Consider the following 72,089-nt stretch of genomic DNA (forward strand, 5'->3'; position numbering starts at 1 on the left):
GCATACATGCACACCTATATATACATATGTACACAAATACATACATACACACACACTTAAAAATGGCATTCCTAGCCGTATTTTTTAAAGCATGGTTTAAAATGGAGGTGCAACTTCAAATATAATTCTATTATATTTGCCTCACTGATTATTCTTCCCAAATTTATGCTTCTCATAACTATATGCATGCTATAAATGCTATGATCTTTGTGTAAGTAGGGTTCTCTTTACACATATTAACTAACAGAATCTTTGTCACATTCTTACACATACGTTATATTATAATATGTTATAATATAACACATTTTCAAAAATTACAGTCTACACTTATTTTCCTTAGATTTAAGATTTCATTACATCTTTAAAAAATAAAGGCTTATATAGACTACAGAGGACATTCAAAGGCAAGGCTTAAAAAACAGCCACATTATTGTTTCAGATTATTTCACGAAGACACATTTTTTTTTAAGTAGACAGGGGTTTGTTTTGCTAGCTTTCTTAGTTTCTGCAAGCCCCCGAGCCTGTTAGGATCTCAACCCAGGACCTCCCACCCTCACCAGTAGCCCTCACTTCTGTCATTTTCGAGAAGCCATTGTATGGGTCCTTATTTGTAATCGACTTTGAAAGTCAAAAGCGGCGCAGATGTAAAACTAAAAGCACTTATTCAAGGGCATCTTCAACGCAGCAATTGCTGCCTGGTAGGGACGTACAGGTCTGGAGCCGCCCATTGGCGCTGCGAGTTCAGGGTCGGTGGGAGGGGGGGGGTACCCCGCCAGGGGCACCAGGATCCCGAAGCTGTTTTCTCGCTGGAGCCCACCCTCTTCCCGGCACTATGGAAACTGCATTTTTTAATTTTTTTTTTTTTTTTACGTCCTCCTCTTTCTATTACATGCCTAACAGAGAATTTCAACTTCTCAAGACAAGTGAATGGTGCTGGCGACGCCCGGGAAAAAGCCCTCGACCCGGGTGCGGGGGAAGGGCACCCCTGGATGGTGGGGCCCCGGGAGCCACCCGCGACCAGTGTGGCCGGGAGTTGGGGGTGCCGCGGCCCCTCCCGCACCTCGGCTCTCCTTCCAGGAAGGCGCACGAAGCTGATATCGATCCAGAGCTCACCGGTGACTAATGTGATGAGCGTAAACAAGCCGCCGGCGGGGCACCAAGGAACCACCCAGGCGCAAACCCGCTGCGGCGGGCGGGCGGGCGCGCGCCCACCCTGAGCCTGGGCGCAGGATCCGCTCGCCGAAGTGGGTGTTGGTGGGAGGGGATTACGAGAGGGCAGCCAAGTTCATTACCCTTTCTTGCCCGCCGCGAGTGTGGCGGTGGCGGGGCAATGAAGGGCCAAAGTGGGGTGTTATCCCATTCCCTGCGCCCAGACCCGAGGGCGGTATCGGGCCTGGATCGTCACCGGCCCCAGTCCCCTGCAGTGTCTCCTCCTCCGATCCCCTCCCAGGCGGACGTTCCGAGCCCAATTAATTGAGTAAAAGCGGGAGGGAAGGACCCTCTGCGCGGCGGCTGGCCCCCGCCCCTTCTGCGCGCCCCTTTTCCCGCCCTGGGTGGCATCTCCTCCGCCTGCATCCACAAGGAGCCTCTGATTAATGAGGTTTGGGCCGGCCCCCACCCCGCCCCAGCCCCAGCCTCCGCGGGAGAGGGCGGGGACGGCGGGAAACGCAGCCCGGGGAGAAAGGGGGGCGGGGCAGGGGCGCGCGGTCCACCCCCCCGCGCCTCACGCCCATTGGTCGCGCGTGCCATCCGTCGGGAGGCGCGGCGCCAATGCAGGCGGCGGGGCGGGGCGACCGCGCAGTGTGTGCCTGCGTAACGACGAGTCACATGTTGTTTTGCTCTTCTTAGTTCAGTCACTCGGTGCGCGATGTGTTACTCACAGTGCGGCGGGGACCGCGAAGAGCCCGGGTCGCCGTTGGCAGCAGCAGCGGCAGCGGCAGCAGCAGCAGCAGTCCCGGCAGCAGCGCGGACCCGGAGTGCCCAGGCGCACCCCGGCACCCCGAGCGCGGTGCGGCGGCGGGACTAGTGCGGCAGCGCGAGCCTTAGGCTCGGCCCCATCGACTAGGGGACCCCGACTCTCCGCCCAGCCAGCGAGTCCCCAGGCGCCGCCCGAGAGCCCGGGAGGCAGCGGCCACGGGCAGCCGGGCCAGGCGGCGGCCACCGCCGGCGCTGGGCATCCTCTGGGGCTCCGGATCGCGGAGGGTGCTGCGCCACCGCTCGGTGTCGGCCCCCGCGGGCCTCCCCGAACCTTCCCCACCTCCTGGGCCCAAGGGACGTGGGCTCGAGCGGGCGAGCAGGGGTGAGGGAGCAGCCCCCGCCTGCGCCCCCTCTGCTCCCCCCGAGCCCCTTTACACTGGGCTGGGCATCGCGGCCTGAAGTGCCCGGGATGGCGAGCCCGCCGCTGCACGGGCCCCCGGCGCCGGCGGGCGGCGATGGCCCCAACCTCAACAACAACAACAACAACAACAACCACAGCGTGCGCAAGTGCGGCTACCTGCGCAAGCAGAAGCACGGCCACAAGCGCTTTTTCGTGCTGCGCGGGCCCGGCGCGAGCAGCGACGAGGCGACCGCGGGCGGGGGTCCGGCGCCGCAGCCTCCGCGGCTCGAGTACTACGAGAGCGAGAAGAAGTGGCGGAGCAAGGCGGGCGCCCCGAAGCGGGTCATCTCGCTGGACTGCTGCCTGAACATCAACAAACGCGCCGACGCCAAGCACAAGTACCTGATCGCCCTCTACACCAAGGACGAGTACTTCGCCGTGGCAGCCGAGAACGAGCAGGAGCAGGAGGGCTGGTACCGCGCGCTCACCGACCTGGTCAGTGAGGGCCGCGCGGGTGCCGGCGACTCAGCCCCCACCGCGATCCACGCCGGGTCCTGCAGCGCCTCCTTGCCCGGCACCCTGGGCGGCTCTGCCGGCTCCGATGACAGCTACGGGCTGGCGGCGCCCGCCACGGCCGCCTACCGCGAGGTGTGGCAGGTGAACCTGAAGCCCAAGGGCCTGGGCCAGAGCAAGAACCTGACAGGCGTGTACCGCCTGTGCCTGTCTGCGCGCACCATCGGCTTCGTGAAGCTGAACTGCGAGCAGCCGTCGGTGACGCTGCAGCTCATGAACATCCGCCGCTGCGGCCACTCCGACAGCTTCTTCTTCATCGAGGTGGGCCGCTCGGCTGTCACCGGCCCCGGCGAACTGTGGATGCAGGCTGACGACTCGGTGGTGGCCCAGAACATCCATGAGACCATCCTGGAGGCCATGAAGGCGCTCAAGGAGCTCTTCGAGTTCCGGCCGCGCAGCAAGAGCCAGTCCTCTGGCTCCTCTGCCACTCACCCCATCAGCGTCCCCGGCGCGCGCCGCCACCACCACCTGGTTAACCTGCCTCCCAGCCAGACGGGCCTGGTGCGCCGCTCGCGCACCGACAGCCTGGCTGCCACCCCGCCGGCCACCAAGTGCAATTCCTGCCGGGTGCGCACGGCCAGCGAGGGCGACGGCGGCGCGGCGGCCGGAACCGGGGCGGCGGGCGGCAGGCCGGTGTCGGTGGCCGGGAGCCCGTTGAGCCCGGGGCCGGTGCGTACACCTCTGAGCCGCTCACACACCCTGAGCGCCGGCTGCGGCAACCGCGCGAGCAAGGTGATGCTGGCACCGGCAGGGGGCGCCCTGCAACACAGCCGCTCTATGTCTATGCCCGTGGCGCACTCGCCCCCAGCAGCCACCAGCCCAGGCAGCCTGTCGTCCAGCAGCGGGCATGGCTCGGGCTCCTACCCGCTGCCTCCGGGCCCGCACCCGCACCTGCAGCATCCCCTGCACCACCACGCGGGCCAGCGGCCCTCCAGTGGCAGTGCTTCAGCCTCTGGCTCCCCCAGCGATCCCGGCTTCATGTCCCTGGATGAGTACGGCTCCAGCCCTGGGGACGTGAGAGCCTTCTGCAGCCACAGGAGCAACACGCCTGAGTCCATCGCCGAGACGCCCCCTGCCAAGGATGGGAGCGGGAGCGAGCTATACGGGTACATGAGCATGGACAGGCCCCTGAGCCACTGTGGCCGCCCCTACCGTCGAGTCTCAGGGGATGGAGCCCAGGACTTGGACAGAGGGTTGAGGAAGAGGACTTACTCCCTGACCACACCTGCCCGGCAGCGGGCGGTGCCCCAGCCCTCCTCCGCGTCCCTGGATGAATACACCCTGATGCGGGCCACCTTCTCTGGCAGCTCTGGCCGCCTCTGCCCATCCTGCCCCACGTCTTCTCCCAGAGTGGCCTATCACCCTTATCCCGAGGACTATGGTGACATTGAGATCGGGTCCCATAGGAGCTCCAGCAGCAACCTGGGCACGGATGATGGTTACATGCCCATGACCCCCGGAGCGGCCCTCATGGGTGCTGGCAGTGGCAGCAGCAAGAGTGACGACTACATGCCCATGAGCCCCACCAGCGTGTCTGCCCCGAAGCAGATCCTGCACCCACGGGTTGCTGCTGCAGCTCTGCCCCCGGCGGGCCCTGCAGCGCCGGCACCCAGCAGTGTGGCGGGCAGGGCCTTTCCGGTGAACAGGGCCAGCTACAAGGCTAGCTCCCCGGCGGAAAGCTCTCCTGAGGACAGTGGCTACATGCGCATGTGGTGTGGCTCCAAGCTGCCTACGGAGGGCACCGACGGCAAGCTGCTTCCCAACGGGGACTACCTCAACATGTCCCCCAGCGACGCGGGCACCTCGGGAACCCCACCGGACTTCTTCACCGCAGCCTTGCACGGCGCTGGAGAGATGCTCAGGAGCGTCCCTGGCTACTGCTACAGCTCCTTACCCCGCTCCTACAAGGCTCCCTACACCTGCAACGGGGACAACGACCAGTACGTGCTCATGAGCTCCCCCGTGGGGCGCATTCTAGAAGAGGAGAGGCCGGAGCCTCAGGCCAGCGTGGGGACCACGCACCAGGCCAGCAGCGTGGTGGCGGGGGTCGCTGGGGGCAGCCACGCTCAGCCTCCTCACTCCGTAGTGCCTTCTGCAGGGAGGCAGAGTGGCAGTGGCGGCAGCCGCCCAGAGGGCTTCCTGAACCAGCGCTGCCGGGCGGTGAGGCCCACGCGCCTGTCCCTGGAGGGGCTTCAGACCCTGCCCAGCATGCACGAGTGCCCTCTACCGCCCGAGCCCAAGAGCCCAGGCGAGTACATCAACATTGACTTTGGCGAGGCTGGAGCGCGCTTGTCGCCACCGGCCCCTCCGATGCTGGCTTCGGCGGCCTCGTCCTCCTCGCTGCTGTCTGCCGGCAGCCCCGCCTCGTCCCTGGGCTCTGGCACCCCGGGCACGAGCAGTGACAGCCGGCAGCGCTCCCCGCTCTCTGACTACATGAACCTGGACTTCAGTTCCCCCAAGTCACCCAAGGCTGACACCCAGAGCGGGGACCCAGTGGGCTCCTTGGATGCCCTCCTGTCCCCCGAGGCCTCCTCCGGGTACCCGCCGCTGCCCCCGCGCCCTGCCGCCCCCTCCTCCAGTTCGCAGCTGCAGCCACCTCCGCCACCCCCTCCAGGGGAGCTGTACCGCCTGCCCCCTGCACCCACATCCCAGGGCCCCAGTGCTGCCTCCTCTTCGTCCTCGGAGACTGGGGACAATGGTGACTACACCGAGATGGCCTTTGGCGTGGCTGCCACCCCGCCGCAACCCATCGTGGCCCCCCCAAAGCCAGAAGGTGCCCGCGTGACCAGCCCCACGTCCGGCATGAAGAGGCTGAGTCTCATGGATCACGTGTCCGGGGTCGAGGCCTTCCTGCAGGCTGGCCAGCCCCCGGACCCCCACCGGGGGGCCAAGGTCATCCGTGCAGACCCACAGGGGGGCCGCCGCCGCCACAGCTCCGAGACCTTCTCCTCAACCACCACTGTGACTCCCGTGTCTCCGTCCTTTGCTCACAACCCGAAGCGCCACAACTCGGCCTCCGTGGAAAATGTCTCTCTCAGGAAAAGCAGTGAAGGGAGTGGCAGCGGCGTCCTTGGTGGGGGTGACGAGCCCCCTGCGTCCCCTCGCCAGCTGCAGCCACCACTCCCCCAGCAGGCGCGGCCATGGACACCAAGTCAGCCTGGGGGCCTGGTTGGCTGCCCCGGGGGCAGTGGCTCTCCCATGCGCAGGGAGACCTCAGCTGGCTTCCAGAATGGCCTCAACTACATTGCCATCGATGTAAGGGATGAGCCAGGGCTATTGCAGTCTCCACAGCAACACCCGCACCTGCATCCGCATCCGCAGCCAGGCGACAAGAGCGCCTGGGGCCGGACCCGTAGCCTCGGGGGTCTCATCAGCACTGTGGGGGCCAGCAGCACCGGTGGGGTGTGTGGGGGTCCAGGCCCTGGAGCGCTGCCCTCCAACACCTATGCCAGCATTGACTTCTTGTCCCATCACCTGAAGGAGGCCACCATTGTGAAAGGTGAGGCCTTTCACCTTATGGCTGGTGGGAGGAAGGGTGGGTGAGCGTTGGTGGGTTTCACTCCTCTTCCCTTTTTTGGTGCCTTGACCTAAATGCCAAAATATTGGCCCTGGCTTCTTGTTTTGTTTTACTTTAGGCTCCTGTGTCCTCCTCTTTCCCCAAAGACCTTGCCAAGAACAGTCAAATCATCTTTGAGTTGAATGTGAAGCTTCCTACTCAGGAAACTACTATTTTACTCAGGAAACTACTATTTGTACTTGTGTGTTTTTTTTTTGTTTGTTTTTTTTTCCCAACACAGTCCTCTTCCCACCTATTAACACTGGACATGCTCTCCAGGTCCCCACCTTAAACCCATCTTCTTGATCTGAGAGTGGGCAAGTTCTGCTGGGAAGGGCCCTGAGGTTCTGACTTCTCCCAGGCTTGTACCTTTCATTTTTCTCTTTGTTTTCCTGGAGCAGGGCCCCAGCTGATTCTTGCTGAGCCTCAAAGTTTATAAAAACAGGCTCGAAAGTCACTTAGGAAATGAGCATCCATTTTTGTGGCCGCTAAAGGGAACAGTTAACCATTTACAGTTTACGCATAAACTATAGGGGCTTTTCCATTGGGGACATTCCTTTTCTCCTGCGGGGCTGAAATAGTAATGCCGCTTAAACACAGCTTAAAAGCCGTGGTTCTCAAACTTGAGCATACCTGGGAGTCACCTGGAGAGTCTGCTGAAACCAGGATGGCTGGGCATGTGTAAAGCCCCAGGGGTTCTGATGCAGTAGGTCCGGGGTGTGGCCCAGAATTCGCATTTCTAAGAAAGTCTCCAGGTTGTGCTGCTGCTGCAGGTTAGGGGACCATCCTTTTGAGAGCCCTGTCCCAGGTTAGACCCACCTGAGGAGGTTTGAGAAATTGGCCTATGGGGCCTCACGCCAGACACTCAAGTAAAACATCCCATGGGCAGAGTGGAGGCAGGAGCAGTTTTCAGTTGCCCAGGTGATAATAGGCAGCCAGGATTTAGAATCAGTGCTTTAGAGAAAACGAGAGAAGACAACATCATGGGGCTTTTCAAGAACAATTGGATAGGATGGTCAAACCCCGTATTGTTCTTCACATTCTCATCAAATATCCATGAGGAGAGAGAGACCGCTTGCTTTGCAGCTGGTGGTGCATTCTCACCGTCTCAAACTTTGAATGATGTGAGGTGGGGGGGGGGGGAGAGAAATAAAGGGGTGAGGGATGGTCAAGGGTTTCATTTTTAATTGTGTAGCTGATTCTCTGCAGGGTTGCTAGTAAGATAGAGGCACTGTGGGAACCACAGAACACATAGTAGTGGATGCTGTCCTAGATGCTGGCCTAAGGTCAGCAGTCTGCAGGGGTTACAACAAGGTGATGATCAAGGTGGCTTGGGCATCCATATGCCGTTTTTGTTTTTTTTCTTAAAGTAAACATCAGTTTAATGCTGTCTAAATGCAGCATGTGTTTGATACTATCCATGGGATTTAAAATTATAGCTGTAGGGTAAATGCCCTGTTATTGTAATATAACAGAGGGAAAGCTATTTACGTTTTTATTAAAACCATAGAGTAAGAGATGAAAAGAGTCACAGAATTATAAGGAATGGGGTGCTTCAGTATCTAATTAAATCAATTGCAAGTTGTCAGAATGTTTCCCTTAAATGGTGACTCGCAGCTGAAGGTCATTTTCCTTGGAGTTATGATAGGCACTACAGGTACCTCTGAAAAATTGCTGGTGTGTCATGGAGTTAAGGATTAGCTACCTTTCAAGACACAGACCATATAAACACACCGTATAACTAGAATCAAGTGTTGGGGGCGGGAGGGGATGTACACACACACAAATTTATTTGGTGTGCCCAAATGGGTATATGCCACAGTGAACATGAAAGTACATTTTGCTGAAATCTGATTCTAATCAGAAAAACAGTCTGAGAACATAACACCTTTTACTGTTTCTGGTGGAGTAGGCGGTAAAAACCTGGACTGGATTCAGGAGGGCCCCAGGAGTGGGTTCTTGTAGTAACAGGAGGAGTGAGCTGGAGTGTGCCTGCGACTACAGGCCTGAAAGGAGTCGAGGCCTTTTTGATAAAGTAGATACATTCAGAAACATGATTCATGTATGATATAATGCCCTTTTCAGACTAGGGAAAATTTTAAACTGCAAGAGATAAGTTTAGCTAGAGACCCTATTTAGCCTGTTTTGTTTAAGATTTCCCACCAGTATAAAATTCCTTTCAACCTATAGGATTCAGGATTCTGAAATCAAAACAGCAGTTTGTATGTTTCATGGTGGCTGAACAAAGATGAGAGATCGTTTTGGTTGCTGTTTTTCCAAAGTCTGTGTGGTGTAAACACGCTTTTAAGAAGGAAAAGGGTTCTTTTTAAACAAAATTGATAATTTGCAATTAATCAATTGTGCCCCAACCACATTTTTAAAAAAAGGATCACATGCTAAATGGGTTTCTAGTAAACTCATTTGAACACAGAGAACAGTAGAATAGGAAAGAGGAGGGTGTCATCTTAATTAATGTGCAAGCTGTGGTCTGTGAAGCCAGGAGAACATTTAGAAACTCAGAATGAGCATCCACTTGTATTTAACTCATGTATGCCCGTAGACATTCGTTTGGGGTGCTCATAAATAAAAAAAAACTCATAGGAGATTAATAATTTAATCCTTTGAGAGAATAATTTCTAGAAGGGAGACTTGCAAAGCATTTCTTTGAAGATGAAATAGAAAAAGAACTTCCTGGGTCACTGCGTGCACTGCTCTGGCTCTCAGAAGTGGCATATGTTTTGTTTCCACATCGAGCTTCTCGGGTTCTGCATGGAAAAACTGCATTGGTTATACTGAAGCAGAATAATTTGGGGTCACTGGGTAGCGTTTGGTATTTGCATAAGTGGTGACCAAGACTAAGGTTCCAGCAATCTTTGATAGTTGTTTACAATATAATTGGGAATGGGGGTGAGGTTTAAATGCTCAAGCCAATTAAAAGTTAGTACACTTGAGATATATGTACATAATGTAGACATATTAGTCCAGAGAAAATAAAAATTTAACTAAAGTTTGCATCTCATTTGTAAGTAGGGGAGGTTATTTACCGTGTATTTTACGTGTGTGTGTAGAAAAATCCAGCCAATCTGTTAGCCTGTTGTTGTTGGGGAAGTTGGAAGTATGTTACTGAATTTGCTATGCTTTAAAACTACTTTTAAAAATTAACTCTTACATATTTTTGTGTTGATTATAGATTGTATTTTAGTGTTCGTTTTTAGTGGGATTTTTATTCTAAAATGGTTTTTTCCATGTGTACAAGGCAGATTAGGTAAGAATTGCCACTGGAAGCATCTGTATTTAAATTTTGAGTAAAAGGGTCTGTTTATGCATAGCCTATGGTAAAAGAATCATGGAACAAGATAAATGTTTCCACAGGAACAATACAGTCACGACGTATGTTTAAAAGTGTTGCCTGTTGAAGTCTTACAGCAAAGAACTTGAACACTTTCAGAACGCCAGTGAGATTGCTTGACGAACAATACCCCTTATTTTTTCTGTTGGGCATGTTTTTCTGCTTTTGCTTGTTAGCTTTGTCATAATAGGATAATAATGTGCACTGCTCCTACCCTATTCTTAGTTGTCTCACTAAGATCCAATGAAAACACAGAGGCTTTGGTGAATGAAAGTCACATGACTTGTTCTATTTCCTTTATTGAAAGAGAAACCTTTACAAAAATAGTACTTTGTAGAAGGAAGCATACATAGTATGTGGAACACTAAACCAGAAATCAGGAAACCAGGTTTCCAGTTGCTGATCTTAATGAGTCTTTGTGTGACCAGAGGGAAACCATTTAATCCCTCTTTCTCACTTTCTCTGTCTGTAAAATGGGATAATTATAAGCCTCTCCCTTCAGTGTCACAGGGCCACCAGGAGGTCCAGGAGATAGTAAATATTAACAATGGTTAAGCTCTTCTAAAGAAATGTGCTAAAACATCTAATGACGCTGTTGATACGTGTTACCTTGAAACTGTGAGAATATACAGGAAAGATGCTTTTGTAAATAGGCGTTCTCTTAAAAAAAGACAAAAAACTCTTAGTTGTCTGACAATGGAGCCAATCAATACCTGTTTAAGACATGTTTGCCTTTTCTGTTTGATTGTTAGTTCCACCTCAGTCTCCAGGAACCATTGTTTTTCCCCCTTTTTTTAACTTTTTTTTTTCATAGATAATTATCAATTGTAAGGAAAGCGTGTCTTAAATTACATAATAAAATAACTATTAAGGAAAATAGCGCCGTAATCCTGAAACTACTAAGACCATACTTTTGATTATCCTTTTTATATATTTGTTTACATATTAAGAGATATCGTCAAATGGTGTCAAGATGGAAATGTATAATTAGAATATAGATTTATTTAAATTGACAGTTTGGGTTCTTCATGCTGGCTGCAGTGAAAGGCAGACGCAACTCTTAAACTTTCAGTAGTTGAATCATCCATTGTTCAGCCCTGGAGTTTCGCTCTTTGGGGTTGATTTAATTAGAATGTTCACCCCTGCACTGTTTTGATTTGTTTGGTTGTCAAACATTAGGAAAAACTTCTGGTGTTTGGTTCTTCTGTAGTTCCACAGACCCACTCCCCCCGCAAAAGGAATTTTATTAGATAGTTAATGTGTTATGTCCTTTAGAACTATTAGTATTTAGATGAAATGTCTTTCTGAAGAGGAGAACTTGCAGAAGTTTTAGTAACAGCTCAGGTATAATGGGTTTTCTGTTAAAATTCCCACTAATGCGTTTTCTGTAGAAGCATAGTTACAAGAGCTAGTTAACTTTTGGTATCAGATTTGGCAAGTGGAGAGGTTTCTTTGTTGTGTTTTTTTTTTTTTGGGGGGGGGGGCGGGTAGCACAGAATCAAGTGTTCCCATTTCACCTTAGAAACTTAAGGGAAAATGTAACTTTACTCTTTTATCTGCACTGCCAAGTAGAGTGGGGGAAACACTCCGAGGGAAGCAAAGCTATGCCCTGCCCCAAAGCCAGCCCTTCACTGAGGCCACTATACTGGGGACTTCTCTGCAGACTGGACTACAGACAGGCAGAATGTGTATCTCTATACAAGTCAGGCAAGGCATTTTCATGTTGTTGTTTTAGTAAACATGTGAAAAACCGAACCTCCGTAATAATCAGTTCATGCTATTTGTCAGTGGCAGGTTTTGTGAAAACAGAGCTATGCAAATTTAAATGGGAACATTCTTTCTGTGTTGACTTTGTTGATTTGAAGGTATTCTTAGGGATTGCAGTGAATCATTATTTTGAATCATTCATGGTAGATTATTATAGACAGTTCAGTGGTAGGTTTTTTTGTGAACTGGTGAAGTTATCACTCAAGGCGGAGGAAATGCTGAGATTGATAATTGCTACTGATTATTCGATTTCTTTCTAGATAGCTACAGAGACTTACACTGAGTGGCCAGATTATTATGATCTCTGAATGCATAATAATCTGGCCACTCAGTGTGTGTGTGTATATATATATATATATATATATATATATATATATTAGAGGCTTGGTGCATGAATTCGTGCATGGTGGAGTCCGGCCAGCCTGGCCAGGGGGAAGGGACATGGGCGGTTGGCCGGCCTGCCTGCTGGTCGAACTCCTGGTCAAGGGGACAATTTGCATATTAGCCTTTTATTATATAGGATATACACTGAGTGGTCAGATTATTATGCGTTCAGAGATCATAATAATCTGGCCACTCAGTGTGTATTAACTGCACTAAAATAAAAGGCACAGAAGAAATTTTGAGTAGAGAGAGTTAGAGTTTATGTTGCATATTGTTTTGTGGGCACAAGTAATACAATATACTTCCCTGCATTGTATTGGAACTGAATTCATTGAATTTTGCTGAAATAGAATTTGGTTAAAACTTTTAGGCTCCCGATAACATAGTCAGTTTAGGGATTCTGATTTCTTTTGAGCTAGAAAAAATATTAAATTTGCAGAAAATCGCTTCTACATGTCCAGAAACTTTATAAAACGAGCAAGCAAATGCATCTTCAAACTTGGCCTGTATTTGTGAATGTGACATAGTACTTTTTCTATGCAAATTTAAAAGTAGTTACTTAAATCAGTTTATCTTTTGCCTCCAAATTCTAAGTATAACTAACAATACCACCAAAACTTGGTGGGCAGTGAATGATTTTGAAAGGATGCTATTGAAATTGGAGATGATAAAAATGTAACCATTATTCTGATCAACATTTTTTTAAATTCTGATCCATATTGAAAGATAAGCGCAAGCCCCTCTCCTCTTTGGATCAGAATATTTGCTTAAAATTCAAAAGGTGTTTTTCTTTACTTCATAGTGTTAAGACATTTTCATATATATAGTATCACATAACGCTCCAAAAACCTTCTGACATAGATAGGGCCACTTGGATCCCCAATTTTTAAAATAAGGAACTTGCAGCTTTAAGTGGGCTAGTGATTTACTCAAGATTCTCAAGCCAAAGGGAATAGTGTTGGGCTTTATACAAAGATGCTGTTTCACCAGCATTTTCCTATAACATTTTGTTTTTTATTTCACTTGGGTGATAATTTCTCTTTGTGCATTATTCGTTTGGAGTAAAATGGGGACAGTTAAGCAGAAAGACCGGACATTGAAGGAAAGTCCCCTCTGAAGAGCTTAGGATTTGATATTACTTTCAGGGCTCTCATATTGTCAGGGGATTTTAGGGTTCAATCAAGTGGTTGGTTGGTCATCTGTTCAGGGTTTTTTTGTTTGTTTGTTTGTTTTTGTCTCGCTTCCAGGACTTCTAGTGGTCTGCATAGTGGAAAACTTACATTCCTTCTCCTGTTTTTGTTTCAGAAAAGCAAATTATGTATTATACTTGATAAGATACCTCCCCATCACCACCACCACCAAATACATTAAAACTCTTTCCACACAGTGTAGTGACAACCAGGAAAAAATACAAGGACGTTTTGAGGGAAAAGGGTAGGGAACCATTGGTATAATGTAACTTATTTTTAAGGTTGTGAAAACAGAGCCCAGGGGAGGTCGGGAGTCTTTTCCAAGGTCACTGATTTAATTAGTTGGTAAAGATGTTTGTAAATATTATCAAGAAAGAATAGGGAATTCTCTGTCTCTGTAGGTCTTTGTGTACTGATGAATAACTTTCTCCCAGGATATGGCCTGGTCCCTCTAGAACAGTTTAGTATTTGGGGAAGTGGTATCCATCTTTTTACTTTGGAACATTTCAGTAAGTTCTTTCATGCATAGACAAGGTATGCTAGTGGGCAGAAATAGAGAATGCAGAGGTGTTCCTAAGTCAGGAGCATGTTTTAATCAGGGAACTAGGGCTGCTCATGACTATGTGAGCAGTGTTACTGATGAGGCAGAAGAGTGAAGTTTTGCTAAACACTCCCATGTGCTTGTGAAATAAAAAGGAGAAGAAATAAAATTTTGGGGATAATTCAGATCAAAAGGCCTCTATTTGGGAAAATATAAGTTCTTGCTCTTTGTAGATTGGCTCACCCTGGGCCACTGATTACCTAAGGCAGTGGTCAGCAAGCAGCGGCTCGCAAGCCACATGTGGCTCTTTGGCCCCTTGAGTGTGGCTCTTCCACAAAATACCACGTGCGGGCGCGCACGTACAGTGCGATTGAAACTTCGTGGCCCATGCGCAGAAGTCGGTTTTCGGCCTGGGCGAGTGTATTTTGAAGAAGTGACGTTAGAACACTCAAGGGGCCAAAGAGCCTCATGTGGCTCGCAAGCCGCGGTTTGCCGACCACTGACCTAAGGGGTCATTTGGTGTGTCGGTTGCTGCTTGAGGTGTCTTTAAGATGCATTTACTCTATAAGTAGTATACCATGTATTCCTCATTATGAATAAGTCCATTAACAGGTTCCTAAGAAATGAGTCATTAACCTATTTAATGATGAGTTTATTTAAAAACTAACCAATTTAGAATTTACCTAAGAACCCATAAGTCAGTCATCAGTTGTTGCAAGGTATTCTGCGGAGTGAATTCTTTTACCAGTGTCCTTTTTTTCAGGTCCGCCTCCCCCCCCCCTTTTTTTTTCCCTAATGAAAACATTTAATTGAGTTTTTATATGAAGAGAAATGTTTTTCCCAAAGGTGCTACCTTTCTGCTAATGTGACTATAACGCCACATGCAAAAGAATAAAGAAGACCTAAGCAAACATAAAAAGTCATAAGCTACCCATGTTTTTCAGAAATGTAATCGGGCATCCATGGCCTCGTGCTCCTGCGGTGACTCAGGGTTTTGTTTACATTCGCTGTCAGTCTCTGCAGCATCCTAGGAGAGAGTGCTTCCTTCCTAGCAGATGGCAGCCTCAGGGCCCTGTGCCTGCCGTTATAAGCAGTGTGCACAAGTGCTCTCTCTACCCAGCATCTCTGTTGACAAGAGGCATGGGATTGGAGACTGTCTGTCACACAGGATCAACAAAACAGGGGAAGGCTTTCTCCTTCCATTGGGGATTAATGGAGCGATGAAGCTACTTTTCAGGTTATGAAGAAAGCAAAGTTCAGGGTATCCTTGCGGTAGGTTATCTGTTGGTCACTTAGCAAGTCAGGCCGAACAGCTGACAGGATAGAGATCCTGATGTGGTCTCTGGGGAATCCTCACATTTAAGCCCAGCAGGCTTCCTCTGTGAGAGAGGTTCGGAACCCTTCTGTGAAATCTTGCCTTCCGCTGGGGGCCTGGGAATTGAGCGCTGACTTCGGGGTCCAGTGCTGGTCGTGGAAAGTCACTGAAAATAGGGACTGAAGTAAGCGGCCATCTGATGCCTGTGAATTCCGGGGTCTGTTGTAGAGGCCACGCCCAAGCCCATCATGTGAGATTCACCACCAGCCACTGGCCCCGTCAGGCCCATTTCACACCCAGCAGGGCCTCCTGCATCCCTTGCCTTGTTCCTGTTGGTGGAGGGATGGATTGGGGGGAAATGGTGAAGTAGGGGGAAAAGTTTGCAAATAGGACAGGATGTTCTTACCAAATTTAAAAATGAAGCAAATAATGCTTGAGGAACTCTGGACAGTAAGGCATGGATTAGAATGTGATGAGCAGTGTGGTTTTGTTTGCAGATCAGAAATGGAGGTACTAGCATTCTGGTACACTGTGGACATCACTGGGTTCTGAACTTACAAGACAACAGAAATTCCTAGAAAGGAAGATAATAGTGGCCAGTTTCTTATACCACACCCTGGATGCATTTAAAAAAAAAAGATTACTAAAGTGATCTTTGGCCATGTTGTGCTTCTGTTTTATTCTTATATGAACATAGGGGTTTTATTTTAATTGTTTTCCAACAGGAAAGTGACATAAAAATAACACTTTTCATATGCAAATGGAACAAAATCCATAAGCTATATCTATGCTCTTCCAGTTTTATATATATCAAATACATTTGTGAAACCTCTACAAAGAAGTAAGATGAAACCTCCATACTTCACCAAGTAGACTTCTTAAAAACACACAGTTCAATTGAAAATATTCAGCTGTGCTTTAGTAAAATATGTTAGTTGCACAACTGCAAGATCTAATATTTTCCTTCTTTAGGATCCTATAAATCCAGGAGTGTAAATTTATTGTATAGTCAGTTTTAGGAAACTGACTTGAACTGGTTGAGTAAACAAATTTAAAACTTTTATAATGAATGGTGTGGATATGTTAAACAGGAAAGCCTGACAAACTTATACACATGAATGACTTTAGAAATTCTTTAAAATTTTACTAATTTTGGCAAAGTTTTGCAATGAGCATTTTCTTTTAAAGTTTTAACATTTCTGTACCTTCATTAATGACCTTTTTGTCTTTAGGGTCCTATCAAAATGTTAAAGATGCCTCAGAACTGACTCACCTTAATTCTGTTTTACTTCTTATCATTATTTGCAGTTTAGCTTATCAGTAGTGCTGGTTTATTAGTAGTCTTAGTTCCAAGTGAAATAACCGCAGCAGTAAAATATCCACGTTTCCCCGGCATGGAGCATTTAATTAAGTTCCTAGAATAACTCCAGGAGATAAGCATTCATCTTCACAGCTCCGGGGTCCCTGCAGTTCAGTTGGAACGTTCCGAAGTCAGGGGGTGTGCAGCCATTTCCTAAAGCTGGGAGATGGTTGATGTTGAAGCCAGTCGGTTTATTGAGAATTCATTGTGTACCAACACGGGAGTAGATGTTCTGGGAGATACAGGCAAGTCTGAAACAAGCCTCTGTCCCCTCGGCGCCTTTATAGTCCACTTGGACAGCACCCCACTCAAGCTGCTTTCTGGGCAGCCACTCTGAACCCTTAGTTAGGTGCCCACTCTTCAGGCATTCTTGGCCAAAGACAAAGAATGGGACGTCCCTGCTGGGGCTGTGGGTGCCCTTGCTGGAAAGTTCTGAAGGAACCATTCAGACGTTGAGCCCCCTCCCTACACAGACTTGGGGTGCATTCGAGGAGGCTGCATTTCTGGATCGGTTTTCTTCTCTGAGAAACTATAGGTTTGATTTTGCTGGAGTCCTAGCTCCTAGGTGTCAGCCTGCTCTAAGCTGTTGGCAGCCTTGCCTCCTCACGATTTCAGTGTTTCTCCTTGTGCCCAGTCTTTGTTGGCAGTGATGGTATTCCAGAAGCTTCCCAGGGCTGGTTTATTGGTCTCCCTTTCCCGTGCCTGCTGATTCTTCTCTGGCTTGCCTTTAAGTATTGCTTTAAAAAGACACTCCCTCTTTAATATGTGATAGGAATTCTTCCTTGCAAATTCCCTAGACATTCACAGCTGTACCCACGAGAGAGCTCACATTGAAAATGGGGTTCATGCCCTAGCTGGCTTGGCTGTGTGGATACAGCGTCGGCCTGCGGACTGAAGGGTCCCAGGTTCGATTACAGTCAAGGGCACATGCCCGGGCTGCGGGCTCAGTCTCCAGTGGGAGGCGTGCAGGGGGCAGCCGATGAATGATTCTCTTTCATCATTGATGTTTCTATCGCTCCCCTCTCCCTGACTCTCTGAAATCAATAAAAATATATTTTAAAAAAGAAAAGAAAAAAAAAAGAAAATGGGGTTCATACTGCTGCTTGCACACAACTGGGCCTTTCCGCAGAAAGTAAACATTTTTAGTTCTGGTTTTTCTCAGAAATAATCCACACACATTTAATCCAGTCTTGGTTCTTTTTATATTTTATGTTTCAAAATTGCTTGATTTTTTAATCACCCTACTAACCTCCAAATAGGATTGCGTTTTCTTAAGAAGCACCTAGAACCAGGTGCAGGTGGCTCTGACCCCTTTTGTAAAAGTGTGTATCCCGTCGTTTTTGCAGACATCCATGACCTATCCAGGAAAGCCCCCTTCTCCTCCTGTGCAGAGGAGGCCTCCTGGCCAGCAGCAGCCCCCTCCACTCATAGTGCCTCCTGCTCCGAAAGCCTGCCGCTGCTGGGCGCCCTGCCCTCCGCCACAGCGGCCCCTGTAGTCGGAGTGGGGCAGTCCCGTTTGGTTGGGCAGCTCTGTGTTACCCACACATCAGGCTGACGGAGTCAGCTCCAGGTGAGTTTCCTGTCATTCTTCCCTTTTACCACCTTTTATCTGTTCTTTCCAGAGAAAAGAAACAAACAAAAACGACAGGAACTTCACTGAAGGGCTGCTTGGGAGGAGGGTAGAAGGCTGGGCTTTGGGGCAGGAGGGACCGAGGCAGAAAGGGTTAGATCTCCCTTCACCTTTCAAATTTAACCAGACGGTTACACTTTCATATTATTTTTTCATTACAAAGAGGCCAGTTGTTCCATGCTAAATACTTTTTTTGAATATTTCACTCCTTTGGAATATATTAAAGTACAGGCTATAAGAAAGAGGTTTGGTTTCTAAGCTAAAAAGAAAAAAAAAAAAGCAGAAGGTACTGAGTCTTCAAAATCTACCTTTGAAACCTAGGAAATAAACTTAATTTTAAAATGTGTTCAGAATATGAAGTATTAATAGATGGTGATAAATGGTCTAGAAAATAAAGTGGGAAAGGGAGAGAAGGAGAAGGTGACAACCTCAAGGCAGTGAAGAAGCAAGTCTTGCATGTATTTAGAGGGAGAATCCATATAGGCAAAGGGAACGAGTAGCCATGCAAAGGCCCTGGGGCCGAAGATGGCAAGTATGTTCCAGGATAAAAGTAAACCTGTGTGGCTGACACAGAGGGAGCTGGGTGAGAGTCAGTGACGTGAAGGAGGTAACAAGGGGCCATGGAGAGTCTGGTCAGCCATTGATTTAAGGATGTTCGTTCAGATTTTAGTGTAAAAGGGAGCTATAGCCTCTTTGGAACAATATGGAGACTATTTTAAAACTTTTCTACTGAAGTCATCTCCTTTTGTCATAGTGTCTTCTTCCTTAGTGAGGCTAAGTCTAGTCTTCAACTTCTTTCTCAAAAATAGTACATGAGATGTGAAGAACCCTAAAAGTTTTCTAGTGCATTGAAGATACCGAGACGTAATTGAAGTGGGGAAGGCAGCCAGAAATTTGCACAAGATAAACAACGAAATCAAAGTGCCAGTGTTTAGTCATAGAATTGCATACTTGATTACACAAACATACTTGTAAAGCACCTTATAATTTATAAAACATTTTCAAATGGTATTTAGTCCTCAGAACCTCCTTGGAAGGGCAGGTCTTGTTATTATTGTTTTTTTTTTTTTAAGGAAAAATCCCAGGGTGGAGAGTTCCTCCCGCAGGCATGCCATGGCCATGCTGGAGAGCCTTTCCCGACCCAGAGGGAGGCACTGTTCGGGGAGGCCTCCTGCGGCCTGGTTCTGTGTCTTCTAGGCAACACGGTGCCTTTGTCTGTAAAAAATAAAAATCCTGGGGCCCGGCCAGCGTGGCTCAGTGATTGAGCGTCAACCTATGAACCAGGAGGTCACTGTTTGATTCCCCGTCAGGGCACATGCCTGGGTCGCGGGCTCGATCCCCAGTGTGGGGTGTGCAGGAGGCAGCAAATCAATGATTTTTCTCTCATCATTGATGTTTCTATCTCTCTCTCCCTCTCCCTCTCCCTTCCTCTCTGAAATCAATAAAAATTTACTTAAAAAACATCCTGGGGCACATCTTGGACAGATAGATCTCTTGGAGCTACGTCAGTGCCGTGTGCAGCCTCACTTCCAGCTCTCCCTGACCCAAGGGTCTCCCGAATATTCTGCTTTCCTGTGAGGGGTGCTAAATTCAGGCTATCCAACCAACTTACTTAATTCTTCAGCTGATTTGGAAACTGAAACCAGTCCAGGTATTTCATAGAATTTCCACCTTAAGAAAGCACTGTGGAATGAGTTTGGAGCAGAGGGTGTAAAACTTGAGAAGCGCTAGTGCGCTGCTGATGGGAGAACCACCCGCCCCCCCCCCCCCCCCCCTTAGCCTGTCTGTGAGGAGCATGCACACTGAATCGGTGGACTTGGGTCAGCTCCATCTCTTATCTGCACCAGAGGAATTTAAATGTCCATCTCTATTTTGGTGCATCTTTGTATAGAAGCCAGAGAAAACAGAGAAAGGCAATGCCCTGTGGCCCCCACTAATCAGAGCCCAGCTAGTTGATAATCCATCGTGCTGGCTGGGCACAGGCGACATGAAGAGGAATTTGTGCATTCTCCTTTGGTGCAGCTGCCTGCCGAGGGACACATGGAGCCCCTATTTGGGCGTTTTGTCCCGTCCACGGGGCGTGAAGAAAGCAGCTAGGCAAGGCGCCCTGTGCTGCGTTTGAGAACTGTTAGCTTTACATGGCCTAGAGTTACCCCCAGAAAAACAATTCTACTTCTGTTCTGCTTCTCTCTCATTAAAACAAGTTTATTCATTTTATTCCGGGAGCTATTTGCCATTGTTTTTGTGTATTCATCAGTTGTTTGTGTGCTGCTGAATTTGCAGTTGTTCGTGATGTCATTCATGGATATAATTTTGAATGAAGAAAAAGCTGTGATGGCCAATGTACTCAGATACCACGGCTGTGGCTCCACAAATTAGCCCAAAGAGCAGGGTGGGAGGAGCAGGCTTTCCTTGGCAGCAAAGGGCTGCCCGGGTTTAAGAAGTCTTTGTAGTTCAAAACAAAACATGTGGTTACATGTGTACATCATTTAAAGGTGCATGAAGAAAGCAAAAGGATCAACCACAAGATGCAAGTCATGCCAGTAGCATGTGCTTCGCCGCATATGAAAAAAATATATATGTATCTGTGTTGTTTATAAATTGTATACATAAAATTTCATTTGGTAGTTTCACAATGACCCAGTGAAAAATCCAGGGCAGGAGGATAATGTCCCTACTAACAGGCTGGTGTGGTGGGTGCTGGGCCCCAGGACCCTAAGTCTGGTGGGGCCAGTGGCTTTCCACACCCACGTCTGCTGGAGCCATGGGACTGGCATGGGGTTTTAAGGTGTGGGAACAGCTTGCCCTGAGTCATTCCTAAGCTCCCAGGAATGCCTTTGTGGTGACTGATGGTGGAATGAGTACTCTGACCTGTGCCGGGTAAAGAGACTATGCACTTCAATTCCTGAGTAGGGTTTGACCTTCAGCCTTGACCTTACTGGTAGATCTGAAAGAGTGCCCATTTACACAAGGGCTGTTACATTAGATACAGTTTTCCTCCCCAAGAGGCAAAGCTGACATCCTGTGTTAGGCAGATGTTACACACCATAGCCTGCGAGGAATTTACCTACAGTTTAGAAGCAGACGCTGCTGAGGCCGCTGCTGAGGCCACTACGTTGGTGCCCAGTGGGAGCTCAGCTTCTAGAGGGAGGATTGCTCTCTCACTGGCCTAGTGGGGTGGGGAAAACGGGAGGCAGTGGATTACATAGTTTTTCCCTTTTTTCTTTAACCTTTTTTTCCCCCTATAATGAAAGACAAGCACTTCAGTATACCTATTTTTAATACATTTTCAAATTACTGCATTTTTGTTAAATATGAAAAACATTACATTTTAGAATCCCAAGGGTATACCTATTTAGGTGTCTCATAAGTATGTCACATTTAGTGATACTATAGAAGGTATTTGAGTTGCATTGGGCATAATTTCAGGCTTCAGAAAATGCTTATTTCAATTTCATTGGTAAAAAGAAAAAAAGGAATTTAATCATGAAACTAAAAAAGGCAAAAAAATGTAGTAGCAACTCTTAAATATTTAAACATTTGAAAGAAAGGTTCTTTTGTAATGATATATAACAACAAGCTACTGGGGATGGATATAGTTTGAATAAATTGTTATTCTATAGTATATTACCTAATTTCATAGGAAAAGCATTTAGGTTTGAGAACGTCAGATATAAGCAATGTAAACATTTTTATAGTGTAAATAAAATACATATTTTTACATCAGTATAAAATCATAACTATAATGAGGAAAGAATTACACCATACATCGGCTATTTGCATTTTTAGGCAAGTTATCATATATTCCAAATATTCTTATTGTTTTGTAGGGCAGAAACGTAATGCTTATATTCACATTTTCCAGTGATCTAAGGAAGAGAAAAGGTTTGGTCCTTTAGCATCGCAGATCTGATGTGTATAACTTTACCTCTGTTAAAGTTGAGAAAGTGGTAGTGTGGGATATATTTAGTAATAATCAGAGTTATTCAGTACTTTTGTGTTATGCATGAGAAACCACATAGAAGAACCATAAGTAAGGAAAATTAATTCCAAAAGGGTGCCAGCTTCATAAATGATTTCATAACTTGCTTCCTTATTTTCAGTAGGGTCTGTAATCGGATAGCATGGTTTTTAGTAGATAGTATTGCATTTCTAAAGTATGTAAGCTTGCAGATAATTTTCAAAAGGGGTATCAGTTAGTTCCCAGGTGTAATATACAGATGGAAATATACAGTGTTATTTTGACAAATTAGTCCTTCTTTCTCCTCATTGTCTTCCTTATGTCGTCGGGCATACAGTCTCTGTAACAAATACTCAACTCTGCTATTAAAGTGTGAAAGCAGTTATAATGCAGATGAATGAGTGTGGCTGTGTTCCAATAAAACTTTATTTGCAGAAACAGGCAACAAGCCAGATTTGGCCACACTTTGCTGACCTCTGTCTTAGAATGCCACTCTCATTCTTTTAAGGTCTTTTCTCCTGGGCCTCAGACAGTTCTAAAGTTTTGTTCTCCTTTAGAAAAAAAAAATGTTTAGCCTTTCTGCCTATGAGAAATGGCATAAACCACATGGGTTTTTGTTTCAATTTAATTCAACAAAGCTTTGTAAGGACCAAACAAGTACTGTGCCAGATGCTGGGGACAGGCATGGTCCAACTCTTCGCCTAGCAGAGGAGACAGATGCACAGAGCAGAAATTCATTGTCTGTGCAGTGTTTTGTGTCACTGGGAAGAGTTGTGTAAAGAGCTAATGGTACTGTGTAAATGTTTAAACTCTGGGTCCCCAAGTGAAAATTCCAGGCTGCCTCCTCCGGCACCTGCTCCCTTTTCATCATTTGCAGAAATTGACATGGATGGCCCCAGGTGGAGTAGTGAGCAAAGTTCTGGTAGAAGTTAAGGACTCTCCTTCCCTTCTGACCAGCTGTGAGGTTTTGGGTAAATCACTGATGCTCCCTCACCTGGATTTTACCTAGAAAGGCCTAACATTTTATAATTGAACAGAAGGGTCCACCGGCAGTTAGAGACATTGTTGCCTCTTGGGTGTTTGTGCTGAAAAATAACAATATTTCTCCTATGACGTTGGACACTGCTGCTGCAGGTGTGGTGGAAAAACCTTGCCATAGAAGAGTAGCTTATAGGTTGCACAGATCAGTCCTTTTAATAACAGGTACAGAAAAGAAACGAATACTTAGGTGATATAAAGTTGGCAGAAGCTATGGAATATAAAATTAATACAGGTAGCTGTGGGTGAAAGCTTGACTACGTGGAGGACATTGGAAGTGTGTAGCTAACAGTTCAGGAGGCCTGGTTACTCTAGTCTTTGGGGATTAAGACAAAATCTTATGTGAAGGATTAAACAGGAGCTAAAAAAGGAGAGATACCTTTTATTAACCCCAGCCTTATATGCAAACTAGGTTTTCTCATTGTCTCATCCTGTTTCATATTGTGTCATTAACATCAAGTTACAACTTGATGCTAGGAAATTTCTTTAATAACAAGCATTGAGAATGAAATGGTTTTGTCAGTGGAAGTGATGAGCTCATGTAACGTTTTAACTCTTTCACAAGTAGGATTGGTAAAGTAATTTACTACCCCCATTTATCCAGGGAAACTTGTTCTTCCATATTTCCCTTTTAAGTGATTTTTTTTTTCCAATTTAAAAGAAAAGTTCCAGGAACCGTTTTTCTTAGAATCTCTGGCTTGTTCGTTATCACACCCAACCTTAACTTTTTTTTTTTTTTTTTTTGCTTGTATATTCTAAGAGTGTTTTGCTTTCAGTAAAGTATGGAGATACTGAACTATCAGGTATATTTTTCTAGGAATTTCTCATGTAACTGAAAAGTTTATTTTTCCCTCCGTAATTCTATGTTTAACACAAAAGGTCTGAATGGGCCTGAAGGACATGTGTGGGCTCACCAGAGAGTTTATTTCTTAATCATAGTTGCTACCAAAATATAAATTTTTATTTTAAGTATATTTTTTCATGTTGTCATGCAAATCATGTCTGTAGAACTCTTAATTCAGATATGCCTGAAAATGTTAACTACTGAATGGATTGCACTCTGTTTGGTCCAGTGTTGCTTACCGTGAGGCCAGTGAGGCCCTGTTCCCTTCATCAGTGCCATGGAGCCCTCCATGGGACTGTCTACATGGGCTGCACATGAAACTCTGCACTGAGCTCCATATGGGGCCTACATGGAGCCTTACATGGGACTATATGTGGAGCCCTACATGGAGCTGTATATGGAGCTCTACATGGAGCTGCATATGGAGCCCTACATAGAACTGTATGGAGTCCTCCATGGAGCTGTGTACGGAGCTGTGTATGGAGCCCTCCATGGAACTGTTTATGGAGCCCTCCATGGAGCTGTGTATGGAGTCCTCCATGGAGCTGTGTATGGAGCCCTCCATGGAGCTGTGTATGGAGTCCTCCATGGAGCTGTGTATGGAGCCCTCCATGGAGCTGTGTATGGAGCCCTCCATGGAGCTGTGTATGGAGTCCTCCATGGAGCTGTGTATGGAGCCCTCCATGGAGGTGTGTATGGAGCCCTACATTGAGTAGTATCATGGAGCTATATACGGAGCCCTCCAGAGAGCTCTACATTCTAGACCTGATGTTTCACTGTATCTTCCACTAACGTGACTGAAATCATGGAGCCCAGCACACAGGTGGCGTGGCATGTTAGTATTTTAATATTTGTGCCATCTGGGGAAAGGGAGCTTTCCCACTTGTTTTAATGGCAAAGTTTTTCAGTTATCTATCTATCTATCTATCTATCTATCTATCTATCTATCTATCTATCTTGTAAAATAGAGCAGATTGAAGGTTTGGTCTTTACTGGACCCCACCTTTTACTCTTGTCATTTGCATTCTGATTGCTCTTCAATATTTTAGAAATGGGGTGGAATTATTACTAGTCTCCAGGGAATTAGCTGGCACCTGGGACTGTACTCATATGAACATCATTTGTCATATGTGACAGAGCAGAAAAATAAAATATGGGGACTAGCTAGCCTGCATGAACTGTCATATGGAACAACTTTAATCTTTTTGGTGAAAGTTCTGTTTTAAATCAAGTAACTCTAGATCAATGCTCCTGTGGATGGGATTCTGGACAGAGCAATGTCTAAGCTGCAGAATAGTACAGTGTGTAATTATATGACAGATTCAATGAGTATCAATAAGTTTATTTTTAGATGCGTTGCCTCGAGGAGCAGAATCGGTGCAGGTTGTTCTGTAATTGCATTCATGACCAACACATGCTTCTTGCTATATTCTCTTTTGTTTTGCTGCTGCACCTAATGTGTTCAAAGAATGTCTCCCATCTTAATGAATATTCAGTGTGCAGTGATCCTAAAATTAGTCATTTGTTCTTTGCTTCTACTAGAACTAATATAGATAATAAAATAAATAAAATTTTGCTGAATCTCATCATTAGGAAGCCCTCCATGGAAGTTGAATATATCAGGTCAGTAGTAGTGTTAGCAGACATTTTATTTCCTTGTCTGGAAGAACCAGATTAATTTGCAAGGGGAGGGATAACTTAACTATTTTAAAATTAAGCAAATAAAAAGACCGAAAGTGTGCTCACATTCCTAGGTTCCAGTTCCTGCCTCTCCCCTTCTTCCTGTGGATGAGGGAGTGACAATTAAGAAGGGATTCCAAGGTGGCCTCCAGACCGGGTTTGATGCTAATGCCCTGGCATCTTTCCTGAGTAGTTCCCACACCACCTGTTCCTTTGGCTGGTGCCCTCCTGTGGTCCTAGGTCAGAGCGCTTGCTGGCGTGTGCACCAGAGATTTACATCCCACCCATATTGGAAACAGGTGTTTTAGATCTCAGTTGAGTCACTTCTCTCCTATCTCCGGCTTTCTTTCCATAACATTAAGAAATTGTATTTAAGTTTCTAAAACAGACCCCCTTTTTCTCTGCGCATTCTTCATGAGTATTTACCTTCCATAGATTTTGTCAGAATCCTTTTGCTCAGCAAGTAATAGTCATCTCACTCCGATTTGGAGGTATCCACAGCCTTTTCCTTCTTTTGCATCTCAGCAAGGATTGCTTTTGATGGCTAGCTCTATTTATGTTTGCTGTGGGTACTTCCTGTGGGGGAGGATGTCCAGGGAGTTGGTGGTAAGCCACAGATGTTTCAGTGGCAGGCTGCTGAGTGGCACGGACTGAGGTTCCATGAGCCATGAGGAGACCCACCGTCTCCGTTCTCTTCCTTGGCAGTGCTAGGAGGCGTCCAGGGAAAGCAGTTGGTCTGTATCCTAATAGGAGACAGGTTGCATCCAGGTTGTCTTTGCTCTAGTGCGCATCTCTGTATTCAAAAATGTCTTTGAAGCACTGCACACCTCATGCCCAAGCAGCTGCCTCTGAGCTGGTGGCCGTCCTCCGCTCCCCCTGGCCTGAGCCTGCTTGCTCCTGTCTCAGGGGCCATGAACAGAATCCTCCTCCTGTGACAGTACATGCACGCGTGTGCCTGCACCCTCAGTCATCAGTGGCTCTCCCTGCCCCTTCCTTTCCGCAGAGGCCTAGGGCAGCTCGTCCTCCTGGGAAACTGGGTTCCTTACTGTCCCAACATTAAATTGCATCACTGGGTTGCTGACAGCCCTCGCTTCTGCTGTGCTTTTGGAATAGCTTTCGCCTTTGCTGGTAACCGCAGCCTGGCAATCCTCTGCAGTCCAGGCATTTCCAGAGTGCTGCACATGTTTCAAAGGCCTGCTTTCACTCCCTCCCAAGAGAAGGGCTGCCGTGGGACTCCCATTCTGATAGGACTCGCTCACTCATGCATATCCCATGTGCCTTAGAGAGGCCCTGCGCCAAACTAGAATTTTTTTTTGAAAGGTTATTTTATGAATAAAAGCATGAATGAATGGTTTCCTTGCCATTATCAACTCTTTTCTTTCATAATGTTAATGCATAGATATTAAGGTCAGGATAATTGTATCATTAGTGTAAAAATAAACTGTGAATAGAAATCTTTTGTTAAGTGGATCCATAGGGTCTGGATTAACTACTCTGGGGTGGTGGTGGGATTCGTCTCACAATCAAGGCTTGAGTGACAAAATGCAGTCATTTTAGAGTGAGAGGCAAATCCAGGTACATTTTAGCAAGTGCCTGCTTTTAAGGGGCGTGAACGGAAGTCACAATGATAATGAGTGAAATAGCTGGAGGTTATATCTTTCCTTTCAAGGACAGTTTGGGTCCTGTTTTCCGTTAGGTTTCATTCATAGAACAGTTTGCCTATTATATTTTTGGAAGGACCTAAGTAACGCTTTTTAAAAATATTAAGACACACTTAGCACAGCCTCCTTGCAGGGACATTTTAAAAACAGTCGGGTGTGCAGGAGGCGGCTGATCGATGTTTCTCTCTCATCGATGTTTCCAACTCTCTATGCCTCTCCCTTCCTCTCTGTAAAAAATCAATAAGATATATATTTAAAAAAAAAACAGTCATGAAAAGATCCACTATTTCCTTCATACGTTGACAGCACCCTGTCTGTGCAGGCTTTTGTTTTTCTGGCCACACGATGCAGTCAGTGCTTTCAGTTTGTACCAGGGGACAGACTGACTGGCGTGCAGAGCCCGGGAGGTTTCACACACGCACTCCCCGTTGTGGGACACACTGGAAATTTCTTGCTGGGATCGGTCCTCTGAACTCAAGATGAACTGAGAAGAACGAGATTTACAGAGAAGTAAACCAGAGAGTTTGGTGGGTGTCTAGGATCAGAATTGTAAATTATGAGAAATGCAGGTTATATAAATACAACTGCAAGGAAGAACACATACCTGCTTAGGTCAGGGTGTGACTAGCAGTGCTCACAAGTAATCTAGTAGCTGGAGTTATGGAGAGCAGTGAAATGAGCAACTTGGCATGTTTGTTGAAGAGCCTAGAAGCTTTTTTGAAAAGGTGCTATGCTATGAACTGTCCGAGTCTGTCCCTTAAGGAACAACTCCCGTAAGAATATGCTGTGCATGTTGGAAACTGGAAAAAGGTTAAAGTCTTTAGTCTGGAAGGGCAGTAGCAACGATGACTGGTTGGGGTCCAATGCCATGCCCCCTCCACGCTCAGCAAGAAAATAAATTAACCTGGAACATGGGGAGTTGGGTAGATGAAGAGTTATGTAACAAGTGCATCATTGCAGGAGCTTTTGAAATCTTGGGTTGTTTCAGGAATAGGGTAGATGATCCAATTGGAAGGTTTTCCTGAGAGCAGGACTCATTACTTCTCCCTCTTTCTTACTATGATACACATTTTGGGCAGTCGGTGTAGTTTACAATGTATTAGTACTTTCACATTCGTCTTCTCAGCAGCCCTGTCAGGAAGGCAGTGGGTCTTCCCCCTCAAAGAATCAAGAGGGGCAGTTAGAGGGCCCTTGGCAGGTCACCTCTATGTCTCATTCAAGGGAATGACTCACAACAGCACGTGTGAATAGTTTTCTTCAATTGACCTCACAACTCACTCTAAACCTAATAGCTCTGCCTCCAGGGAAACCGAATAGGAGTGTACCCATCAAGCTTGTTTCTGGAAGAGGGAATTGCATAAATGTTTGCTTCCCAAAGTGCATCATTTGATGAAATTCACAGATTAGAAAGGCAAATTAAGAAGGGTCTTTCTCTCACTCTAAGGATCGTCTTGTTCTCCTGACAATCACTCCTGACTGACTTCCTGTCTTTTTCAGAGTGAAGACCTGCCTGGCTTCATTACCACAACATCACACATCAGAGAATCATGTGACGAAGAGGCTCAGCATTTTACAAACATTTGAAGCTGCTTACAATTGTTCTTTTGGATCTGAGCAATTACTTTGTTTTAAACATCTGTGGCTGTACTAGACATGAAACCGACAAGGCAAGAACAGCCGCCTCCCTCACTTGTTCCCATAGGGGGCATTCATCCTTGTGCTGTTTTGTGTTGTGTTTTGTTTTGTTTTGTTGTTTTAACACAATTTGCCGAAGAAGTAATTCTCAAGAAAATTGGATGTTCTCATTGGCCTTTTAAATTGTGGCCAGTGTCTTAATTTCTTCTTAGGTTCATTTTGGCAAAGCCAATTTGTCCCTCGGCATGCTAGGAGATTCTACCAATACCCATTAAAGTGGTAAAATCTGGTATTTACTGGCATACACTCAAAACTACCACAGTCCTACCTCAGTTCCAGGTGAAGCCGGATTTGCGGGGTTGGGGGCCAGCAGGACCTCCGTGTATTTCTGCTGAATGTGGCGCAAGTGTGGTCATCAGCCTTATTCAACTGGTCCCAGTACACAGCTGCTTGTTGGACTCCAATCCAGGTTCCTGCGTGTTTACTCACAGACAGAGCCCAGTGTGGGACTGACATTTCTCTATGGGAATGAAATGTGTGATTGGATTTTGAAGATGGATGAATAAATAATAATTATATGTAACTGAAGCAGCCTACTTTTGAAAATCATCAACTGTATTGGGTATTGGGGGTGGGAGGGGAGGTGTTGGGGAAGGGGCTGAATATCTCTTTTTGACAGACTTGTTTAATCTTCTCTATGTAGATGTTTATGTAGGTACTTCAAATTGCGAAAGCCTTCGATCCTATTTACAAGCTCAAATGTCTCTGCTGTCCTTAATCTTGAGCTTGCATTTCTTTAACCAAAAACTCACATAGGCATGCTAGCAATTCAAGGGTGGTCACCGGTTTAGCAGAGTTTTTAAAAATGTATTTATTATCTTGACTATAATGCTATGGCGTGGGCCAACAAGGCTTCCCTGAACAACAGTACAACAAAAAACGGGAGGGGGGTGGAGGAAAGAAACTGATAAAAGAGGCATTTCGGGCCCTATGTTGTTAGAAAAAGAAAAAATAAGGAAAACAATCTCACACTACATGTCACGTGTTGAAAAACTCCTGACAAGACTACTCTTACGTTTTCAGTGTTCTGAAAATACCAGTGTTGTGTCGATTATCACAGGTGTCACCTAAAACTGCTGCCCTTGACCAGCAGAATGTCATGTCATCTCGCTGCTCCCTTGACACATGGTGGAGGGCTCTAGACCTTTTTCTCCCATGGGTGCGTCCCCAGTGCCTATCTTCTCTGATAGTCCTGAAGAGGTTACACTAGTTCATTGGAGGTGTGAACTTGTTTTTTTCTTTTTTTTTTTGGAGAAAAAATTATATATAAATATATAGATATATATATATCGCTATAGGATAACGCATTAATAAAAATGAGGCTTTTTTAAGAGGAAGACCAAAAAATTCAATGTCTTAAGAATATATTTAATGGCAATGCAAAAGTCTTCCTGCTTCCATGCTGAACTTTTAGAACAGAGGATTGTATTGCAAGACAAAGTTGAATGTAAAGTGATCCCCCTGGACATTTTCTAAAAGTTTTACTTTTCTAAAATTACACATCACAGTAGTGCATAGACCATACGACGTCATTTTGAAGGTCAACTTCAGTGTATAATATGCATACTTTATAAAAATGTATAAAATGTCCTAAAGTTTTGATTTAGTCTTGGGACTAGGACTCGGGTGGTATTTGCTATGTGACTCCTCCAGGTACGTAGGACTGAATATGGACCCTGCTGAATACAGTGTATGACGGTATTTAAGTAGCTCTCTATACTTAGAGTAGTCATGCCACTATACCAATGGTTCATGTTCATACTGCAACTTCAAACTAGCAAATGAAAAGTCGGTAATATACTAAATTTTCCTCTATCCTGTACATTTCAAAAAAGGCATATGCAATATTTACATTTTTAATTTAGTTTACAGAATGGAACCAAAATGTATAAATGTTATGTTTGCTAAAACTTCACAATGTATATTGGGGTCTTTGTACATTTTGCCTGACTTACCTTAAATTTAAAATATTTTTTGCTATATAAACTTTAACAGTTATTAAACAGTGTTTTCTTTTTTGGGTACGTATTGTTTCTGGATATCAAGATGTTAAATATATTTCTTGCTATTGTGATATGACAAAAGACTTAACTAATCTTGCTCTGTCTTCCACTGTACACGCTGTATATAAGGGTCAATGTGATGCTGCTGGAGACAAGAATAAATGGAACTAGAATAGTGCATTGTATTTAGTCTGTATTGATCATGGATGCTCTCAATAGCCATATGCAATAAAATAAAATACATTATTTATGAAATGAATAAAGCCCTGGGGATATTTTTTTCAAGGTGGATTCTGGATTTAACATAAAGCCACTCTACTCCTGGTGTTTTGGAGTAAACAAACGCTTGGCTCCTAAAAAACCTTTGATGCCTCTCAATGTTAATATGTTCTGGGAACCAGAAAATCCCCAAATCACAAAATTTTTGAAAAGTAAATGTGTTAAGAAAACAAAAAAAGACTTTTACTTTACAAAACAGAACCCTTGCAAGATGCTGGATGCTGTTCTAAATGCTATACAAATATTAAATCCTTTATTGCTCACAACAACCTCAGGTGTTAAGAATCGCCCCATTTTATAGATGAAGAGATGGAGGCACAAAGAGGTTAAATGAGTTGTCGGAGGATACATATAGCTCATGAGCAGCAGAACCAGGGGTCAAACCCAGAACTGCAGTCCCAGAATCTGTGCACCTGTGCACTCGGCCATGCAGCCTGCCAGAGATGCACACAGGATTAAACCCATGCGTTCATGGAGAAGACATAGAAGTAAAGACAGAGCCACGAGGTGCAATTTAGGAGGCAGAAAATATTAACATAACTATTGATTTTTTACCAAGGACAATGCTTCCTCTTCAGAAATATTTTTTATACCTTTTTTACCCTAAAATTATAGCAGTGCATTAACATGGGTGCCATCTCTCTTGAACAAATAAAAAGCAGAGGGATTTAGAAGATGATTTTAAAATAATGGCTCTTAATTCACAAGCCTGGCATGCATCATGTGGCGTTTAGGAATGGGCAGGTGACAATGTGACCTATTTGTGCCAAGATGGATTGTTCTGAGGGTTCCTGTTTGGCAAAGAAGGAGCCACGATCTGCAAGGTTAGATATCCCTGAAGTGTAATGACGAAAGGGTAAATGATAGATGTCACTCCAGGGGAGTCTTTTCTAGCAGGAATTGGCAAATGCGTTTTCCCAAAAGACGCAATTACAAATAAAGAAATGAAGAGTTGTTTCAAAGGGCCATAGGTCTGGAAATATTCACTCAAAACCAATTCATAAACTTTTAGGAGGAAGCTAAGTGTTATAACAAGATGAAAGATAAAGATTGCATCACACGGATGTAGGAAGTTGGATTCTGACCCATTGATGGTTTTAGTAGTCAGCTTGGAAGATGCAGATGGCTTTTGGTGTTGTCATATTCTCATGGTGCTGTCATTAGATGCTAGAGTCCAATATCGTTGAGCTGATCTGCAGACCATAGTTAGTCCCTCTTGAAGCCATAGACCCAGGTTTAATGTCACTTAACAAGTTTCTAGGTGGGCTGGGGCAGACTGTTCATTCATTTGGGCATCTAACCCTGTGTTGACAAGGTGTACTAGTATTTGAGTGAAGCTAGCATTACTTATAGCAATTCTTAGATGCCACCAGTTGAAGGACAAAAGGCAAAATTGCTTCTTTTAAAATATGCAGTCTTCATCTTCACCCCAGTTGTACAGCTCTTCCACATTTCTCTGATTTACACAACTAAGTGAAATGTGCTTACAATTCTTGTTTGGACAGTGGTCTCTATACAATAGAACTCTGTAATCTCATGTGGTTGACAGTTTGAAAACACTGAACATCCCTCCAGGTTCTCCTGTTAAATTTGGACTTTTCTACCTGCATTTCTCCTCTTGTCTCTTGAGCCTGCTTTCACCCCCTAGCTCCAAAGGACCCCACATAGCAATTTGGTGGTTTCCTTGGCACCTCCTTGATTTCATGCTGAAACTACTTTTCTTTTTAAAAAATATAAATTTTTTGTTAATTTCAGAGAGGAAGGAAGAGGAAGAGAGAGAGAGAAACATCAATGATGAGAGAGAATTTTTGATCAGCTGCTTCCTTCATGCAGCACCTTGGGGATTGAGCCCTCAATCTGGGCATGTGCCCTGACCAGGAATCGAACAGCGACCTCATGGTTCATAAGTCATCGCTCAACCACGGAGCCACACCAGTTGGGCTGAAACTACTTTTCTTGAATCCACGTGAGCCCGCAAGTTCTCACGGCCTTTGCCACGGCATGTAGAAAAATTCTGCCCTCTTTTGGGCACTGGCTCTTCTGTTTTGAGATGTACTTTCGAAGTTGTTTCTCCCCTTCTATATCAGAATTTCCTCTATTTACCTAGGAACTCTAAAAGCTCTTAATTTTTACCAAAATCCCTTTCACCTTAAGAACCCTTGACCAGTTCTTGACCAGCCTACCAGAGTGGCCCTGGACTCTTATCAGAGAATATACAACATGTTCCCATTTCTCCAGATCTTCCCATCCACAACATTCTAAATGTGCAAATGACTTCAATATAAACAACAACAACAACAAAAACCATCAAATTAACTGATAGAGTTTCCAAGAAAAGATACATATAATACAAGTACTTGTAATAATAGAATATGTTTAGCTGCAAATAATAGGAAACCCAACTCAATGGCTTTTAAACCAGTAGTTCTCAAATTTGGGGGCTTATGAGAATCCCCTAGAGTGCTTTCTGAACCAGCTCTTGGGGCCCACTCCTAGCCTTTCTTTACACTTGGTCTGGTTGGGACCCAAGAATTTGCATTTCTAACAATTTCTCAGGTGATGCTGATGCTGCTGGACCACACTTGGTGGACCACTAAACACGTAAAAGACTTTATTATCTCACATAATGAGAAGTTCAGGGTTAGAGTCACAAGACAGCTAAATGACATCATCAGGGGCCCAGGATCTTTTCATCTTTCTACTCAGCTATCTTCAGGATCTTGGCTTTTATCTCTGAGACCTGTCCCCTCATGTTTATAAGATAGTTACAACAGCTCCAAACAGCATAGCCTCAAATAATAATCCTATCTAATAAAGAGGGAATATGCAAATTGACCGTCACATCATCACAAAGATGGTGGCACCCATAGCCACATGATGGCGGTGTCCAGTCCCCTCAGCCCCCCTAGAGTCCCCCAGTCCTTTCAGCCCTGCCGGGAGGGGCGTGTTGGCAGGCGCATGGTGCAGCTGGACCCGCCCTCAGCCCCCTAGCCACCCAGGGCCAGCCTGAGGCGCAGGCAAGCCTCAGATGGCAGCTGCCCAGGGCCGCCCGAGGCTCGGGTAACCAGGGCCAGCCAAGGCTTGCGCTGCCGGCAGTGGCAGCAGCAGAGGTGTGATGGGGGCATCACCTTCTCCTGATCACCAGGTCACCTCCTGCCCCTGAGGGCTCCCAGACTGTGAGAGGAGGCAGGCTGGGCTAAGGGACACCCCCCCCCACTCCAGTGCATGAATTTTCATGCACTGGGCCTCTAGTAGCCAATAAAGACAATCCCTCTCCTTTTGGTGTCTTTTTGGAGTGATGCAAACAGTCCCAAAGCCGCCCACTTCACCCGGCTCTGCCTTAAGTCCACTGAACAGAACTGGGTCCCATGCCCATGCTGACATTGGTCCCGGGGAAAGGAGACTGCACTGTGGCTGATTTACACTAAAAGAGATTCACACTGTGGGCTGAGAAGCAGTAAGCATCCCATGAAGCACCAATCTGCTAGATACTGAACAGAAGTTGGGTGTTGGGGACACACTCTGAGAAGGGATGCAGTTCCAAGGGCAGTAGAAAACCAACGTGTGATCAAAACCCTTTCCAAATACAATTATTCCTCAAATGTGTTCTCTCCATTCATGATGCTCATACTCCCAATCTCCAGTGATTTTGAAAATGAGGATTTCTAATGAAGCACAAGTAGAATAAAATAATTTCGCATTATCAAAAATGTAATAGTGATGCTGACCTACATATACAGAATTTTTATTTTCAAGACTGTGGACATAATTCTACTACTATGTTTCTCACGTATGTTTGCTTTTATTATTGAATCCTGTGCAACACTGGAAGCTAGTTTACAATATATTTTTATTGATTTCAGAGAGGAAGGGGGAGGGAGACAGAGGTAGAAACATCAATGATGAGAGAGAATCATTGATCGGCTGCCTCCTGCACATCCCTAACTGGGGATTGAGCCTGCAACTCAGGCATGTGTCTGACCAGGAATTGAACCATGACTTCCTGGTTTATAGGTCAACACTCAACCATTGAGCCACACCAGCCAAGCTGTAAGCTATTTTATAAAAGATCAAGATACAAAGGATGGGAAATTAGAAGGTGCCTGAAAGAGCAAGGACTATTTAGTTGGAAAAGAGAAAGCTGTGGCGATTTGTCAGCATCAATTACATTAGAGACTATGCTAAGAAAATGATTTGTCAACTGACCTTCTCAGAAGAAGAAATAATCAGAAAAAAAGGGGCAAAACTGAGCAAAATGTGTTCATTTTCCACAAGAAATAATTTGGTAATAATAAGGATCATTAAATATCAATATTATTGTCAAATGAATTTTAGATTACATTCTTTGGAGGCCTTAAGGACTTTGTAGCCATCTTTGTTTGAAGGATGAGAGAGTGGCAGGTTGGCCATACAAGATCAACTAGCTCTTCTCACCGCCTGAGGCCTCCACAATTCACAGCTCCAGAAGCAGGGGGTTGGCTCATGGCAGAGCCCGGAAGCCTTGTGCAGGGTCCAGCCTGAAAGCCCATATATCCTGGTTCTTTTCCTTGTCCTGGCATCTTTGAGGATTAGCATACTATTTAGCATTAGACTTAAGCAAGAAAAAGAAAATTATTATAGTGTATCTTCTACATAGTTTATTTTGTAACAAAAGTATGTACCAACGTAATGTTTATGAATCTGAAGGAAAATCTACAAACTTGAAGGAAAGATCAGGAACTTAGGTTGATCCTGACTATCATCTAGCTTTGAAAAACCATGCTATCTCCAATTCATGTCACTTCAAGGGATTATAAAACATGGTGCAACTAAGTGACAGAATGATCTTTATAAACTGCATGTGTTAGCAGGTCTCCAGTCGGGTTAAAATCCCTTGATTTTATCCCACCCCTCTCTATCCCTATTATCTTATAGGAAAAGTCAAAATGTCTTAGCCTGGTAGACACAAAGTACTTTATTATTAGCTTCTGCCTACTTCCTTATGCTTCCATTCATGGCCCTCTCCTCCATGTTCCACCCTTACTGTGAGTCTGTGCCCAAGCCTTACTAAATTACATGAATGGTACTCAGCTCATGGATGAAAGAAAACAATGAACTGAAAAGAACTGCTGAAGTTGAAATAAATGTTTCTTTACCAAGAGATGTTATTTCATAAAAAATCTCTCAAGGAAAGCTAATGCAAAATATTAGAAGTTTGGAGCATTTTTAAAAATACACATTTAAATGTTACACATCATCCCTTCAATTCTTCCTTTAAAATATGAGGCCATTCGCATGATCATTTCCACTCCCCACCTCTTTCCTCTTTTTCTCTCTTATATGTGTTAGTTACATTATTATTTTTGCATTGTCAGGAATAAAAAAAGTTACATTTGTTCTGTAATATAATCAACAGGATTTTAAAATTTCAACCTCAACTTAAAGTGATTCATTTCCTGCCACTGGTCTTTTGACCATGCTTACTTTTTGATCCATTCATGAATTGTCTGGTTTTCTTTACTAAAAGCAAACAAACAGAAAACTCAAAACTTTTCAAGAAACTTTTCTATATGCTATATTGTTTAAGTTCTCTCATATATGAGAATATTTGCCTGTTGCCTTTGTTGATGAGCAACAAATTGGTTGGGTAGAATATCCTTAGGTCATTATATTCTTTTCTCAAGAACTTTACATACATTTCTCCATTGCCTTCTTTCATTGAATATTGGTAATAGAAATATTACCTAAGCTGATGTCTTACTCTCATACTAACTTTTCCTTTCTATTTAGATGCCTGATAAGTTCTACCTTTATTCTTTGAAGTTCAGTAACTTAACCAGGGTATGTCTAAGTGTTGAGTATTTTATTTCAAATACTCTTGGCAATACTGTGACCTCTGTGTTTGCAGATACAGATCTTTCTTTCTGTCAAGATAACGTCCTTGTTTTATGCCTTTGAATACTTTTTATTTTTAATTTATTGAGTTCTCTACCTTAGGGGCAATGATCATTTCAATGGGATTTATCTTTAATGTATCTTTATATCCATATCTTTAGCTTCTTTCTAAATGTCTTTTTATCTTGCTCCTTTTTCATCTGTTTGTATTCATTGAGTTGAAATTTTTCCTGAATCAGTAAAAAATTTCAGCCATGTATACCGTGTTTCTTACATTTGTAATATATGTATTAGTACTGTGTCAATGTTGTTTTTGTCCTTAATTCATTGATTTTAGAGCTACATCCCCCATTTTCATCTTATTCTGATTTTTGTTTACTAATTTGTTTTTGAGCTCTTAATTTATTGAATCTAGAGGTTCTACTGAATGGTTTCTAAGTTTGAATCTCTTTGAGGGAATTGGCATTGTTAAAGGTTCCCTATGTACACTGTCTCCTAGCTACCTAATTTCAGGAGCAACTTCTGCCTCTCTGCCCCAACTTCCCACTGTTAGGAGCAGTTGCACTGAACTCATCACCAAATGTTAAACCTTTTATAAAACTGTAACTTTGCATTAAAAATTCTCTTGGTGCTCCTTCTTTACCTGGAAATGGGCACTTAGTCTTCAAATATCACCTGGATCAGTTAGGATAGGCTAGGCGATGCTGCAGTGACAAGCAGCCCCCAAATTTCAGAAGCTAATTTCTCACTCACAATATCTCTAATGTGAATGCGTGGAGGGAGCAATAGGATCTGGCTTATGGTGCTACCAGAGACCTAGGCTGATGAAGGTACCATCATTTACTCCACTATCACAGCACAGTTAGTAGGAAACATGGTAAATTGTTTACTGCTTCTTAAAATTTATACTCAGAGTGAGACATGGTGCTTCTGCTCATGTTTTCATTTGGCCAAAGCTAATCTGAAGGCCAAGTCTTCAAAGAGGATGGGAGACAACCTTGCCATGTGTCAGAAGGAGGAAATCCAGAAATATTTGGTGAACAGTTTTCATGAAAACACAACCTTATTTTCAGCTTACCTAAGCAGAACTAGTTACTCCCTTCTTTGGATTCCAAAATACTCTGCTCACCCCTCTGTCATTGGGTCTTCCAAGTTTCACTGTATCATCTGTTTATGTATGTTCCTCCTTGAGAAAGTTTCTTGATGGAGAGAATCACATTGTAGATGCAGAAGCTACCAAAACTCTGTTACCATAACTGCAAAGCAATTGTCGTAAGACATTTATCTACATTCCCATTTCACATTCACAAACCTCCTTGGGCTAAGTGTTATTTAGAACACTGAACCTCAGAAAGATTAAACAACTTGCTCAAGGTCACACAGCTAATAAACAATGAGTCTGAATTCAAAGCTGTTTTTCTGGGTCCCTGCTTTTCCCCACTATGTTTTGGTAGAGCCAACACAACACATGATGTATAACAAGTATTGGTTCAATATTTTGAATGAATGCATTGCTCTTATATATTACTAGAATAATACCTATATGAGTTTGTTGTTTTTAATGATTATCATGCATACTTGCATTATTTCTCAATATTTACCTTGTTTATTGGCTTCATGAAGGCATAACATTGCTCAGGAAATTGAAATACATTCTCTGAATTATAGTAAGGGACCAATATTGCATCTCCATGCTCCTCCAATGCCAAACATGTATGAGAATCATATTTAGCTACATATAATGAAAAGCCAGAACAACAGTAGTTGTTTATTTTTAGAAAGGTTTATTTTTTCAGGTAAAACTAGACCAAATGTGGGCATTCCAATGTGGATATGGTGTGTCCATCAAGTTTCCTAGGACCGGGGCTCCCTCTGTCATTTAGCTTTGCCATCCTCAGTGCACATCTTTTGTCTTCAAGTTGGCTTCATGGTCTGAGGCGGCTCCTGCAGCCGTCACATTTGCTTTGCCAACATAAAAGGTGACTGGAAAAAACTAAAAATGTTTCCTCTCCTGACTTAGGCAGCTACTTTATAACTGAATCTTCTGCTCAGGTCTTACAGGCTGGACTTTAGACACATATAAAAGCTGCTGCAAGAGATGCTGGGAAACAACAGACTTGGAACTGGGAGCACTGCACTGCAGAACTCATTCCGGCTCTTAGTTTAAGGAGGATGGGAGGAATGACAATTGGGTAGACAGCAACCTCTGAAATATCATATATGAAGCTCTGACTTCAAAAGCAGCTGCTGCTTTTGAGTTAACTTGATCATATGTTTTGCTTTTTAAATATATGTCTTTTATTAGGTTTCTTTCCCTTTGAAGCGTTTTTAAAACTAGCAGGACTCTGAAGTGAATGAAGGACTTAGTCTGAAGGAGGGTGCTTGTGGACGAGTGCTAAAAGCATTGAGCATAGCAGAATAAGGGCTTCACTAACATGCACTTCCTTTGACGTAAGCAATGCTGAATAGGAAATATACATATGGATATGTCTATTAAAAATTACATAATCTCCTGTTGTGAGAACAACACAGCTTTCCCAGGGAAAGGTGTACAAATTTAAATCAACTAAGATTACATGTCAACCTCAATTGTGGTAGGACAGTCTTAGCTCTGGTCCCTCACTCAGCTGCCCAGAGACAACAGGGAAATTCATTTAACACGAATTCATGGCAGGAATTCCATGAGAAAGGGCAGGCCATGCAGAAAATCCACTCAGCCTATCCCCCTCCTCAGAAGATATAGAAAAAAGCACAGCCATCCCTGTCCAACTGTGAAGATGGTTGCCTTCAGGTAACTGAGAAGGCAAGACGCAGTATACACATGCATATTTGAAACACATATTTGAACAATTCTTCTCCATTATTTCTTCAACAAATGTTTATTGTATTTCTTCTCCACGTCTGGTTCTTTTCTGGGCACAGGATATAGCGTGATGAAGAAACCTTAGTCCCTACGTTCTCTGAACTCCCTTCTAGTGATAGACAGATAAGTAAATAAATATAAAATATGAGATGAAGATAAATAAGACAGTAAATAAATGTAGAGCAGGCTAGAGCCGGAGTGAATGGATGAGCACTATTTCTTGTAGGGGTGGTTGGAGAAGTCCTTTCTGAGGTTACACTTACACAGAGCCCTGTAGGGGGCAGGGGGGACAGGGGGGCTCTGTGCGGATATTTAGAATAAGAGCATCGAAGGCCAGGGCCCAGCATGTGTTAAGGCCCTGGGGCAGGAACATACTAAACCAACTGGAAGAACAAGGGGGAGGCCAAATACTTAGTTCCTGCTCCATCATTCCACTCTTTACAGTTCACTATTTAACTCTCATGTTTAAATGAGAATTAATTATGCACATAATCTATCAAAGTTGTGCCATTTAAATTTTGCCCATCCGGCATCCATGGATCAGTGGTTGAGCATCGACTTAGGAACCAGGAGGTCATAGTTCGATTCCCAGTCAGGGCACAGCCCGGATTGCAAGCTCGATCTCCAGTGGGAGGCGTGCAGGAGGCAGCCAATTAATGATTCACTCTCATCATTGATGTTTCTATCTCTCTCTCTCCATCTCCCTTCCTCTTTGAAATCAATAAAAATATATTTATTTATACGTAAATAAATACATGAATAAATAAATGTGGCTATTGACAGCTTTGCTTTACTACTTAATACGGAGAACAGGTGAGCCCAAGAGGAAGGACAACATTAAACAAACAAATAGAAACTTCCCTTGGCTTTGAAGGGTTATTCATTCAGATGGCAAATATAATCCAAGTGAAGGGGCAGGACCTAATAGGCTGGACATTAACATAAAGAGTGTGTATCCTAGAGAGAGAATGTGTGATGTCCACACACACCGGCAGGGCTGTAAGTGAAGTCTCAGGCAATCGTCAAGTGCTCGGCACCAGGCTTCTGCTGGGGAAGCGGCCTTAGCTCTGCTGTTTCAACAAAGTGCTTGATTTCCTTAGAGACCCAGAGCTGCCGCAGAAACCACAGCTGACAGTGCAATGATCCTCTTCGTATGGACACGCTGAAGGACAGTGTGTGGGAGCCAAGGCTCCCAGGGCCAGCGTGCATGGTCACTGCACGTGGCCATGTGCTGATAGGCTGTTGCCTTTGGCCCCAGTGTCCTGCCGTGACCAGGCTGGTCTCTGCTGCGGGATAACACATGTGCTATTTCATCGCTGGCTAATCACACGGAGGCCTTGGATGAAATCCACCGTTAGAAGGAGTTGGGCCCTATGCTAACAAGATCTTGATGCTGATGAGTCCACCACCCTACTTTAAAGATAATTTTATGAGTCAGTTTAATTAAAAATTACTAGGCCCCTTATTTTCTTTATCCACTGCGATAATTATTGGTATCTCATATCTTAATTATTGTCATCATCAGTGACGTCTGCTGTCCAAAAGAAAGCAAAACGCACAAAAGTCACGGTCCCTGTTCTCACATGGTGAAGAGTATTAACTGGTGTGCTGAGGAGGGAGATGGGCATGTTCTGTTAAAATAATCAGATATTGGGTTTTGAAAAAGGTGTCATCACTCCCGATGTGTTTTTCCATGACACCTCACTGCATCATCCTGTGATGCCCAAGGATGCCAGAAATTGTCACGCCCACAGCGACTTTGCTGAGATTAGAAATTTGGTTTATAACTGTCGTGCTGGCTGTGGGTGAGCAGATTTCCCCTAAAGAGCAAGAGGAATGCCCGGCTGGTGTGGCTCAGTGGTTGAGTGTTGACCTATGAACCAGGAGGTCAGGATTTGATTCCAGGTCAGGGCACAGGCTGGGGTTGTGGGCTCAATCCCCAGTGTGGGGCATGGAGGAGGCAGCCCATCAATGATTCTCTCTCATCATTGATGTTTCTCTCTCTCCCTCTCCTTTCCCTTCCTCTCTGAAATCAATAATAAAAATATATATATATTTTTAAAAAGAGCAGGAGGACCAAACTTGACAATGGCAGTAGATGAAAAACCCCAGGGTCTGTCTTTGCCAAGTCCCTTTATTCTTGCAGATGTGTTCACACAGCTCTCAGACCACTTGCAGCAGAGGGAGGGAAGCTTTTGGCTCAGACAAAGCCATGCCCTCCATAAAGGACCCGGTGGCCATTGCTTGGGTGGCCACGGAACCTTCGCCTTCGTGGGAACAAGCTCGCTGGCCGGCCAAGAGCACCTGCTGGCCAGAGCTCAGGATGACGCCGCCCTCCCACTGCTCTTAGGAAAGCTGAGCCTGGGTTGGGTTTATCCCCAGACACCAAAACCATCCTGGGTGTTTCCTCTCTGCCCTACCTACCCCCTGAGGCACGAGAAGGGAAAGGATGCCCACTGCTCCTGGCCCGGCGGCCCCCGCCCGCTGCCCCCTTCGCAGCCCTAAGGAGGCCCCATCGGTGGCCTGAGCTTTCGAGGATCTGTTGGATGTCAAGCTCTCCTCCCTGGCAGGCAGCCAAGATTTTGTTTACTGCTCTCAAAGCAAACTCGCACTCCTTCCTCCCGCCCAGCCCCGTTTTTCAAAACATTAAACTCTTGGCTCGCAGTCATCACTTCCTGCTTTCATCTGTTTGGCCTGAGCCGATGACATCGGGCCGGGGGCCAGAGCCAGCCGTCCCTCCAAGGACAGCACCCCTGCCCCCACCAAAGCTCAGCGGCCCTGGGACAGCGGGGCCAGCGCGCAGTGCCCCGGAGAGCTCTGTGTTCCCTCTTCTTATCACCTCCCTGTGGTTGCTAAAAGTTAGCTGACTTTTGAAGACTCCCTATGAAGGGGGGACGTCTAACTTGGGCCACCGCGATATGAAATTAAAGTAACACAGCAGCCCCCCCCTGATCCCCGAGGAATACAGAGCAAGACCCACAGGGGCTGCCTGAAACCGGAGATAGTGCCGAACCTTATGTACACCATGTTTTTCCTACGTATACACAGCGGTGAGATTTAATTTATAACTTAGACACAATAGGGGATTAACAACAATAACTAATAATAAAAGAGAACAATTATAACAATATACTGTAATAAATAGGTGAATGTGGCCTCTTTTCCTCTCAAAATATCTTATTGTATTGGACTCGCTTTTCCACTTGAAGGAAGCACTTTAGGGCTTCAAACTGCCAGCATCACTACTCTTGCACACTGAGGCAATTATTACGTCACTGGGGTTACTTGAACACAAGCATTGCGGTACTATATGTGATACTGTGACAGTCCATTTGATAACGGAGATGGTTACTAAGTGGTGACTGGGTGGGTAGAGTGGATACACTGGACAAAGGGATGATTCATGATTCCCGGGAAGGACAGAGCAGGAGGGTGCAAGATTTCATCAGAGTCTCAGAAAGGCACACGATCTAAAACGTACGAATTGCTTATTTCTGGAAATTTCCATTTAGTACTTTTGAACCATGATTGACCGTGGGTAACCGAAACCACAGAAAACAAGACCACGGATAAGGGGGACTACTGTACCTCTGCATCTGGTTTAATCATGACACCCTGCCTTGGTTTCACACCATGTTTGCAAGAGGGCAGCCCCCTGGGCTTGTCCTCCAGAGTTCTGGTAAATCCTGGAGCCGCTCTGATAATGGAATTCCCTTCTGGCATCCTCTAGAAGCCTAATTGAATACAGCAGGAAGCAGTTACGAAAGCCTTTTAGCATGTCTATCTCCTTCCAATTGCACACTTTCCCAATAGGAAGCAAAGTTGCTCTATTCTGAGGAGAGAACGTAACCCCCCTCCCTCCCACTTACTTTCCCCTGCACACACATTCCCACATTCCAATTATTCAAAGCTATGTTATTCCCCTTCCACTAAGAGTTTTCTCCTAATTACCTGGAGGCATCCAGGTGTGGCTGAAAATATGCTCAACCCTGGGAGTAAATATACACACCTAAGGGCCGTGAGCAGCAGATCAAGACAGCCTGTACAGGGAGCCTAGTGCTTCCAGCAACCTGTAGCTGTTTACCTGGTGACTCAGGAAGGATGCAGAGGCCAGATGGTTGGCATACTGCAGAGGCTGACAGGCACTTTCATTTGATTGCTTAAGAACACGGTCAATGGAAAGGGGGTTTCACGCGCCCTCTTCCTTTCTGTAGTTCCAGAGTTGCATTGTGCTGCTCTCTGAACTCTTATCAAGGGGAAGAAAATAAAACTTTTTAACTGTTTTCTTTGCACTCAAGGTCAGGTAGGAAGGTGAGACTTATGCATCTTGAACTGCACAAAGGTATACATGTAAGTAAACTTAAAATATATATTGAAATAGTTTTTGTCATTCTGTAGGATACTTTCTAATCTTTAATTGTTGCTATAGACTGAATGTTTGTGTCTCTGCCAGATTCATGTGTCGAAGCTCCGAGGTGCTGGTATTGGGAGGTGGGACCTATGGGAAGTGATGGAGGGGACTCGTCCCCTATAAAAGAGGCCCAAGAAAGCTCCCTTGCCCCTTCCGCCACCGGAGGATACAAGGAGAAATCAGCAGCCTGCAACCCCGAAGTGGGCCATCAACGTGCTAGCATCCTGAGCTTGGACTTCCAGCCTTCAGACTGTGAGCAATAGATTTCTGCTGTTTTTAAGTCACCCTGTTTACAATAGCTGTTATAAGATGTTTGTAAAATACCCACTTGTGACAAGTATGTGGAAGTGGATGAACTGAGACACAGTGGTAGATGTCCAAACTAATAGATGGCAAATAACTAACTAAATAAATAAATAAATAAATAAATAAATAAAGTTAGAATTTGCTCCTCTCAGTCTCTGACACGTGGAGATTGCGGGAACTACAGCATCAAAGATCCTGGGATTAAAAACTCAGAGCCTGGGTCTGTGTTCTGCACGACATTGGACAAATGTCACTCCACTTCCTGCTCAGCAGCTGGTACAGGGAACTCTCTTAGACTTCTGCTGGGTCCTTGAAATAGTGAATGTATATAAGGGGACTCTTAAAGGAGTGAGAGAGTGCTATACCAAGTAGGTATGAAGGCTACATCAGCCACTAACATTAAATCTCTGCAATCTGCATGGCTTTGCCTTGCTTCTTTGGCTAACACCTAAAATAGCTCAAGTGAGCCCTTTACTGAAAAGTGAGGAGTCTGTGTAGTTTCTTTGAAGGTTTTTCTTTGGAAACACCTAAGTAAAGTGTTATTTAATAATCTGTAGTAGTGCTTCTCCAACGTTAATGTGCACACAGATATTATGTGCAGACTCTGATTCCGTAGGTCTGGGGTGGAGCCTGAGACTCTGCATGTCTAACAGGCTTCCAGCTGATGCTGACGCTGACACTGCAGGTGTGGGGGCCACACATTGGGCAGCAAGGGGTATAATGCTAAGCACAGAGTAAGAGAACCACACACATTGGGAAGAGGCGCTAACTCTTAAAAATTAGTGTTCTCCACCTTATATTTCATTCATCTTCAAAATCTGCCTTTCCCCAGGGGCACAATAATAGGGCTAATGAACCAGAGTGGAATCGGGAGGATCACTCATGACATGGCACGAGGGTAACTGTAACCGGTCATCTGAGTGTCTCTCCCCTAAGGCTGATGTACTGAGGGCCTTGGCCCTGCTGGGGAGTCGCTAAGGCAGGATGGACTCAGTCGTCCGGGGATCACTCATTCAACAGTACCACCAACGGCACTGTGCAGTGAAAAAGATTCCTGCAAAACCACTCTGAAGCAGGGGACGAAACCTCCACGATCAGCAGCTGCCTTCTCCCTAAGCATCTCCGTATGTCACCACATGTCACAGAGGTCCACATGAGAATAGTCTTCTGGAGTTTGGGGAGAAATGATGAGAAGTTATGCAAAGTCGTGATAAGAGTTTCTTTCCTATACCTGCTTATCCCTGGGGTCCTACTCCATTGTGGTCAGGGTATGACGTTCTTTCTCTTTTTCTGCATATTCACCCAAAAGCCCCTTAGAAGTGTTTACTGAATCAAACCCCCTTTTCTTATGTTTATATTGCTTGGTGGACAGAATTTCCATGGGTGATAAGAAGGGACAGTGATGCTAACCCAGATGTGGGAAGCAGATCCTCTCTTGACTAGAGTTTGTGTGACACAGCTTCTCTCATTAGCACATTTCCCTCTTCCTGTGCTATGAATCAGTGTTCTTAACTGTCCCATTGCTCGCCTTGCTCAACATCCTTTCTGGATACCCTCATTCTTCAATTCCCAACACTATATCCTGACTTTCTCCAGTCCTCAACTCTAATTTTCATGAGTCTCAACTTCACTTAACTCCAAGCTGAACAACTCATAAGGGCGTATCACAGACACCTCAGGCTCAACATATAAAACAAAACAAAATCATATTCTTGCCTAGACCTGCTCTTCCTCCTGAATCCCCCATTCTGCTATTCTTGCCAAATATCCTCATTACCACCTCCTTCCAAAACACAAAGTTTGGATGGCGATCTTACAAAAACATATGGCTCCAAATACCATCTATATGCCAATGACTCAAGTCTACTGAACATCTCACCTGCATGTCTAACACATGCCTTGAAATCAACATGATCAAAAAAAGACCTCTTATTTAACACAGCCCATCCCACCCACCAGTCTTCCCTACATCAGTAAATAGCACCATCATCCATCAAACACACAGGCCCAAGAAGCTGAGAACCATCTTGTTATCGTCTCTCTATCACATACCCTACATTTAACCCTTCAGCAAATCATAATTTCTTCACCTTAAAAGGATGTCCTGCCCTTAATCTAACCTTCTCACCATCTCCTTTCATAGTTTATGTCATCGTCATTTCTTGCTTTAGCTACATAGCTGCCTCTTAAGTGATCTTCCCTGTTGTATTATTCCCGCCGCCCCCCCCCCCCAATCCATTCTCCATACAACTCAGTGAGATGTATGCCACATAAATCAGATCAAATCATTCCCCAGCGGCTTTCCAGCACACCTGAAGGAGAATCCACACTCCTTTCCATGGTTGACAAGTGCCTAACCATTTGTTATGCCCATCCATACTAGTACAGGTCTATAATCAATACATTAATTTACCTTTATATTTTTTAGAGTTATGGGAGGAATTGAAAATGGGAAAGGAGAAAAGAATGATCCAATTATTATTAGATAATTAATATTTACCCATTCATTTGAATTAAAATACATACATGCATATCTGAATATTCACACAGACATGAAGCTTTAAATACAACCAATATATTAATTTATATAACAATTCATGATAATAAGCTTTGTTATGGGATAAACAGGATCCCATGTTTCCCTTTATAACGTCGTGCCTACAAATCCAGTTTCAGCACCCTCAGCTTTTACTTGCTGATCACTTCTGCTGCTGCTACAGATGCTTCTACTCTGGAACCTTGTCTTTGAGCGACTTCTCCTTTTTATCACTATCTTCTGCAGCACCATTTCTCTGTGGTTTGAGGCTGTTTTTAGCAAAGGGCTATCATGCAGTTTGGGGGTGGAATCTCCACTTGCTTCTTGACAAAGGGAAACACTGACAAACAGATTAAGACTATAAAAACAAGGATAATTTTTTATTAAAGCCTTTCTTGAATAAATATGGAATGAGTTGTCATGGAAAATTGTGACGCTGAAGTAAATACGGTACAATAAAATGATTGAACAATGTTCTTGGATTTGATTTTCTAAGCCATGTTGTTAAGTAATTAGCATAGAATCTGGTTTCTTATATAATAGGATACTCTATTTCATACCACATAATGTATCACATTAGCCTCAGTACTTCTTTGGGGAGATGGGGTAAATAAAAATTACATGACTTAAGGTTACTGTTACTTCAATCATTTTCTTTTTTTCTATCAGCCATATAAAACTTATTAACAAAGAGTGAAAAGAAGATGGGAAAGACTAGGAGAATATTCTTCTCCTGTGTCACACTGAGCAAATTATCTTACCTTGCTGGGCCTCACTTTTCTTATAAGTGAATTATCTCATGGGTCATTAAATTATACCCATTCAGCAAATACCTATATTTTTCACTTGCTTTGTTCCAGGCACAAGCCCTTCATGAAGTTCATTAATTTTATAATAGGTCACAAGCATTAAAATAGATCATAAGAAATGATGACGATTTCTTACCCAATTCATTAAATGACATTCTGCATGACAGATTATAGTATCAACAAGCAACTCCAAGATTTACTCATTAGGCCTTACCAGGAGTTGAAAGTGATTCATTGCCAAGACCTCAAACTCCAAAGTCCCTTGCCTGGCCATCCACCAATCTTCTTTGTTCCCTTTCTCTTCTTCAAGCTTCCTGTGGTAAATTGATTGCAAAATGGTCCTACATACTCCTCTTTCTGGTCTTGCCCTATGCCCAGCCCCCTGAGATGTGACTTTGAGGTTTCTACCATCAAGAAGTAGAGTCTAGTTGGGCTGTGACTTGCTGTAGCCAGTAGGATGTGGAGGAAGTGACAGAACCTGGTCCTCAGGAAGCCTTGCAGCTTTTTCTTGCTTTCCTGGAGCTCTGCCTTTACCATGGTACGTGTCCAGGCTAGTCCGCTGGCTGATGAGAGACCATACGGAGCAGACACCAGTCAGTCCAGTTGTCCCAAACGCATAAGAGAACCCAGTCTAGATCAGAAGTCACCCAACTGACTCACAAACTCAAAGCAAAACCTTCAGAGCAAAGGTGAAGGTTTATTGGTGTCTGCCATTGAAGTTCCGTGGTTTAGTTTGTAATGTCGCATGACAATAGGTACTCCTTTTGAACTTGTGCACCAGTCAAAGGTTACCACTAGTCCCTCCCTTCTCTCTATTCTCCCAGTCCATCCTCTCTCAATGGCTTCACGTGCATTTCTATCCATGTTCATCCTGAAGAAGTGAGGAGATCAGCCATGAAAGGCCTGACAGGTGTCAAATTCCTGGCCCCTAGGTGATCCTGTGGTAAGGGGAATTCCTGGCATTGGGTTGCACATGACACCCCACATTAAATTTCTAATTTCAATTTGGGTTTCATTGATGTTTTGTTATTTCTATATCTTTGTCTCTTTTATTAACACCTCAGAACATCTTTGGAACCTGTTATATGACAAGGACACTGCATGGGCTTTCTCAGTTCACCTCCTCAGTCCTCACCACCCAACAGTGGCCCTGGCTTTGTATAAATGATCCATATTTCCACACAATTGCATTCACCAATCAGAGCTCCCTTCTCCCTCCTCTTCTTAAAATTACCCTCCCCCCCCCACCCTTGCACACCCGTCCTCCTTCTGCCTTATCCATAGTCAGTCATCATTCCTGTTTGAATCATTCTCAGTCTAATCAGTGTGGGCGAGTTCCTGGAAAACATGCGTGTAAGAAAATAAATGACTAGATTGTGTCGTTGGGACCTAATATAAAGAACAAAGACCTATCAAGACACCAAAGGCTGGAGCCACTAATTCTGGTTTGAAGAGTCAAGGAAAACCTTCAAAAGATAAATCATCAGCTACAATTGGAAGGAAGGAAAAAAGACTTTCTCCAGGTCAAGAAGGGAAGACAGAAATGCCTGTCTATTTCCATAGTCACTCCCTCCCTAGCCCTTTGTAGTCTGGCTCCCACTATGCCAGCCAGTGAAGTGGTTGTGTTGACAACTTTCTACTTACCAAAACAATAACACATTGCTGTTGAGCAGCTCCCTCTGACTCATCATCCCTGCTTAATGAAGTCATGACACTTTCTTGAGTGCTTGTTTTGGGCCAGACCTCCCACTAAACACCCCTCATCTCATTTCACCTTCACAACAACTCTCATTTAAAACATGATGAATCAGAGAGAGTTGAGACAAATTTCCCAAGGTTTTATGACCACAGAAGAGCAGGATCAGGGCTTGGACCCCAGTCTGTCTGACTCCAAACCTGTACACACAGTCGCCATGCCCTCACTTTTTGGTCTCTGATTGCTGAATGATCCTCTTCCTTCACCCCTTCTTGCTTCTTCTGCTCTATAACCTCACCAACTCCAAGTTTCCATCAGTGACCTTCTCCGCTCTTCATTTCCTTTCTCTATCTATGACCTCGCTCTTTGGCTTCTCTCTGCAGCTGCCTCTCAAATCCCAGAAGCCACAACCTCGCATGTACAATTGCCTGCGAGATGCCTTAATTTGGTTTTCCCTAATGGCATCTTAAATCCAACATGTCCAAAACTGGATCGTTGTCTCCCCCGAAAACCAAGTCCACCTCCTGACCATTTTCTCTGAGTCAGGGAGGCTAAAACTTAGAGTGGGCGGCTTATTTCTGACAGCCTCCTTCACCCTCCCTACATCCAATCAATTTCAGTCTTTGACATGTCACTGGAATCCATCCATTCCCACTGATAACATTGTTTATTATGCCTGGACTTCCTGTCCCAGTTTATCTCACTTCAGTCCACCTCTGCACAGAGACAGACTAATGGTTCTGATGTTCAGCTTGGATTATGTCACCGCTCTATGCACAAAACCGTAATAGTTTCCCCTTGTTACCAAATAAAGTCCAAAATCTACATATTAGTGTTGCAGGCCCTTACAGCTCCAGCCTGGACTCCTGTAGCCTATCTGCACATCTCCTGCGCTGCAGCAGCCCCATGGCAGGCAGGAATAAGGGGTCCTCTCTGCACGTTTACACCTTTGTATCTTCATGCTTTCTCCAGTTCCCTAACTGCCTGATAAAAACTTGCCCATCGTTGAAGGTCTTTCTCCATTGTAACCTCTTCCATGACTTCCCTGATCCCCTCAAACACATGACTGACCCACATCACTTTTTTGGCCCATATTTGCCCCTGAATTAGTGTACCTGTTTTATCTCTCTACTAAAGCGTATGTCTCTTAAGGGAAGGAATGAGTGACTGTGCCAACTACCATGAACCTTGACTCTCATGGATGCAAATATTTAGAAAATTGACTCAAAATAATAAGTGATGATTATATAAGTGGTAACTATGGTTTTATAACTCAGGGATAATCCTTTTAGAAATGTTCAAATCCTCCAGAGAGTGAACTGGAGAGGTGTGCCATGTGGTTAAGAAAGACCAAACAGCTTCAGGAAGCTTAAACCTCGTGTGGCGTGAGCCTCTCACTGATTGAAGTTTTTGTACCAATAGCGTTGGATCTCTCAAAAAATGTGAATTTTTGGGTCTTCAAAATCATTTGTTTGTGGGATTGTGGGTTAGTATGAAAAGGCAGTTCTGTAGGAAACTAACTTTGCATTTTGATAAATAGCTTTTGTGGCCAGTTTGGGTAACTCAGCGACACTCTTCTGTATATTTTGGCAGGGCTGTTCTTGAAAGATATGATTATGTGTAACAGGCAAATATATCATGAGTGTGTATCCTTTTGGGGGGACCTCTTGGATTTAATAAACCTATTCATAAAATGAACCCTAGATGTTCCTTTAGAAGATCTGACCATTTGATATTAGCATTTTGAGAAACCCTCTACCTGAATTCCCTCATTCATTGAAAATTATGTTAAATCCCACAATATGCACATTCACTTCTTTAAACATGTGGGGACATTATAAGGAATAAAATAACAGTTTGAGTCAGAAGCAGCAGAGTTCAGCCCCCTCATCCCCACTTCCCCCCACCTCCCCATTCCCAGGTCAAGGCAACTAAACAGAAAAAGAATATCATCTGCAAACCTACACTTTTTATACCATTAGTGCAACAAAAACACAGATTTCCTCACTCTAGTAAGTTCAATGTTTCACATTCTTTACTGTATTTAAGTGCCATAACCCTGATTTGGTGCCAAAAAGGCAAACACACAAGCAAGCACACAAGAGTAAATTTGTTTTAGCTCATACTTTCCTCTTCTCTTCTCTTCTCTTCTCTTCTCTTCTCTTCTCTTCTCTTCTCTTCTCTTCTCTTCTCTTCTCTTCTCTTCTCTTCTCTTCTCTTCTCTTCTCTTCTCTTCCCTTCCCTTCCCTTCCCTTCCCTTCCCTTCCCTTCCCTTCCCTTCCCTTCCCTTCCCTTCCCTTCCCTTCCCTTCCCTTCCCTTCCCTTCCCTTCCCTTCCCTTCCCTTCCCTTCCCTTCCCTTCTCCCCCACCCTCTCCTCAATCATGCAGATTTGACCACTGACCACTTTCTTCTCCTTCCAACATGTCTCTGATTTCCAGGACAGCACATCTGCTTGCATTCCTCCTTCATTTCTGCCTGCTCTCATTTAGTCTCTTTGATGTTATCTCGCCATCCTCGGGCCTCAGACATATGTGCTGCCTCTCTACATGCACCACCACGGTCACACCATCCAATCCCATGTCTCTAAATATGCAGAAACCATCTATATACCCTTGGCTCTCCACTTCACATCCCCAGATCCGTATATCCCTGAAGCCTCCTCAAATTATCCACTTGATGGCTAGTGAGCACTGGAAGTTTGTTATGTCCCAAACTGAGTCCCTAATCCCCGACCTTACTGTTCCTGTTGCCTCCCCACCACATACGGTAGCTCCATTCTTTCAGCTGCTTGGGCCAAACATGGTGGCAGGTGGCAATCTTCCTGGTGTCTAGCGCAGAGGCAAGTCCGGGGGGCTGTCCCTTCAAATGGGTCCTCTGGCCACTGCTGAAGGCTCCTCAGCTCCCACTGCTGTCACTTGGCCCAGCTGCCTCCTCTGGCCTGGATTTTGGCTTCCTTCCTAACTGCTCACCCTGCTTTTGCCCCTGCCCCCTTTCGAATTATTCTTTATTAAGAAGCACTGTGATCCTGTTAAGAAAATAGGTCAGATATGTCCCAACTTCACCGGGAGGAAAACTCTGTGTCCTGAAAAGCTTTCTGGTTTGGTTTGGTTACCAGCTTCTCTGAAAGTTTCTCCTTGAAACTCCTGTTCCCATTGCCTGCTGTGCTTTCCCAGGTAACCACTCTGCTGCATCTCTCAAAGTCACCTTAGCAGGACTTGGGGCCCACCACACCCCCATCTGCTCACCACAAAGGGCAGCTCCCTGTGCCCCGTGACTCCTGCCACCTCACCCATGGTCCTGCCTGAGGGAAACCCTGAGCTGTGTTCTCCCTGCTTATGTGGTCCTCAGCCACCTGGAGTCCCAACTGCCCCCGTGTTAACTCACTCTCAAGCACATCCTTCACCGCACTTCCCTTCCTTGTCCACCTTCCCACCTCCCCACTGGGCGCTGTGGCGTTGCCTTCCAAAGTAACCTCTTGAACCCACTAAACTGTCCCTGAGGCAAGGATTTGGGTTCAAGTTGTTTCTTTTTCCACAAGTATAACATCTGACAGAATGTTGGAATTGAAAAAAGCCTCAGAAGGGGTTGCATCTTGTTTCCTTCCCAGTGCAGAAAACCTGATGACATTCCTGACAGGTAATCAATGGTTTCTCTCTCTTTGGATTATTCTTGTGATGGGGATTTGCAACTTTGCACAGGCTGTTCCTTTGCTACAAATCCCAGTCAGCTTCATTCAACAAAAGTTTCTTAAGAGAAAGCTAAATCCAGGCAGACCATAAGCACTGAGGGAGGCTGGTCCCACTTGTAGCTCTCTCTGGGAGGGGCAACTAAGCCACCACCGTGCTGTTGAATGGCTCAGGACTGCTGCACGCCCAGGGAGGGAGACTTTTACAGCTCATGGAGGGCTTTCCCAGCCAAATGGAAGTTCTTCTGGAAACGATCACTCAGTGGACATAAGCAAGCTCTTAGGGGATCAGCCCAGGACACCAAGAGGTTTCAGTGTTGTGACAAAACTAATGCAGGCGAGAATCTGAGACTGAGGACACAGTGGACTCCTGGCTCCTCCAGATAGGAAGCAGCCCTGTCTCTTGACTTACAGCACAGGGGCCACTAAATTTCCTATTAATTAAGTGGCTTAGTTCAGAATTTCTGCCATTCTACTGACACGTGTACAGTAAGCAGGAGGGTTTACTGTAGACATGTTTTCAAGGAATAAGTCAACAGTAATGGAATTTTTGATGCTACCACTGACATAGTATGGAGGTTACCCCTAAACTCTCATTTCAATGAATCCTGACCTACATTACTCTCTCTTGAATTTTACAAATAAATACCAAGTAGGAAAATATTGAGAGTAGCTTTATTTTCTTTTAATAAATCAATGAGATATACTTCTCTGTACTGGGATCTACAAAATATCCTTTATATCAATTTTGGAATATTCTGCTTTTAGGTATATCAATTTAATTACTTTCATTACAGATTCCCAATTGTCCCTACATTTTATAGCCCCTACAATTTATAGTTTTGCATTTTATAGTTTTGTTGGTGGCTAGAATGGCACCAAGTGTTACCTGGTATAGTCAGATTACAATTTGTCTCAGCAACCTTGGTACATGAGTTTGGCTAGGAAAGAATTCAGAGCCAAGACTCAAACCATAAGAGAAAGTTTATTTAGAAACTCACAGAGGTGGAAGAAGTGAGTGGTAGAAGAAATGGGCTCAGGAGGTAAAGTGCCTGGGGTGGGAGTATAGGGGGTGAAGGAGGGAGAGGGGAAAGGCACTGGGTCCTCCATCATAAGGGCTTTTAAGGGTGGTGATTTTAGGGGGGGGGGTGTCTTCTATTCTCAATAGAATATTCATCAGCATTCCTGGTGTGTCCTTTCAGTGTCCTGGTTTCCACTGATTGGTTGGCACTAGGGTGGGGTCATTAGTCAATGCAGCTGGTCCTGAGGTCACAGGAAGGAGGCTTTTGCTGCTTTTCTGTGCCTAGAGTTCGAATACAACTGAGGCCTAGATGTATTTGATGAGGGTCAGAACCTCATTGTCCTAGGGGTTTAATTATTAAGGCCTGTTATTCAGCCCCCTTGTCTATTCTCCCTCTGAGGGGATCTAACCCTCATGACTAGCAACATGCTTGGGGAGGAAAGGTCAGGGGAGGGTCCAAACTGCATGACCAATGATATGAAAGGTCATGGGGTCTAAACCAAATGACGTTGTGCTAGGGGAGGAAAGGTTACCTGGGGGTGAGATCTTTATTTTCCCAGTTTTTCCTGTTGCTAGGCACCTGAGGGTTTCCACCCTGGTGACCTTTTGCACCTGGCCTATCACCCTTGCTCTGATCTTGTCTAACTGCCTACCAGTTTAGATCACTTAACACTTGATTTTATAGAAAAAAAAATGGTTATCTAAAATCACAAAAAAATGTGTTTATTTAACATAATCCAAGAAGTTCATGGATACAGTCCAAATTATAATTCAAAATTGAAAAGAATGTATTGGGCTAAAGTGTCCAAAACCTAAGGCAGTAACTATGAGTTCATTTTATTATCCTGAGTGGCAGAAATATTAACTCATACCTAGATAGAAAATTAATCCTGGCCTTATTGTATATCTTAAGCACATTTTAAAAATATGATATTCAAAGTTGAAAATGGGGACATAAAAAGTCTGACAATGGAACAGGCGATTGGGCTCTGAACTCTGTTGAACACTTGCACACATTAGGGGGATCTGATCTTCCCGCACCTTCAAATTTTAAGCCACCAGGTTCTCTAAAAACAAATAAATTTAAACAAGTCAACTTATTCATAAAATGTGAGTTGTTTACACATGTTTTCCAAGCACTGATGGAAAAAGAAGAAGAAAGAAGTGGACTCCTGAGTGAGGTAACTAGAGTTGGAGAAAATAGTTGGCCACCTTCTCAACAATTTCTTCTACAACAGACTCCCCTAAATTAGCACTGCACGATCTGTCTTTGGGGAAAAGAAACAATGACTTTTTAAAGGACATATTAAAGTGTGTGCTCTCTATGTCGAAACCAGTGAAGGGAGATGGGGGTCTACAGCAGACATGGGAAAGTTTTAATCATTGAACTCTGCACAACCGTGGCTGGGGCGGAGCAGCAGGGAATGAACTGCCTTTGCAGAACCCAGCCAGCCTGCAGGCATTCCTGATCTGAGGAAAACACTTTAATTAATATGTAAAACAGCAGTGGGAAGAAAAGCAAGGTTAATTTCCAAACCACATCACTGCGGGCAGCATCCAGGTTATGAAACCCGGGGACACTTACAGGAGTTCCTGTTTAAAGGCACAGAGGTGCTTTTGTGTGTGAGCAGCTTCGAAGAAGGTGCTCAAAGCCCTTTTACCCGCCCCCCACAGTGGTATTCCTCTTTCTGTGCTTAGAAACATTTCCTTTGACTGGCAGGCTGTTGTTTTTAATTTGCAATAGACCCTCCCGCTTTGTGAAGGGTTCCCAGTGGCTGCAGGCAATTGTTCCGGATGGATCTGAAAGCTGAGTTGTGGGGGTAGGGGTGGGGGGACTGCCAGCTTCCTTTCTCTTTTTTGCTGCTTCCTTTTTTCCTGCCGCTGGCTACTTTTGGAATGTGTGAAGCAGGCTGCCTCGCTCTGCTCAGGAAACTGTTCTGTACTTGGCCTGGGGTGAGTCTCATTTCCTGGGCTGAGGTCTCTAACCATGACCTGGGCAGAATGTATGGAATTCTCCTGGTGCCAAGGATCACTCTCTGGCTGACATAGGGATCTTCCAAGGCGAGGAGAAACAAAACTGACAAGTCTTCCCCAGATTGACCTGAAACAGCTTCACTCGGTGCTTGAACAATTAACCTCATTAAAGAACATGTGCAGCTGCCCAAAGACTTGCCTACGTGTGAATGCATGTGCACCTCCTGATTCCCGCCTTCTCAATGGCTCACAGACAACTCAAGAGCAACATACCTGCAAACTGTGGAAGAGACACCCTGGGGAGAAGCCAAAAGCTTGAACATGATGCTGTGATCCCTCATAATCCAATAAACTACCCAGTCCTAGCCAACAGACATGCAAGCATCTCCAAAATATATGGACATTTTCTTGAACCATGGACTTTTTAAAAGAATTAACTCTCCCCAGGAAGAAAAGCAAATTTTCTCATCTATGCAAATTTGCACACATTTTCATGGATTTTTGCACACCCACCTATAGCCCAGTTGTCTTCCTAGAATTGCCCTGTCCAATTTCCTCTGCCATTGCCTCCATTTGGAGCGCCACTTGGCACCCATCTTTTGCCTGGATTGTTACTATGACCCCCCCCCCCCCAGCCTCTGGCACCAGTTTCCTTCCCATCTACCACACTGGCAGAGTTTACTTTCTGCTCAAGGGCTCTTGATGACCTTTAGCAGAAAGCCCAAGCACTAGCTCGGACTTATAGTCCTGTGGAGTTCCTCTCTTGCCCTGGACATGCAGAATGTCTTGGGTTTTTCTGAACTTGCTCATTCTTCCCTCCTGCTTCTCCTAGTACATCCCGTTGACTCTTCTCAGACTGGGTATCTCATATTAGGCCTCCAATGCTCAGGACATTCTCAGTCCCTCTGGGAACATTCCTTGCTATCTGATGGAATCATATGACTCACACTGGAGCACCCCAGTCTACTTCTCTTAGCATGTTCTACACAGTTGGTGTTGTCACAGTTAACTGAATGTCTGCCTCCTTCACTTGACTTTCAGCTTCTGTAATTGTTACTGTAGGTAGCTAGATATTAAAGGAAGGAAGCAAAGGGAATCAGACATTGTTGAGCCTAATGGGCTGGGGAGCTGAATGGGACAATCAGCCTGTTTGCTTCACCAGGAAGCTACAGCTTCATACACATCATAGGGGACTGCCCCAGAGGAGACTTAATCCCTCAGAGTGGACAGGAAATCTCCCCAGCAGCACTCCAGTATGAATTGTTTGGGTGGTGTGTGGAGTAAGGGGAAGTAAGCACATATGTAATAGAAGTCAAAATGGCACAGGAAGTGGTACTTGACCATAGAGACCTTTCAGCCTAACCTGGGAAAGGGATCATTGGTCAGGGTGTGGGCCCATCAGAAGCCTACAAAAGCTTGCAAAGTTGATTGGTTATTTTGGAAAAGCTCCTTGTCCTTCCCTAGCCTGAGACAATATAAACCCCAGGGGAACAAATAAGTCTCTCTCTCTCTCTCTCTCTCTCTCTCTCTCTCTCTCTCTCTCCTCCACTAGCCCCATTCGTTAGTGTACTCTCTTGCCTAGGAACATGCTACCATGTAGGTCTAGCAAGCCAACTGGCTGGGGGCAGTCCATGCGGGCTCCAAAGGACTAAGCTTTAATATGAAAAAGAAACTCTAGACACTGGCCTTTGTTTTGACCTCCATGAAGACAAGATTGGACTTTTTCCAGTGCCGATGGCACGGAGATGGGACATTGGAAACTCTGGGACAGCCTTCCCGAATAAATCTTTTCATACCACAATCTCCCAAGCATGGGTCCATGAAATAATTTTTCCCAAAATCCCATGAAAGAACACAATTTCCACCAGCAACACAATCACAGTTTTGGTCTTCTGTGTCCTCCTCTTTAAGCCTTCCAAGGCAGTCGCTGCCCTAATTTCTAAGGAGGACAGAAACCCGTTAAAAGGTAGTGATCCTTGTTTTGGAACTGAATGTTATAGCAAGAACAATGTTCCAATTTATAATCTGTATGTATTTGATATATTTGAGGCGACTTGAGGGGTTGATGGAGAACATACAAGGTGGGAGCTAAAGTCCCTATCCTATCCCTCAACTACCCCCTTGGGAGTTGTTAACTGTCTGTGCACAGCCACATTGCCTGGTATATAGGTGCTCATGAATATTTGTTGGATGAATAGATGACTGCCTCTGGAGAGACATAATGCAGATCTATGGGTAGAAAGAACAGAACCCAGGAATTGCAAGTTTTAGGTTCCAGCCCACCTCTAACCTGAGCCATGTTTGTTCTCTCTCTCTCTCTCTCTCTCTCTCTCTCTCTCTCTCTCTCACACACACACACACACACTCCCCTATACCCATGAGCCTCCCTAATTTTTCAAGGATGTTGGCTCATACGTTATCCCATATCTCCTCACTTTTTCATGGCTTTATACTCACTTCTCTCAGTTTATACACCTGAAGTAACCTCCCCTCTCCTAGAACAAGCTGTCTTTAAGGCTTTACATTAACCTTCTGCCCTCCATGTGTACCTCTCATCCCCAGGACAACCGCTTATAGCATCTACTAAATCATTTTCCAGTTTAGTGTGGCTCCCATCTTCTCAGCTCTGCCAAAACAGCTCACCAGCATTCTTGATTGGCAAATCCAAGGTTCCTTCTAAGCCCACACCCTTTGACCTCTGGGAGACGCTTTAAACAATTGCCCACGTTCTGCTTCATTGGGAACACTAGGAAGCCGAACACCATGGAAGTAAGGAAGCACTGTCCCTCATTCCCTGTTCTCCTTACTCTGATATCCTGCGTTATCTTTCTGGGCTTTTTATTCTCAACTCATTTAGTAGAAGTAAAGATGTAGTTTATGTCCATCTTTCAACTCTTTCTTCAAAGATTTCATTTTCTTTTATTTTCTCTTCTTTGTTAGAGTTTTATGTTGTTTTAATTATGATGTTGTCCAATGGCCAGATCTACACTTCTGGCCCCAGTCACCTCTCTGTGGCCCAGACTGCTTTTGCTAACTCCTTTCTGGTTAACTCTCTCGTAGGACAGGCAGCTCAGCTTCCACATGTCCAGCAGTATGTTTCACTGGGTCATTGAGTACTTCCATCTGTGTAGCTTCATATTGCCTCTTTCTTGCAAGCATCAAAGGGATGTCTTGCCTCCCATGCAAACAAACAAAACTGAAAGCTACCTCAAAGACTTGTATGGATTGAAAATTTTATCATTATAAAATAATTAAAAGTTGCTTGCAACTTACAAAATGACTTTAAGTTAATTTTATGTGAAAATAAGAACTATCTTGGTTTTGTTTCTTTTATTATAATCAAAGTCTATGTAAAAACAATAACAACAACAACAAAAACACACAGGAGTTTATTAACTCATGAAACTGAAAACTCCACGAATTGATCAAGAGCAGGGCTTTTCAAATGGTTTGAGCATCAGACTCACCTGGAGGGTTTGTGAAGAGATATCACTGAGCCTCAAGCCCAGAGTTTCTAATTCAGGGAATCTGGGTGGCTGGGAATTTGTATTCCCAACAAGGTTCCAAATGCTGCTTCTGCTCCAGGACCCCTCTGAAGATGTTGGCCCAGAAATCCTAGCACTGCTGGATCCCTGTGTTCAATGATGCTCTCAGGAATCCATTTCTCTTGTCACCTCTCCACATTGTATTCCTCTGTGCTGATGTCCTGACACAGAAAGTTCCTGGCAGTCCCGGGCCAACACCCCCTTTAGAGTTAGTAATTTCAAAAAGAGATTTTCCCTAATATCCATACAAATTTCCCTCAACATGACTTTGGCTCCACGAGACTCACATGCTCACTCCCGAACCCGTCACTTAGTACCTTGCGGGGTAACCCTTATGTGGCTGGCAGCTTCTTTAGTGACAGCACTCCTGCCCACCCACATTCAGAACCCTATTTAAGGGAAGGAACACCGGGCAAACAAAGTGTTATGCATATCAATATACAGGGTGTCCCCAAAATGTATACACACTTTGAATAATTATTAATCCCAATGAGTTAAATCTGAAAAGAAAGGAACAAAGGCAACCTCAGGTAATCCATGTTTTGATGCACCTCTGATTTTAAGCATCAAATTAATTTCAGAAGTTGCATAAGGAGAGGTCGACCCTTCCATTTTCTTTGGCAGTGGCAGAAACATTGAACTATATCAGCTGTTAGGGTGTCCCCAAAAAATGTATACACACTTATCTACTGAGCTGGGCAAGATACCCAATCACTCTGAACCTCGTTTCTCTTATCCAGATAACCGATTCAATAATGGCTATATTTTAGGATCACTGTGGGAATTAGAAATATCACCAGTTTAAAACAGCCAGCAAATTGCCTGCCACATAAAATACGTGGAATAAAAGGTAGTTAGATGTTAAGGGAAACTTGCTTTGTCTCTGACTCATGCCTCTCCCAGTTAAGATGGTTCATGAGATGCCTGGCAAGAGAATGGGTGGACCCCAGTTGAGGGTAGCCACCCTATCATTTGTCCTTACCCATCTCTTTCTCCTTGACCAGTGACCACGCCCTCTCCATCCATTCATGGGAGGGCTGAGGTTCTTCATTGGAAAATGAGCCATGTGTTTGAGGAACACTTATCCATTTAGCACCAATCGAGTAGCTGCCTCCCCTTGGCCAGAGATTCTAGGGCTCGGCTGGGGCTCCTTCCTGCTGCTAAGATTAATTTTTGTGTGCTTTCACTATTTCTCCCATGTTTAAACCTTCTCCAAGACTTCAGGTTTAAACAGGTTTGCAAGGGTACCGGGAGGTTAAAATTTCCCTCCTATTTGAGCTGATAATTACGTCTCTAGCTCTTTCTTTGCAAGTCTCTCCTCTGAGGTCTGATATAGAGAGCTCCTCATAAAGTTTAGATTAAGGTAATATCAGGGTTCTCAATTGTTTGAGAGGAGGGATGGGTCAAAGATCTCCATGTCCTTTGCTTCTCAGTTGAATCTACCATAGCAACCTGTAGGATAATTATAATAATAACCATTACTTGCTGAGAGCTTATGTGCTGGCATTGAATCCTCACAAAGCCTATGAGGTAGGTATTCGATTTTATAGATGAGGAAACTAAACTTTGTGAGATCAATGGCATAGCAGAGGTTGGAGAGCCAACTCCACTCTCACTGGTCTGTGAATGCAGGCCTCCTGCTTGGTGCGCTGTTCTTAGCTCTCTCCAGACTTGGGCTGGATTTCTCCCAGGCAGAACTGGGAACACTAAGTTGTTGATGTTGTTGTTGTTGTTCTAAATTGGATTACATATAAATTCTCTTTTCCTCCAATATTCAGTGAGATGTCTGGCAGCCACTGAAGACTCATTGCCTAATTGTTGCCCTGGGTGATTTTCTCAAATCACTGCTCTGGGCCTTGGGCCATCACACCGATTCACCACACTGAAGAGATGCCTTTGTTAGTGCAAAGGCAACCTCAGGTAATCCATGTTTTGATGCACCTCTGATTTTAAGTACCAAATTAATTTCAGAAGTTGCATAAGGAGAGGTCGACCCTTCCATTTTCTCTGCCAGTGGCAGCCACAGCTCAGCTGTGGGTAAGCAGCCTCTGCCCTCACCCCACCTCTGCTTTCATCAGACCAGAGCTGCATTTGGATGGGGAGTCCTGTTCCAATGTCATTGGCAAGCACTTGACTTAGAATAGACTGAGGATTAAAATACTGGACTTCAAATCCCTAGGAGTCCTATCGTCCTGTCATAATCTACCAGGAAACTGAGCATACCACTTTCTTTCTTAGCAGATACATGTATGTACTTGAGTTATGTTTTAATGTTTTAGAAAGTTAAAAATAGTCACAATTTGGGGACTCCCATGGGTTTTTATACCTTTCCTGCAAGTTTGCTATAGTCCTATATGTGGCTCTGAAGCAAATGAATGAATGAATGCTCTGAACCCAATGAAATCAAACACTTGAGAATACCAATGATGATGAATATGTCATCTAATTTCTCTTTGGGGGCCAATTGGAGCTTCTTTAAATTTTGGGACTCATTAGAAAGCACTCACAATGTATGGCAAAAATATATGACATCGCAATGGAGACCACACCTTACCCCTCTGAGATTTAAAATAGCTTATTGAAAACCTAGTGCTATATGTCTATGACTGTGAAAGCCAGGACTCTATCAGGTTCAGCTGAACAACGATGGCTTCCGCTGAGGCTGAGGTTCTATTAGACACCTACCGGGGGAGAACAAAGCATGTAACGACACTAGAACTGCAAAACATTTTGTCTGGCCATCTTTCTTGCTTGCTTTTTCTTTCCATTTTTTATTCTTTTTTTGGGTGGGGTGGGGTGGATAGTATTACCAGAAGAGGAGGGAACGCTTATCAACACTCATGACTGGGTGTTGAATTTAAGGAAGCCTGGAGGTGACAAGAGGAAACCTTATGATTGAATATTGCCTATTAATGAAAGTCCATATAAATCAAGGCTCACATGGCTCTTATATGAATAAAATATTACACCTGGAGGCAGGAGGATGGGATCTATTTTACTATCTTCATTAATCTACAAGTTTGCCGTTCAAGGCTGAGGCTACTCATCACTGTAGGGAAGAGACAGAACTGAGGGTCAAAAAAAACCGTTCTTCATTTAGTAAGACACATCACTGTTCTCTGTTAAACACCTGACTTAATCTTTTCCTAGGATTTACAAAATTACTTAGACAAATTCAGGTTCAGGGATTGGTTAAGTGCTTGCACCCTATCTTAAGGCGACTATTATCCAGTATTCTATATCTATATATATAAAAGCCTAAATGACCATTACGACTGGTCGATGGTCACTATGACACCCACTGAAGGCCAGGGGGCAGACGCAATGCAAGAGCTGCCCCCTGGTGGTCAGTGTGCACTCACAGCGAACCTCCCATGGTACCTCCCCCCTGCTGGCGGGCCCCGCTCAGCCCCAATTGCTGGCCAGGCCGAGGGACCCCACCCATGCACAAATTTGTGCACTGAGCCTCTAGTTTTTTGGTTTTTTAAAAAAATATATTTTATTGACTTTTTACAGAGAGGAAAGGAGAGGAACAGAGAGCTAGAAACATCGATGAGAGAGAAACATCGACCAGCTGCCTCCTGCACACCCCCTACCGGGGATGTGCCCGCAACCAAGGTACATGCCCTTGACCGGAATCGAACCTGGGACCTTTCAGTCCGCAGACCGACGCTCTATCCACTGAGCCAAACCGGTTTCGGCCTGAGCCTCTAGTTTTATAATAATTATGTTGTACTCAGTGACAGTCCGGGCAGATGTGTTATAATTAAGACCATTGTAGGGACAATATACTTGCTGACTGGATCTACACACATGTTTCCCAAGCTGCTTGACATGGTCACAGGCCTGGCTTTATAAGTGAAGGAATGAAGGAAGGGTTGAGACTTAAGCTCAGGCCTTTGGTGAGGCAGTTATTGTGAACTCTGGAGAATTTGATACATTAAACATTTTGCTATGGTCCAATCAAACAGTGTTCATGACCTCGTGTGACAGTTATTCAGGATGTGCAATAAGGTGATTTTTCTTTTAAACTATCTTATCAACCAAGCAGAGTCTTCCTTGTGGCCAGCTGCTCCTTTTTGCAACCCTCAGCTGTTCTTGGAGCTAAAAAAATCCTGCTGTGGGAAAAAAAATCAATGCACTTCTCTCAGAGAGACATAGATTTAATGTGTCACAGGAATGGATGCCGAAGAAATACCTAAATTGATAACACTGATTATATCTCCATTTGATCGAGAGATCTTAGGGTAAATAAAAGATGGCTTCATGTATGGTCAGTCAGATTAAGTTATTGTTTTAATAATGAATTCAGCAATTTTAGAAAGTAGAAGAAGAAACCTATAGCATTTCCACAGTGAAAAAGATTTTAGACATCTTTCCTGTAGTAATGTCTTGCTAGATTATTTTCCTGGTGTTTTTAAAGCTGTGGTTCTGTTTGTAGTTTAAAAAATGAAATCTTTGAATTTGGCTCCACTTGGGGTTCAGCCAATTAGTGCCGTTTGTATGAGAGATTCTGTTTGGTACAAGGCCTGAGAGTGGACACCATGTTTGGGAACAGAGCCCACTTTCATTGGAGAGTGTAAATAACAGAAAAAAACTATTTACATTCAGTCATAACTCCCCCCTGCCCCCCTCCCACTTTTGCGTTCATGTCCCCAGCTTGGCATTTGTCCCTAGAGGTCAGAGCAGGGCTTCCCTAGTCTAGAGTTTCAGGGGTGAGCCTAATGGGACACACAAGGGTGTCAGTCTGTTGTAAATACAGAGATCAAGATGCCTGACTTCTGTTCCCTACCCTGGCACACATGCTGAGGGGTCCAGACACACCTGTCAGTGCTGGTGTTTGTCACTGGAACAATGCAGAGGTTTCCAGAAAGGAGAGTGCCTGGACAGAGAGCCTGTCAGGTGTCAGGCAGCGCGCTCAGCCCTCCTGTGTGCGTAAAAAGGCCCTGCGGATGAACATTCATCCACTCATACTTACACTTCTAACATCTGCATCCTATTAGTTTTACCCACTTACACCCCTCCTCTGCATCTCTCATATCATTATGGGAGCTCGAGGCCATGCTGCCCCATTTTCACATTTGAGGAAAATGAGACTCAGAAAGGACTTGTTTTTGAAAGTCCTGTGACAATGAAGTGAAGTTTATTCAAATGCCTTTTTGGCTCCAAGCAGTTGTGCTTTCTCTCCTTTGGCTGCCATAAATGCAGGTAGGTGATAGCCTATAAATTGTAAACTGCAGCATTTTATGGGCCAAACGTTTGTGAAAACCACAGTGATATCATTATAAAAATCTCACTTACATGGAATATTTTAATGTAAAACCAAGTAACAGCAACCACTTTTATCTGCATATAGATGCATCATTGACCAAGTAGTGTTTTTGTCAAACATAATCATAACTAATAAACGTGTTACTTGTGTAAAAACAGTTTCCCTCAACCTTGCTACAAGAATAGCTTTTCTGGATAAAAAAAAAAAAAATAGACTGTGGAGAACCACTATCTAGTTTTTTGTTCACTAGAAGTGGGCAGACCCATGGGACTGGGGGAAGTAACACATTCACAGTGGTTTCATTACACTGCTTCACCTCAACCCAAGGAGGTGGGTAAGACACTCACTGCTCATTCAGTCACATAAACCCTGAAATTCAGTCGGTGACTCTGTCACAATCTAATCCTAATAAAAGAGTAATATGCAAATTGACTGTCACTCCAACACACAAGATGGCTGCTCCCATGTGGTCAAAGATGGCAGCCCCCATGTGGACACAAGATGGCTGCCCCCATGTGGACACAAGATGGCCACCACAAGATGGCCAGCAGGGGAGGGCAGTTGTGGGAGATCAGGCCAGCAGGGGAGGGCAGTTGGGAGGGACCAGGCCAGCAAGGGAGGGCACTTAGGGGTGACCAGGCTGGCAGAGGAGGGCAGTTGGGGGCAACCAGGCCGACAGGGGAGGGCAGTTGGGGTGACCAGGCCTGCAGGGGAGGGCAGTTAGGGGCGACCAAGCTGGCAAGGGAGGGCAGTTAGGGGTGACCAGGCCGGCAGGGGAGGGCAGTTAGGGGTTACCAGGCCAGCAGGGCAGGGCAGTTGTGGGTGACCAGGCTTGGAGGGGAGGACAGTTAGAGGCGACCAGGCTGGCAGGGGAGGGCAGTTAGGGGTGACCAGGCCGGCAGGGGAGGGCAGTTAGGGCCAATTGGGATGGCAGGGGAGCAGTTAGGCGTTGATCAGGCTGGCAGGGGAGTGGTTAGGGGGTTATCAGGCTGGCAGGTAGAGGCAGTTAGGGGAAATCAGGCAGGCAGGCAGGCAGGCAGGCAGGCGAGCAGTTGGGAGCCAGCAGTCCTGGATTGTGAGAGGGATGTCTGACTGCCCATTTAGGCCCGATCCCACATCCCAAGTTGGACATCCCTCCAGGGGTCCCAGATTGGATAGGGTGCAGGCTGGGACACCCCCCCACCCCCCACCCCCCGTGCACGAATTTCGTGCACTGGGCCTCTAGTCTATGAATAAAATGAAATTTACATAAATCTCTACTTTCCTTTGCTCCAAATTAGTTAGATCCAGCAGGCAACAGGAAAAGGCTGCCAATGCCGAATATGAATAAAATAAGTGAAGTATTTACAGCAGGTGTGATTATTAATTTTAGTACATAGTAAAACTCTTTAGAGTGTGGTGTGCTGTGGAGGAGTTTTTCTTTGTTTATTTTCCTTTGGCTTTTTCATGTGTTTGTTGTTTTTTAATTAAGGAATGAGGATTCTGTTTTATTTTCTTTTCTTTGGTATTTTGTGATTTATCTTCCTGGGTTTTCCTATTAGTTTTACCCACTTACACTTCTAACTCATCTCCCTTAGCCATGTCTTCATCTATCATTACAGTGACCCTTTAAGCGAACAAATGGTCCCTTTGAACCGTGGAATAGGTGAACAATATTTTGAAATAAACACATACTCTGGTGCAATGCAGCCAGAAAAACCCAATGAACTGACAGCCCAATAAAAAGCAACCAGTTCAGTGGAACTACACCTGCCAAATCCGGGCTGCCAGCTGGGAAATTCTCATGCATTTTCCTAAGTGACTGTTATATAAAATATTGAGGCTGTGTTTGTAAGTAACCACTGCTCTGATTTTAAAGAGCCTTGTTGTTTTGTTTTTCCTTCCCTCAATGGAGAATCAAGAGTCCAGGGTTTACATATTGAAAATGAGGAACCAAATCAAACAGTGGCTTATTCTTTAAAGTAAACAGAGCAAAGGCTATCGGTGGCAGATGTAACTGAGAGCTGGCTGGCTCTCTGCAGACAAAGAGGAAATTATAAAAAACAAAAACCTCTTCCACTGAAGTAATTATCTTTAATTGCTGAACTGCTTTTAATATTTTTCATTTGCACAGAATTTTAAGGGCATATGATGCTGACATGTACTAATGAGAAAATGGGAAAGATTGGTGTATAGATCTGGGAGGGGGGGCTCTCAAAGTCCACCCTTTTCCCTTTGCCTAGTGGACTCTACTTCCCCTGACCACGCCAGTCTTTTCCGACCTCTTCTTCTCTGTCTTTCTGAAACCCACAAAGCCATGCTGTTAGCACAATACTATGTCACCTGGTTAGCTCTTTCTCTTTAGTTGGAACCTTGTAGGACAAGGACTGGCTCCATCCAGAATTTGTATTTGAAAAGCAAAATAAAAATCAGAATGCTTTTGATGAATTCTTTTCTGTTTTGTGTATTGTTCCTGTCACACCATCTGCCTGAAAGGAGAAGGGGTATTTTAGGTCTGTCTCTTTCCGCCATAGCCCTCAGCACCATGCTGAATCCATTGGGAATGCCTGGTGGATAGAGCGATGTGGAAACGTGTCCAGGTGATTGCACTCTGGCTTTAAAAGTTCATTCAGATACAGGGAACAAGATCAGAGACGATCTTCAATAGGCAGTAAAATTCACTCCTTGAGCCAACCAGCCGAAGGTGAACAGGCTGTCTGTAAAACTGCTCCAGGGCCATGTCTGCTGCCAGTTCACAGAGAACTTGAACCTACTCTGGGTTTCAGACGCCAAGGCTGATCTCTGAAGGCTGTGTTGTTATTGTTTGGCTTCTCAAGTCTGACCCTGGTTGGAGCTATTCTGTGTCCTAACAAGTTCTGAGAGGATGAGTTAACCACGGTGGATAGTGTTGTAATGGGAGCTGGATAGTTCCTGATGAGATCATTGGGCCCTTCAAAATCCCAGGGCTGATCCCTTATCAGAAGTCCTTAAACAGAATACGGTCAAGGAGCTAATGACCTTTTGTTAACACAGGTATTGCCAGTTCACCTGTTTTCCCTAAAAGTAAATTATTGCTTTAGATTCCAAAAACATTTCTTATATATATCACGCAAAGGACTAATTTTCTTCTAACAAAAGCAGTAGTCTCTCTCTTTTACTGTTTTTTTTTTTTTTTAAAAAAACTAACTTATACTAAGAACTGTGAAATATTCAATTTCTGTTGTGTATGAGAGACCAGCTCTGAATTTTCAGTGTAAAACTAAACTTTAACCTTTTGCACTCAGATGTCGAGTGTGACTCGACATGGTTAGCATCGGTAGCAGCTCTTTTTATACTCTTTGAATGTATCAATAATTTGAAATATTAAAAAATCCAAATAAATAAGTTTGTATGAAAAGAAACTCCAGTTTTTTATTCTACTGCTGCGCTTTGTAAAATCTGGGGTATTTAAAAAATTAAATCCCGAGTAGAATAAAGGAATTGAGAAAAAAGCAAGTGAGTGCAAAGGGTTAATATAAATATAAGCATAATCTTTTAGTCCTAGTGGTAAACTTTGTCTTAATATATCTCCATTAAATGGTGACTATATATGAAGATGTTATTACAATATTAAGAAATACATTTGGTATAAATAATTATCTATATGTATAAAAGCCTAATATGCAAAATGTCCCCTTGGGAGGTGGACCATCAGGAATTCCATCACTCACTATGACATGCACTGACCACCAGGGGGCAGTGCGGAATGAAGGGAGGCCCCAGCTGGCAGCCAGTAGCCACTAGGAACCCTACCCGTGCACGAATTTCATACATTGGGCCTCTAGTTATTTATATATTATATATATGTGACCCGAAGTATGTATGTAGTATATACATATAAAACATATGTATATATACTTACTATATAAGTAAATCTATACATATATGTGTGTATGTATTATCAACTATGAATCAAGTTTCAGGAACAATTAAAGATAAGGCTATTTTGCCAAATCAACAGGATAATTTTTCTACTCCCCTGCCCCTTCTTTTCCTTTTGCCAAAGTCCTTTTGCTCTAGAACCTCTTTTAATTAATCATCAGAGTCCCTGTGTAAGTGATCTGTTTGCCTGAATTTGCTATTGCCCATAAGAATTTCCAAGTACTCCTTAAAACAAAAGAAAAGCGTATTTTGTAGAAAGCAGAAGTAGCCCACAGGCTACTTACAGTCATATTTATAATCAGCACATTGAATTGGGTATTTTAAATTAGATTTTGTGTGTGTATGCTCCACTAACTTTATAAAAGGACAGTCTTTTTTCTCCTTTTAAAGTTGTGATTTTACCATAGTTGGCTAATAGGTACATTTTAAGTAATATTATAATTGCTTAGGAAAATGAGTTTGGCCTTTGAAATAAAACAGATTTTCTCTTACATTAAAGTCAAACAAAAGAAGACCAAAAAAAAAAAAAAATCTCTAAGTATAATCAAATATCCATTGAGTCTCTTCCACTCCCAGGAAGCTTTTGTTTCCGCATGCTATCAGCTCGGTGACAATGTAACCTAATTCAAACTAAGACCATTTCCTCTGGGTCACCTCTCGGGACAGCTTCCTCGGGAGATTCTGAGGAGATGGAGATGGATGACTGGGCTATCTCTAGTGAGCTGTGGTCTCTATGTGCGCTGTTGCCTTTACAGCCTTCTCAGTGAGGAGTGCCCTGAGCCCTTCCCTAGCTCTCCCGAGTGGTGATCACTAGACTGCCTTGGGCCATCCAGAAGGTCCAGAATTGTGGAACTTCATATAATTGCAGGGAAAAACCCCTGACATTTTTGTGTGCGTGTGATGTGTAGGCTCCAGCTAGGTGTTTTATATGCATTACCACATTGAATCTTTATTCCAGTTTCAGAACATTCAGCTTTGACTGACTGTAAGCTTCAGAGAAGTTAATTAATTTGCCCAGTCATAGAGCTGGTAGCGGGGAGAGGTGGGAAGGGAACCCAGGTCAGCATCAACCATGCTTTTTTGCTAATTTCTTTCTGATATTATTTCTTCTGTGACAAATATCTTTGTTTTGTCCCTCTATTCCCATGGCCTTAGAACTGCCGGCTCTTGGTGGGCTTCCTTATTTATGTCTGCAATAAATGGCAAGATGCTGGGCCTCTGCCATTTACCCCAATCTAGTTGGATATGAATCCTTAATGACACTAGCATCCCACCCACCATTCACCCAATCGTTCATTCATGTAGCCAAGGTATCTATTACATTCCAGGTGTTGGGTAAGAATTCCCAGTGTCAAAAGGCTCATCATGTACTTCCCTAGAATGAATGAACTTTGCTCCAAAAATGACCATAATAATAGTAATAATAACAATTACTATTATAATCTATAACAATAGTGCTCTGGGTTGAATTGTGTCTCCTGCAAATTCACGTGTTGAAGTCTTAACTTCAGAGTGTGACTATATTTGGAGATTGGGTCTTTATAGAGGAAGTTAATCTAAAATAAAGTCATTGAGGTGGCCTTCATCCCATCTCCACTAAATGGTGAGTATATGAAGTATTGTTATAAAAGGAGATTTGGACACAGTGCCACACACAGAGGGAAGATGATATGAAGGAACACAGGGAGAAGATGGCAACCACAAGGAGAGAGGCCTGGACCAGATTGTCTATCACAGCCCTCAGAAGGAACCAACTTGCTGAAACCTTGATTTTGGACTTCAGAACCAGGAGAGATACATTTCTGTTATTAAACACTGAGTCTATAGTACTGTACTTTGTGATGATAGCCTTGGCAATGTAATAAAAACAACAATAATAAAAAAGTTTATCTATCTATCTATCTATCTATTTATCTATCTATCATCTATCTATCATCTATCTATCTATCATCTACCTATTTACTGTCATGTACTTTATGTCTCAAAACTAGAGGCCCATTGCAGGAAGATTCCTGCAAGAATAGGGCTTCCTTCGGCCTTCTCCGCCACTCCGCCTGCTTCCCTCCCTTCTCAGCAGCCATGCCTGCTTCCCTCCCTTCTCCGCCACCCCGCCTGCTTCCCTCCCTTCTCAGCAGCCCTGCCTGCTTCCCACCCCGCCTGCTTCCCCACCACCCAGCTTGCTTCTCCGCAGCTTCGCTCCCTTCTGCAGTGCTTGGCTTCCTTCTACACTGTCTTCAGTCTTCGTTCTGCGCCTGGATATGCAAATTAACTGCAATCTTGGGTGGGTTAATTTGCATACTTGCTCCTGATTGGCTGGTGGGCATGGCTTATGGGTGTAGCGGAAGTGCGGTCAATTTGCATGTTTCTCTTTTATTAGATAGGATATGTGCAAAGTGTGTTTCAAAATTCTTCTAATGCACTATTTCCTATAAACCTCCCAATAACAGTGCTACCAGTGCCACTGGGACTTAGAGGTTATGAAACTTGTCCAAGACCACACAGCTAGTAGAAAGTCAGGCTTCAAACCCACACCTTGTACTCCAGAGCTGTTGCCCTTTACTGGTTTGGTGGATTATTCTCCTCAGTCTAGCTTCATGAAGTCCTCCCAGCTGGCTGAATCTGAGCCCTAGGTGTCCCCACTGTGAACAGCTCCTGTGTCTCAGATGTCAAAAATGTCATCAAAACAACAATGATTTTTTCAAATCACCGTAATGTTCAGGGGGCATTAAATTAAGTAGGGGTTCTCATATTCCCAGTCTCCACATAAGCTGAAAAATCTGCTAGAATGAAGAAGGTAATCTCATTAGTCAGCCATTACCTGGGGACTGAAGAGCAAATAGGATTGGTTGTTTTTTTCTGGCAACTGAGGGTTTTGGTCCTGAACAAAAGATAGCCTGGTGCAATGTAGTATATATTTTTATGAATAGGTCACTGTTCACAACACATGTACAAATGTGGCTTCAGAATCAGCCTGGCTTCCTGTCACATGGATCAGGAAAATGTGGAGATGAAGAAAGATCTTTTTCTCCTGGCAGACTGAGAAATTGATGTTG

The 72,089-nt window shown here is 44.4% G+C and overlaps 1 protein-coding gene across 2 annotated transcripts; it reads left to right on the forward strand.

The window, feature by feature from the left end:
* The first annotated feature begins 1,844 nt into the window (after positions 1-1,844).
* On the forward strand, positions 1,845-31,843 carry IRS2 (insulin receptor substrate 2). 2 transcript variants are annotated; one of them, XM_079778676.1, is made up of 3 exons: positions 1,845-6,389; positions 17,699-17,922; positions 28,664-31,843. In XM_079778676.1, exons 1-2 carry the CDS (start codon positions 2,387-2,389, stop codon positions 17,905-17,907), a joined length of 4,212 nt encoding a protein of 1,403 aa, XP_079634802.1. In that variant the 5' UTR covers positions 1,845-2,386; the 3' UTR covers positions 17,908-17,922; positions 28,664-31,843. The 2 variants fall into 2 exon arrangements, with proteins under 2 accessions (XP_079634802.1, XP_079634803.1); XM_079778677.1 differs by lacking the exon at positions 17,699-17,922 and having other exon boundaries at positions 1,846-6,389; positions 28,664-31,164.
* Positions 31,844-72,089: the final 40,246 nt, after the last annotated feature.

Source organism: Cnephaeus nilssonii (genome assembly GCF_951640355.1).
Source record: "Cnephaeus nilssonii genome assembly, chromosome: 8".
NCBI classification, from domain to species: domain Eukaryota; kingdom Metazoa; phylum Chordata; class Mammalia; order Chiroptera; family Vespertilionidae; genus Cnephaeus; species Cnephaeus nilssonii.

What these genes read in the sequence shown, in the direction of transcription:
- IRS2 (XM_079778676.1), top strand. Translation starts at nt 2,387, where the DNA reads ATGGCGAGCCCGCCGCTGCACGGGCCCCCGGCGCCGGCGGGCGGCGAT. An exon ending in GGAGGCCACCATTGTGAAAG is followed by an intron (nt 6,390 to 17,698) that starts GTGAGGCCTTTC and finishes TCGTTTTTGCAG; the next exon opens with ACATCCATGACCTATCCAGG.